The 72,089-nt window shown below is 38.4% G+C and overlaps 2 protein-coding genes and 1 long non-coding RNA gene across 4 annotated transcripts; 1 reads left to right on the top strand and 2 right to left on the bottom strand.

Moving 5' to 3' along the window:
* Positions 1–22,405: 22,405 nt before the first annotated feature.
* On the bottom strand, positions 22,406–27,157 carry LOC133881173 (putative uncharacterized mitochondrial protein AtMg00280). The gene is made up of 3 exons (XM_062320125.1): positions 27,102–27,157; positions 26,655–26,934; positions 22,406–22,483 (listed from the first exon to the last, which is right to left on the bottom strand). The coding sequence occupies exons 1-3, from the start codon at positions 27,155–27,157 to the stop codon at positions 22,406–22,408; spliced, it is 414 nt and encodes a 137-aa protein (XP_062176109.1).
* Positions 27,158–27,390: 233 nt separating this feature from the next.
* Positions 27,391–30,059, bottom strand: LOC133882527 (7-deoxyloganetin glucosyltransferase-like). Its single transcript, XM_062321728.1, has 2 exons — positions 29,456–30,059; positions 27,391–28,615 (listed from the first exon to the last, which is right to left on the bottom strand). Exons 1-2 carry the CDS (start codon positions 29,973–29,975, stop codon positions 27,681–27,683), a joined length of 1,455 nt encoding a protein of 484 aa, XP_062177712.1. The 5' UTR covers positions 29,976–30,059; the 3' UTR covers positions 27,391–27,680.
* A 6,911-nt stretch (positions 30,060–36,970) lies between these two features.
* LOC133881439 (uncharacterized) lies at positions 36,971–56,169 on the top strand. 2 transcript variants are annotated; one of them, XR_009902514.1, is made up of 5 exons: positions 36,971–37,345; positions 43,140–43,282; positions 52,857–52,951; positions 54,597–54,652; positions 55,935–56,169. It is a non-coding gene; the product is annotated as an uncharacterized LOC133881439 (long non-coding RNA). The 2 variants fall into 2 exon arrangements; XR_009902515.1 differs by lacking the exons at positions 54,597–54,652; positions 55,935–56,169 and adding an exon at positions 54,162–54,193.
* The last annotated feature ends 15,920 nt before the right edge of the window (positions 56,170–72,089 follow it).

The raw sequence follows: 72,089 nt of genomic DNA, 5'->3' as shown, positions 1-72,089 counted from the left end.
GGTGTTGGGCTTTGTGAAGCTGTTCTTTGAGGAGGTTAACAGTGGAATTTCGATCTTTAAGGATATCATCCACGCCCAGATTAGCAATGGTTCCAGGTGTAACGCCCCGAATTTGAGCTTGCAAATTCATAAGCAGAAACCTCCGATTTCCACGTGACATTACTACATCAGAGATAAACTCTCGTAGCGGAATATATTTTTTCTTCTAAAGACTTTGGAATTGATAGCATAACACATTGGAGCTGACTGAAATACCTCGATACATTTATTAAAAGTTACTTAAGTTTATCTTTACATGCATATGCACACTAGGTGCATCAAAATTAGTGCCACAAACGACATATAAGCATATAACATAAAACATGCCACACATGACATCGTTATAAATATTTACATGCTATAAAACAAAACACACATAAATACAACTAGTAATTTCTAAGCTAGCATAGTAGTTCGATAATGGTTTCAAAAACCATCAAAACTAGCATATGGGTCCATGCCTTTATTCTCCAGATCTGCATCAGTAACTATGCAAATATGGTGTCATCATATTTACATAGACAAATAAGTGAGTCATCCATTTTCATATCTAAGTTACCATCAAACTAATAACAATTCATAAAGAATGCAAATGCAAGGGTTGTATGAATATGCATCGTAGTAACTATTTAGTTTGGTGTTTTATGATCCCTCTCGTTCTTAGGTTATCCAAACCCATTCATGTCCTTTGCGTCACACTTAAAGTCTTACCTGTTTTTACTGGAATCCTACCAGTCACAACATTAGTTATATATTAGGACTTCGGACACCCTTGGGTCACTATGAACCCCCTGGGTCCACTGACTAGCCTTCCTTCCATTTGCTACAACATCAGCTTGTTGATGGCTATCTCCTCTGCCATTTTATTAATTGGACACAACATGCAATGCATGAACAACCACATACAATGAACACACGCCACACAGTCCTAATGAAACGTAGAATCATTCCTCAGGAAGTAACTTCATACTTACACTCCTCTTCGTGTAGTTCCTTAGACTTCTTTTCTGCATAAAAATCCATCCATACAATAATATATATATATATATATATATATATATATATCAATTATCTATCAAACAAATTATTGTTTATAGACCCTCATCTCTTTATATTTATTATCCATCACTTCATTATGTTTGAAACGATCACTTATAACAATTTTAAAACCTTGGGTTCATGATTTGATGACGAGGCTATATGACCAATACTACCAAATATGAACTTGAAGGTTTTAAAATATTTCATAAGGACCATAAGAGTAAATACGATCAACTCATGAAAGTCATAAGATCAGTCATGAGGACAATAAAATGTAAAAGCAGTTATATAAATACGATCAACTCATGAAAGTCATAAGATCAGTCATAAGGATAATGAAATGTAAAAGGAAATATAAATATGATCAACTCATGAAGACATGAGGACAATGAAATGAAAAAGCAATTTATATTACTTTTTAATTTGATTTTTTTATCTCTTAAGCTTATTGGGTCTTTAAACAAATCATAAACACAAGTAATGAAATCAAATGGTAAGAAGGAGATGCCAAGTGGTTCATAAGATATTCCTTTGAAAGTTTCACATTCAAACTATATCTTTTGAGTTTTTGGACTCGATATAGCGGAAGTGAATCAAACGCTTTCTTAGGAACATCCAAGAAGTCACTCCATGCATCAAGATCACTTACTAAGTTGATTTAGAGAGAAAAACCTTCAAGAACACCAAAGTGGCCTTGTGGTAGAAGGAGAGAAAGAGGGAGAGAAAACCAAAGTACAAGCTTTCATGAAAGTTGTCTATGATTTTTGTGTGGAAAAACAATGACCCTTGCATGCTTATTTATAGAAGGAAAGTAGGGGTATAAGGTGAAAAATATAATAAAAAAAATTAACTTATTAGATAATATCTTGCAAACAAGTCCTTACTTTACTATCTATTTGAATTTAGGATTTTCGTAAAAATAGAGGGCAGCTTACTTCAACCTACTTTTTGGTGGTCAAACTGACTCCGATTGAAGTGAAATTTTGAGGGTAGATAGAGGACTTCAAGACAAACATTTTCTCTTTTTAGTTGAACTCATTTTGAGTTCGTTTTGACACAATTCCGATCAAGTCAAAGTTTCTGTCTATTAAGCCAAAATATCTTAAAACTACTTTCTGCGTTCACACTTGCTTTACTGGTTTTTCTTTCTTGTCATGATTACTCATGAGATATTCTTGAGATATTTTATTCCTTCATCATTACTCTTGACTTCTATACAAAAATGTTCTAGAACAATGATGATATTTTTCTCTAACAGTTTTTTGTTTAATTTGACAATTGGGTTATTTAGGATTGGGTCAAAAAGTCAACTGGTGGACTTTTTTACTAACTTTTACCATATGATAGATCTTTCTTTCGTGAGCACAACTGTCTTTGAATCAACTATATCTGAGTTCATTTGACTTGTTTTCGGTTCAATCAAAGTTTAAAGCTTAAATGTTACTTTTAGTTTTTTAAGGGTTTTTAGGTTTTGATCTTTAAGTTTTCAAAACAACTTTAGGTTTGCTTATAAAAGACTATGGATATTGTCTCCTCAACAATATCAATGATTTCTTAAGAACTTGAAATTACTGGGCGTTACACTAGGAACATAAGAAAGTAGTGCTGGAGGAGGATATCCATAGACAGCTTCACCCGTGGAGGAATGGTGGTTGGTATTTAAAAATAAATATTGACTTCTAAAAGAACCAAGTGTGTGTTTGTCTGCAACAAAATATCTTAAATGCTGAATTTAAATAATACAAGATATTTGTTGATGAAGTGAAAACTCTGCGAAGAGAAAAACCACTCCGAGGTAGCCAAATCCAGGAACTCCACTATCCAAAAACAAAGCAAGTTACAAAGCGCTCGTACTCACAAAACCTATTGCAGTAGTCATACCTTTGACTATAACACGAAGCCCATCGTGAACGCTTCCCAACTAAGTCTCCTACTTGAAGGGGTCTTTGATGGAATCCTTTACCTTAGGGCCGACCCCTAAGATAGACTTCACACAAACTGTTGAGCACACACCGGCAACGGCTAGAGAGCTAGCTGATCTTCAATTTTCTCTAAATACCCTATCTAAGCACTGTGGAATTCGTTACAGAATTCATACAATTTACAAGCCTAGTGCCCTCTATTTATAGGCTTACAGAGATCCTAAATCTGGAAAAATTTGGACCCTGGCTGTCGAGCGTCCGGATGGAAGATTGCCTCGTCCAGATGGTCTTCTACGACCGCTTTCTAGAATAGCACAATTCTTTCCATAACAGGTATACGTTCGAACGGCTTGGCCGAGCGTCCGGACGGTCTTCGCTATAACTCCTTTCCAGGTTCGAACAGAAATCCAGAATATTCTGAAATGCTAGACATTGTCCAGACGTGTTGCCACGTCATCTGGACGTCTTACAGAAACTTCCCAAACAATATCGACTTTTGAAATCCAACTCCGTGTAGAAATTGGAAAAGCTTGACCTACTGTCCAGATGGTGTTGCTCTGACGTCCAGACGTCTTCAACTCAATCTGCTAGATACTGCGGGGCTTTGGGACGCCTTCAAAGGCTCATCCGGATGGTTGAACAGGAACCGATTTTTCTGTCTTGGAATTTACAAGGAATCTTCATGGACATCTCTTCTAAAAACTTGTGATCAATCACATGTTTTGAAATGAACACTATCCGAATATATGAAGACTCTAAAATAAGAACCGATCATCTTGTTAAAATGCAACTATTACATAAAGTGTTTTTGTCATCTAGAATGTTGCCAACATAAAATACTAACAAACTTCCCCTTTGGCCATTCTGGGACAAAAAACACTTGAACGGTTTGGAAATACATTCTCGATCCAATAAACAAAAAAAAATACTCCCCATTTTTGTCACACAAGGACAAAGGGTAAACAGAGTGCTAAGAAAAACCAAAAGTGTTTAAGAAATACACAAAGTGTCATAACAAATTAAAATTGTTCTCAAAATACAATAATAAGAAAAAAATCAATCCTCATCATCAAGCTTGGGGTGATGATGCTGCAGGCACTCCCTTATGTCAATCTGGCACTGTTCAACACACTCTTTGATAAGATTAACTTCCCGCTGGAGAGCTCCCATAGATGACATAAGCTGAGTAAATGCAGCCTCTATTTCAAAGGAAGGAGGAACAGTCTGTGATGATCATGCAGCTGCTGAGGGGGGAACTGGTGGAGGTTGAGGAACATTGCCTTGAGCCTCATGCCGCAACTGCACATTAGACTTCATGAGTGTCTGTATGCCAAGAGGATCTGGAATCTGTGATCAAGGCTCATAGTCTGAAATATCTGTCACGACCTGAAGACAGATTTAAGTTATTAAACACCCAAAAGACAGACTGGTGTTCTTCTCATCACGGACCTCGAGCATGGTATGCAAGTTGTGCTTGCACAAACAGAAAGGAGTCCTCATCACTATGGCATAAAGAAGGGTGGTCTTCTTGAGAGTAAGCTCACTCCGATGAGCTTGAGGCCAAAGGTTTGTTACAACAACCTTTGTTAAAAACCGGTGCATAGGAGCAAAAGCACCAATATTGATCTGTGAATGTGACTTTTCTTTTCTCTGTGGTCTCGTGCCAAAGAAATCATGCAAAAAGTCAATGCTGGCAGCCTCATCCCTAGGAGGAAAAGGAACTCCTGAGACTGGTAAAACAGGTACTCCGACACAGCACTGATAAGCTGTGGATCAATCTGAATCGGCTGTCCTCTGACCATAGTCCGTATGATCAGTCCTCTGTCATCATCTTGGATGATTATCATGTTGCCATAGAATTCCCACACCAGTCTGGGAAAGACCGGGCAGGCACAATTGTATAGGTACTTGCACTGGTTCTCCAGAACCATCTGACCAATAGGGAGTAGGACTGGATCCCTTAGATCGGCGCGGAGAAGATTCTGCTCTGTCGCGTTTGCATGCGGTGCCGCTTGTTAGCAACTGATTCTTCAGTTCTTTGCCTGACTTGGGGTGGATAAGCGTCTGAAGACATATTCTTGGGCTAAAGAAAATCATAGAAAAATCCATGAAAATATTAAATCTTGTTAGGCAAAAAAAATTGGGCATTATGACGGCTATAAAATGGACTATCTCAAAAATTACAAACATATAAATAACCATTTCATGATATCATACCACAGATAAAGACAATATCTCAACCCAACAACATAAAATATGAGCAATAAAGGTAGTTGACACTCACATAGACCCAAAAATAATTAATCTCTAAAAATAACTATTATAAGCATAAAACTTATAAGATATCAGTAAAAAAGGAAAAAAAAAAAATCATACCTGGGGTGGAGAGAAATCGTAAACAGGACAAGTGCATGTGAGAACTACGCATAAAAATCAAAGAAAGACGCAAAACCTGACAAAAAAAAAATCAAGGAGAGAAAAGAGTGACGTATGGCGCAAGGGGGAAAGCAATTTAAACCTACAGGGTTCACCGTCCGGACGGAACATAACTGTCGTCCAGACGTAGTGCCACTTAAGTGATCGCATTAACATGCCCGTCTGGACAAGGATAAGTAACATCCAGACGAAACAACCTCACCATCTGGACAGCCAGAAACACTGTCTGGACGCTTCACACAAAAATCTGAAAAAGAGAGAAAAGGAACAGAAAAATAATTCCTACAAAAAACAATTTCCAGAACACAAATGTATAGAAAACTGATAACACAGTTCTAAAGTATTGTAACACAAATGCTAAAATATAAAAAAGAGTTAAGTAATTTATCGAGCAAAATTTTTCCTGCATAAGAATTTTTAAACAGTCTGCTTAACTCATGCAATGTGTGTGTGTGTGAAGACTTTCTCAGTACGGTATGATCTTCCCAGATGATTTAAAGCAACTAAATTTTCTAAATAAGAGAGAAATTCATAGTTAGATCAATCAAAAGTCAAACCTTATTTTACTAGGGCTTAGCCACCCTCATCTGATACACTCCCCCTAAGCTGCAACACTTTTCTTTTACTACGTCCTTTAGTGACCGTCTATTTCCGCAATGATTTGGTCACTGACTGTTTCTATAAGGACAAGTTCAAGAATAGAATTATAGCACAAAGGTAGTGGATCTTTTTAGTAGAGGATCTTTTTATTTACCCATATTTAATCAGTTTTGAATGCTTTTTATCTCTTGATGCTGCAACCTAGAAAGAATGCCAGAATTTATGAGTTCTAGGTTCAACTAGCGAGTTGGTCCATTTGACAATCCTAGCACATAAAAATCTCTCTCAAAAGAATTTTCAGAAGCAAAATATCAGGTGAGAGAAAAGAAAATGTACCTTAGGGGAGCCTTGGATAGTGCATATTTTCATCGCATGAGAAGAGTAACTATCTATCAAATAGATGCAGCAGGGAAACTTTGCAGAAATCAAACAAGAACTCTCAGTTATATAAAAGCAAAAAGAGTAATGTACCAAGAACTGAGATATTAGGTAAAAACACATAAGATATCTGAAAAGCTAAAGCTTGGAATAAATGTCTGCATCTTTCTCCCTCCCATTTTTTTTTAAAAAAAAAAAAAAAAAAAAAAAAAAAAAAAAAAAAAAAAAAAAAAAAAAAAAAACATGCTTCACAGTAAAGAGGATAGCATAGTCCAAGCATGTAAGGTAAAAGCAAACCTGACCTCAGAGAGAGAGGTTTGATAGTACCAAGATAGAAAAGCAGCCACTCGACGTGCTATTTCTATTATCCCTATATTTTAACTGCAGAATTTCCTCAAGACAAACAAGAGGGAATATAGGTGTTAATAATTATTAACTTCTAATTTAACCAAGTGTGTGTTTATGTGCAGTAAAATATCTTAAATGCAGAATTTAAAGAAGACAAGATATTTTTTACGAAATGAAACCCTGTGAAGAGAAAAACCACTCCAGGGCAGCCAAACCCAAGAACTCAACTATCCAAAAACAAAGCAAGTTACAAAGCACTCGTACTCACAAAACCTATTGTAGTAGTCACCTTTAACTATAACATGAAGCCCATCATGAACGTTTCTCAACTAAGTCTCCTACTTGAAGGGGTCTTTGATGGATTCCTTTACCTTAGGGCCGACCCCTAAGATCGACTTCACACGAACTGTTGACCACACACTGGCAATGGCTAAAGAGCTAGCGGATCTTCAATTCTCTCTAAACACCCTCTCTAAGCACTGTGGAATTCATTGTCGAATTCTGTACAATTTACAAGCCTAGGGCCCTCTATCTATAGGCTTACAGGAAACCTAAAACTATTGAGATTCGAGCTCTAGCTATCGAGCGTCCGGACGGAAGTTAGCCACGTCCGGATGGTTTTCTACGATATCCATTCAGAAACAGCGTAATTCTATCTTTATCAGGTCCAGGTTCGGACAGCTTGACCGAGCTTCCGGACGGTCTTCGCTATAACTCCTTTCTGCATTCGAATGGAACACTAGAATATTCTGAAATACTGGACAGCTTCCGGACGTGTTGCCACGTCGTCCGGACGGCTTGCAGAGACTTCCCAATCAGTGTCGACTTCTGAAATCCAACTTCGTTTTGAACAATGATTGACCTTGCGTCCGGAAGGTGTTGCTCTGATGTCCGGATGTCTTCATCGTTATCTGTAAGACACTACTGGGTGTCCGGACGCCTTCAAAGGCTCGTCTGGACGGTTGCACAGGAACCGGTTGATTTGGCTTTGGAATTTGCAAAGACTCTTCATGGACATCTTCTAGAAGTTTTTGATCAGTCACAAGCTTTGATTTGAATATTTTTTGAAAACATGAAGACTCAGAATAAACACCGATCATCCTGTTAAAAATGCAACCATTACATAAAGTGTTTTTGGTTATCCAGAATGTAGCCAATTTAAAATACTAACAATAGGGATAGAAAATTTGGTTCCAAAACCACATGCAAAGATTTCATAAGATGATATAAAAATGCTATGCAAGTGTACCTATCATGCTCTATGATTTAGGAACCAAAATCCTAGGCATGTGTGACCTCATCTACTAGGTAGGTCCACTCCCCCTTGGGGGTGGGTGTCTTCTTTCTTGTCCTGTCCTTCCTTCTTTAGTTGTAGTGTCAGATATCTGTCCAGATTTTGCATGAAAGAACTGACAAAAGATGTTCCTTCGTAGAAGATTTCCCTTTATGCAGTCTTCTGTTTCTCCACATATAGCTTCTTGGGGACCCAAGTCTTTTTTGCTTGAGTAGGCTTCTGCAGCTTCTGATGCCTTGGAACATGATTTATGGGCGAAGATCCATGATGCCTGGGTGGCTTAGGTGGAGGAGACCTAGTCTGGACATGACTACTAACTCCACATTGGTGACACAGGAGTTTTAGGAGCCTGCCAATTTATCTTCCTCAGAACTTGCCGATGTGGGCACTTAGGTTTGATGTGCCCTAGTCCACCATAGTGATGGCATGTGGGAGGCTTTCTTCTGATAGGGAGCTTAGCCCGAGGCTGAGGGATGACTGGTATTTCCCCATCCATAACAGTTTTTCCTTTATCCGCACTTGAGAGTGGAGACTCAGGAATGACCGGCTTCATAAAAATAGTCTGGGAGGTAGAAGGGGTATCAGAAGTAGAAGGAGGAACATACCTGAGTCCGGTCTTGCCAGTTGGGCACTTATGAATGGAAAGCATGTGAATTAGCTTCTCGTCTGAGACTTTCTCAACTTGCAACTGTGTTTCTAGAAGCCTCTCTTTTAAATCATTGATCTTTATTATCATAGCGGTCTTCTCAGTCCTGAGGCTGTTTAGCTCTAGTACCTGCTGCTTGTATTTCTTAGCCTTAAGAACTCAACATATTGAAGTTGATAGGTTGACTATATATCTTCTTCTTCACTATTCTCAGAGTAGTAGGATTGAGAATCCTCATTTTCTTTATGTGGGGCCACGAAGGCCAGAAAATTTTCTTCCTCAGGAGTTTCTTGTTCCCTTTTAGACTCATCTTTGAGAGTAGCATTAAAGGATTTCCCTTTTAGTTCCTTCAGATTTGCAGATTCAGTCCTGATGTGCCCGAAGCCTGAACATTCAAAACATTGGGGACCCTTCGGATCTTTCTTCTCTGCTTCTTCTGACTCAGCTATGTGGGGAGCCTTTCTTAGTCTGTCAGAAAACTTCTTCTTGAATTTATTATTTTTCATGAACCGCTTGAAGTTCTTGGCTAACATTGCCACTGCATCTTCATCAATGTCAGAGTCTTCGTCAGGCGAGACTCTGGATTTCTTCTTAGATGCCTTAGATGCCATAAGGGCAGTAGTCTTTGCCTTTCTGACTTGAGGTAATGAGTATTCATATGTCTGAAGAGATCCTACCAGCTCTTCAATCTTCATCTCTTCCAAATCTTTGCTATCTTCTATAATTGTCACCTTAATCCTGAAACGCTCAGGCAAAGATTTTAGTATCTTTCGAATGAGTTTTAAATCTGAGATTTGCTTCTCAAGACTCACCATCGAGTTTCTTAGGTCGCTAATCTTGGTGTAATACTCTTTGAATGTCTCTTTTTCTAGCATCTTAATTTCTTCAAATTTATAAATCAACATTTTGAGCTTCGTAGATTTTACCAGTTTTGTGCCTTCATATGTTGTTTCTAGAATTTGCCATGCATCTTTAGCAACTTCACAATTTGAAATTCTAGCGAATTCAGATGGTAAAAGTGCTTGACATAGTGCATGGAAGGCTTTATCATTGGAGAGCCGTGCGCTTGTTTGAGTAATAATAATTTCGTCTGTATCTTCTGGTTTAATCCATCTAGTTTCAACAATTTTCCTGACGTCAATTGATTTTAAAAAGAAGCTCATGTGGGCTTTCCAATAGCCATAGTTCATCCCATCAAAGGGCGGAACTAAATTAAGATTTTGAGGCATTATAAAAATAAACAAAACAGAAGTCAAGAGATTACACTCATGAAATAAATCTAAAATAGAGTGTACTAATCTCTGATACCAATTGAAAATAAAAATTGACTTCTAAAAGGACCAAGTGTGTGTTTGTGTGCAACAAAATATATTAAATGCGGAATTTAAATAAGACAAGATATTTGTTGACAAACTGAAAACTCTGTGAAGAGAAAAATCACTTCGAGGCAGCCAAACCTAAGAACTCTACTATTCAAAAATAAAGCAAGTTACAAAGCACTCGTACTCACAAAACCTATTGCAGTAGTCATACCTTTAACTATAACATGAAGCCCATTGTGAACGATTTCCAACCAAGTCTCCTACTTGAAGGCGTCTTTGATGGATTCCTTTACTTTAGGACCAACCCCTAAGATACACTTCACGTGAACTGCTGAGTACACACCGGCAATGGCTAGAGAGCTAGCGGATCTTCAATTCTCCCTAAACACCCTTCTAAGCACTGTGGAATTTGTTACTGAATTCATACAATTTACAAGCCTAGAGCCCTCTATTTATAGGCTTACAGAGATCCTAAATTTGGACAAATTCGGAATCTGGCTATCGAGCGTTTGGATGGAAGATTGCCTCGTTCAGACGATCTTCTGCGACCGCCTTCCAGAATAGTGTAATTCTTTCCATAACAGGTATTTGTCCGGACAGCTTGGCCGAGCATCCGGACGGTCTTCGCTATAACTGCTTTCTGCGTTCGAACGGAAATTCAGAATATTCTGAAATGCTGACATCATCCGGACGTGTTGCCATGTCGTTCGAACGTCTTGCAGAAACTTCCCAAACAATGTCGACTTCTGAAATACAACTCTGTGTAGAAATTGGAAGCTTGACCTATCGTCTGGACGGTGTTGCTCTGACATCCGGACGTCTTCAACTCAATCTGCTAGACACTGCGAGGGGTCCGGACGCCTTCAAAGGCTCATCCGAAAGGTTGCATAGGAACTGATTTTTCTTTCTTGGAATTTGCAAGGAATCTTCATGGACATCTTCTAGAAACTTGTGATCAACATGTTTTGAAATGAACACTGTTTGAATATATGAAGACTCTAAAATAAGAACCGATCATCTTGTTAAAATGCAACTATTACATAAAGTGTTTTTGTCATCCAGAATGTTGCCAACATAAAATACTAACAGTATTGTATAATCATTCAGCCAACGGAAGCCAAGAAGACCATTCCCGCGGCTTGGTTGAAGAGTAGCGTCTTAGATATGTCTCGACACACTTGTTAAGAGCCTCCGTCTGACCATCCGATTGGGGGTGGTACGCGGCTAACAACCAGAGAAGTCCCTTGGAGACGAAATAGTTCACGCTAAAAGGAGGAATTGAAAACCGGGTCCCTGTCCGAAACAATGGTGTTACGCATACCATGAAGTTTCAAGACATTAGCCAGAAAAACTTGAGCAACCTTGGCAGCGGTATATGGGTGAGAAAGTGCCAGAAAATGCCCATATTTGGTGAACCTATCAATCACCACAAGAATTACAGAAAACCCATGGGAGACAGGTAAGCCTTCGATGAATCCATCGAAATATTGGACCAGACCCTTCTAGGAACCGGCAGGGGTTGCAACAAACCCGGAGGATGAATAGTTTCAGGCTTGCTAACCTGACAAATCAAACACTCTTGGATGAATTTTTTAATGTCCGAGCTCATTCCCTTCCAAAAAAAATCAGTCTTGGCAGGATGAAGGCATTTGTGGAACCTAGAATGGCCAGCAGTCTGATTGGAGTGGATAAACTCCAAAAGTTGGCGTTGAAAAGGAGATTGACACACCACCCAAATGCGACCCTTCTTCAGGATTAAGCCTTGTTGGAGGGAGAAACCAGGAGGAACCGGAAGGTTCTGTTGGAAAGCCTACAAGATAGACTGAGTTTCGGGGTCAGTTGCATAAAAGGCCTTAAGCTCAGCCACCCAACTGGGAGTGGGAAAAGAGATCAAGGACAAGGACAAGGACATGGACAAGGAGAATTCAACAGAATCAAAAGAAGCCTCAAATTGGCAAGACAAGGCATCCGTAACCCAGTTTTCCTTGCCCTATTTGTAGTCGATCGAGAAGTCATACCCCATTAATTTAGAAATCCAGTGTTGTTGAGGAATAGTGGCGGCCTGGTGTTCCAACAAGTATTTCAAGGACTGCTGATCATTTTTAACCGTGAAAGGGTGTCATAGTAAATAGGGATGCCATTTCTGGACTGCAGAGACAAGGGATAGAAGCTCCTTCTCATATGTTGAGAGTAATAGAGAGTGTCCTTTTAACGCCTAGCTAAAGAAAGAAATTGGACGGCCTTCTTGCATCAAAACCACACCCAACCCAGTCCCACTAGTGTCACATTCAATGGTGAAAGCTTTAGTAAAATCGGGATGCGTAATACTGGAGGGGTAGTAACAGCCGTCTTGAGCCGATTGAAAGCAACAGTGGCATCATCCGTCCAAGTTAAAGCGTTTTTCTTAAGGAGTATCGTCAGAGGTGCAGCCAGGGTACCATAACCCCTAATGAACTTTCGGTAGTAGCCGATAAGTCCCAAGAATCCCTGAAGAGATTTGATGTTGCAAGGAATTGGCCAGTTGGTCATAGAGGCGAGTTTGGAAGGATTTGCGTGGACTCTATGACTAGAAAAGAGATGGCCCATGTACTCAATTTCAGTCATGCCAAAGCAACATTTGGAACGTTTGGCATATAGCTGATTGGAGTGGAGAACCTCCAAAATCCGACGTAAATGCATGATGTGTGTGGACAAATCGGTGCTGTAAACCAAAATGTTGTCAAAAAACACCAATACAAAGCGACACAGGAATGGCATAAAAACCTCGTTCATGAGCCCTTGGAAAGTTGTAGGAGCCTTGGTTAAACCAAAGGGCATTACAAGAAACTCGTAATGGCCTTCATGGGTGCGAAACGCGGTCTTTGGAATGTCTTCCGGCCGAAACACGAATCTGGTGATAGCTAAATTGTAAATCCAATTTGGAAAAAACCCAAGTACCAAACAACTCATCAAAGAGTTCATCTATTACCGGAATGGGGCATGGTTCAAAGCTCGGTAATCCATACAGAGGCACCAGCTGCCATCTGCCTTGTGGACAAGTAGAACCGGCAACCAAAAAGGGCTAAGGCTTGGACGAATTACCCCGAAAGCTAATAAATATTTGACAATTTTCTCAATCTTCGTCTTCTAGAAATAAGGATACCGATATGGTCGAACATTCACTGGCTTCGAATCATGGAGAATAATCTGATGATCCTGTGACCAAGGTGGAGGGAGGCCAGCAGGTTCATCGAAAACAGACCCAAAATCTGATAACAGAGACTGGAGCGCATCAACCAAGGGCTCGGAAGCTCTATCCGAGAAAGAAACCGGAGAGCCAGAAAGTTGCAGGGGACCTAATTGAAGAAAACATCTCTTAATGCTTGAGGCAAAGGGCTTAAGAAAACGATCACCATCTTCCAAGGTGAAAACCGAAAGGTGTAAGCCCTACAGTGTGATGTGATGCGAGTCTTGATCAAAAGCCATGTTCATGAGTTGAAAATCCCAAAGTATAGGACCCAAGGTTCATAGCCATTCCACACCCAAAACCATATTGCAACGCCCAAGGGAAGGACATAAAAATCTGCCTTAAGAAGATGTCCCTGAATTTTAAGAGAAACAGAGTAACAACGACCTTCACTGGTCACTCTAGCACCATTTGTTACTCGGACCTGGAGCTGTACAGCGGCATCAACAGGGTGAAAGAGCTTGCAAAGGATGGTTGGATCCAAAAAATTGTGAGTGCTGCACGAGTCAAACAGGACTACAACACGCTGGTGCTTAATCCACCCAATCAAACGCATGGTGTTTGGGTTTACAACGCCAGCAATCGCATGAAGAGAGATTTTCAGGGTTGGTTACTTCTGTGACAATAGGATTGGCCTGAGGATCACTTCCATCCACCAAATCGTCACAAGAAAGTTCCTCCAATTTTTCATCAATAAAGGACTCACCGCCATGCATGAGATACAACTTAGGGGACTTAAACTTATGAGCGAAGTTCCACTTCTCGTCGCAATTATAACAAAGCCCCTTGTCTCGTCTTTCCTTCATCTAAGCCGAAGAGAGTTTTTGAATAGGAAAGGTAGAAGTAGACCGTTGCAAAGGCAAAGAGGAAGTGCTGGCAGGGGTCGAAGAGCTACCCGGTGAAGTCCAAGAAAGGGACTTATTGAAATTATAAGAAGCAGTAGTAGAACGAGAAGAACGACGAGTACTCAAAATGTACTCTTGGAGCTTAGTGAGATTGAAAGCCGTAGCCAGAGTGATTGGGTTTAGCAAGCGCAAGGGAAGATGAATTTCGTTTTTTAAGCCACTCAGAAAACAACTGAGGCGATTTTTGTCCAAAATACCCCAGAGATGGTTGAAGAGAGCCTCAAACTGAGTGGTGTACTTAGTCACTGTGGTTGTTTGCCGGTGTTTCACGAGAGATTCCATAGGTTCGTCATACATAGGACCAAAACGAGTGAGCAGGGCCTGTAAGAAGGTGTCCCACGTCAGAATTGTCCTGCTTCATCGGCATCTTGAAACCAGACCAACGCCTTTCCCTCCATGTGGAAAGAGGCCATGCGAACACGTTGATACAACGATGTCTAGTAGTAGTCAAAGAATTGGTTGACTTTATACGACCAGCCGAACAGATTGTCACCGTCTGTAATGCCCCGCCTTTTACAAAAAGACGCAAGTGAAAATTTCGATTTTCACGTGACATTACGACATCATCAAAGTTATAAATTGGTAGCGGAATATATTTTTTTAATAACACATCAGAGCTTCTAACAAAAATACTTCCAAATATATATAAAGAGTGTAATTAAATAATTACACATTAAAATAGTATTTGTGCCACATATGGCACGGATAATTTACAAACATTATAATCATAGCATCATTAATACATACCAACAAAAATATAAATACTGTTCACCGAATATAATAATAATAATGGACTAGACATAGTAGTCCACAAAAATGAGAGGCATCCTAGCCTCAGACACTGCTACCAAGATTACCTAAAGGTCTGGACAATCCTGATACTCCTCTTCTTCATAACCTGTATTAATATATAATATAGAGAGAAATAATAATACAAAAATACCTAGTGAGTCCACTGTTTTCAATAATGATATGATTACTGATTTATTAGAAATAAAGAACACAATGCAATGACATAATAAAATGACAGTTTTATATGCAGAGTCTTATTTATTTAAATAACCATTTTCTTCTTGCCTTCATCACATGGAGACGTAACTCCAGCATATAAAATTTAGGAAACGTAATTCCTGTCTAACGTATTATAGGAGACGTTACTCCCGTTTAGCGAATGATAGGAGACGTTACTCCCGTTTAGCGAATGATAGGAGACGTCACTCCCGTTTAGTGAGTTCTAAGGAGACGTCACTCCTCTAATAATTTATTATCTTTTTGGCACAAGCAGACGTCACTCCCTACTCTGTTCTTTATTAATATTTTTGGCTCAGGCAGACATCACTCCCTGATCCGTTGGCAGACGTCACTCACAACTTTGCTATAATTAAATTCATTAATTAAATAACAAAATATGCAAATTTCACATGCTCAACCAATTAAATAAAACAAAAATCATAACATTATGGAAATTCAGCATCACCCTCAGTGAGTAAGAAATACTCACAGTTTCCTGCTACAAAGAGAGATCCATAGGAATAATGACTACACAGTTATATACATTTGATAATATATTAGTATAAAATACTAAGAACCTATTTTAACATTTTATCACTTTTGACTTATAAATCACTTATCACAATTTCTAATGTCGCTTAGATATTAGAACGGCATAAAATAGGTTAATTATATTACCACATATTTTATTATTACAGCATTTATTAATTAATATTTCACAATATCCTTTAAGTAAAATGGTATTATAAAAGCTTATCTATTTTTGTACCAAATCAACATAGTGCCTCCATTAATATAATTAATGGGTTTTATATTTTAAAAGTACACAAGCGATACAATTAAAATAATCCTTATTTTAATCTTATAAAATTTGGGGGAATAAAGGCATTAGTGTTAATAACGCCTAAAATACTTTTAAAATTTTGGGTGGCATAGTAGCGCTTTTGTAAAACATTACTTTTTGTTCGGGTATCACAACAACCTGATTTATTATTAAAAAACGCCACTTGAAATACCTTGTCAAAATACAACTTAAGACATTAGAATATTTTAACTTGAAAATCATAAAAACTAAGGTATATCACAAAATATATCATTTTTAAAATATACTTTATATATATATAAATTACTTTCAATAATCAATTAAATATATCTATATATATATAGTCATCATTAAAAGCATACACACACAACACGTTTCACACATGTTTAACAAACACACACACCCACCTTTTTATCAAACACACAAATACATGTATTTCACTCACACGTCTTTTACTCACACACACTCACGTTTGCATCACACACACGTTTTACTCACACACACACGTTCCCATTCAGCACACACATCTTTATATATTACCATATACACACAATTTTCTTCGATATGGAACTTACTGAGTCTTTCTAAAATAAGTTGGATTTGTCCTCTCCTTTGTTGGATGCTGACCGAGAGTGTGAGAGGGACTAAGAGAGGAAAAACAGGGTGTTCATGCTCTGTTCTTCAGGATAGCGAGGGACAGAAAGAAAAGAGTTGCAGGAAAATAATCAAGGAAGAAGGAGATAGCTTTGGAGAGAATTTTCTAGTTTTCCACTTTGTTTTCTTTTCTATTTTTCTGGGCTACAAACCGTGAGCAAGAGAGGGGAAATTGCTGCTGGAACTAAAAGAAAAACAAAGAGAGAGAGAAAAAGACTTCCTGCAGAGAGAAAAACATAGAATGGGGAAGAAGAGAAGAGAGCTTCGGCTTTGTGTGTGCATGTTAAGGAAGTGACCCTAGGGGAAAAAGAAAATCAGAGTGCAGAGGAAAAACAAGTCACTACCGAGTAACGGCTAGTAGCCGTTACTCAGCCCCTGCTTTCCTTTGACTACTTTTCTATCCTTTCTCAGCATACATCCTTGGAAGTCAGCATGCACATGATCCTAAGATATCAATTGATTGATCATCAGCATCCTAGATCAGTCTGCACAGCTAACGTGCAGCAGGATTCTCTCCAGGAATTCTGCTGTATTTTCTCCTCCTTGTTTCCTGGTTGACTCACGGATCCTCTAGCTCATTAGGACACCTTTTTCTGTTTTTGTTTCATTTCACATAATTCAGTTGTTGTAAAGTATTGTACGGGCATTTCCAAAACTGGTGTACATTGATCAATATAAATAACACATCTCCTCTGGCTTTGGTTAAGTAACCAAACAAGTTTCTGTTTAAACTTTCATGGTATTAGAGCCACCCAAGAGCCAACGCTCATCCATGGCTACTCCTAACTCCCCTGCCAACACAGCCACCTCCTCTCAACACAACGCCCCACCAGCAACCAACCCACTAGTGACCAATCTCAACAACTCTACTGCCTCTTCCAACCCAACCACTGAATTCACATCACCCCTATCCAACGTCCCTTCCTTCTCTCAACTTTTCAAACTTGAAGGACCAAACTACCTGGCCTAGGTTGCACAATTTCAACCCATCCTCCGAGGCAATGACCTCCAAGGACTTGTGGATGGAACTGATCCTTGTCCACCCCAATTTCTCACTAATACTGACAACACTCAAGCTCTGAATCCTGCCTATGTTGCATGGCAGAAGAAAGATCAGCTTCTCCTAAGCTGGATCATTTGCTCACTTTCTCCTTCCATTGTATCAACGATGTATGGCCTAAAAACATCATTTGAAGCCTGGACAACTTTGGCAACTAGATATGCCTCTCAGTCTAAGTCCCGAATTTCCCACCTCAAGCGACAGTTACAAAGCTTGCAATAGGGAAACAAGTCATGCACTGAGTACATGAATCTGGCCAAGCAATGGGCGGATCAACTCGCCGCTGCAGGAAAACCAATCGATGATGATGATCTCATCTCATTTGTTGTAAGTGGTTTGAATCCCATCTTTCACACCTTTGTCACAATTCATTCCTATGCAACCCATGACCATGACCATGACATTTGCTGATTTTCAATCTGAACTTCTTAACCATGAAACCCTATTGGAAAACCAACAACGTCCTACTATCACACCAGAAACCGGGTCCTTTACTTTGTACACTAACAAGCAAGGCAGTCCCTCCAATCACAACACATCTGACCCCACTCAGTTTAAGAGATCCAGATTTCCACATAGGCCCAACTTTCGTCCTCAGTCATTTGCATCGAGAAGCACCTTCAGAGGGAGTAGTGATCCTCATGCCACCAATCTACCTTATCCTACATCCAACCAGCACTTCAGGACCCCCAACCTTAGGCCCAGCTATCTCAATCAGCAGGGCAATACTCAAATGCGCACTGCCCCCACAACTACAACTCCCTCACCCTGCCAAATCTGTGGCAAAAGCAGCCATAATGCATTGGACTGCTACCACCGCATGGATTTCTCCTATCAAGGAAGACACCCTCCTCCTCAACTGGCAGCTATGGTGGCCCAACTCAATGATGGTTTTGAGACTCAAGACTGGCTAGCTGATTCCGGTGCTAACACTCATGTCACGGCTGATTCTTCAAACATTGCCAATCCTCAACCCTTTGATGGAGGAGACACTGTCGGTGTAGGCAATGGGGCAGGTTTGAGTATCAAAAAATTTGGTTCATCGTTGGTTCATGGCAAATCCTCATCCCTATCTCCCCTCCTACTCAAAAATATCCTTCACTGTCTGAATGCCTCGGCTAATCTCCTATCCATTAACAAGTTTTGTTTAGACAACAATTGTTGGTTTGCACTTACTGGTTAAAGCTATTCTGTGTAGGACAACCTGACGGGGGTTATGCTACTTCAGGGACCAAGTGACAATGGCCTGTATATCCCATTCTTCTATACTCCCTCAAATCCAAACACGTCAAGCAATGGAAAGGTCTCACAGCTCACTTAGGCGTTAAAACTTTAGATATGGTGTGGCACCAACGGCTTGGACACCCTTCACCTACTGTTTTCTAGCAACTTTTGAAGAACCAACACCTCCAACTTTCTGGTTCAGTAGATAGGATAAGGGTTTGTGAATCATGTCAGCTAGGCAAGTCCAAACAATTGCCCTTTTTTGATTCCAACAGGGTCTCTACCAAGCCTCTAGAACTTATCCACTCGGATGTTTGGACATCCTTTCTTGCTTCGCTAAGTGGTTGTAAGTTCTATGTTTTGTTTATAGACGATTATAGCCGGTTTTCCTGGCTATATCCTATCTTAAATAAAAGTGATGTTTATGCTAGCTTTGTTAAGTTTAAATTGTATGCTGAAAATCTCTTCTCAACGACCATCAAGCAATTTCAATCCAATAATGGAGGTGAATACACCTCTACTCACTTCAAACAATTTCTAACTCAACATGGCATTTTGCATCGCCTAACTTGTCCACACACCTCTCAACAAAATGGCATTGTTGAGAGGAAACATAGACATGTGATGGAAATGGGACTAACTCTTCTTGCTCAATCCGGTTTGTCTCCAAAATACTGGGTGGATGCCTTCCTCACCTCCATTTATTTGATTAATCGGCTGCCATCACCTGTACTTCAACAAGAATCCCCATTTTCCAAGCTCTTTCATCACCCTCTAGATTACTCCATCCTTAGAGCCTTTGGGTGCCTTTGCTATCCTTTGTTGAGACCCTATGCAACTCACAAATTGTCCTTTAGGAGCAATCCCTACATATTTATTGGTTATGACTCTAACCAAAAGGGATATAGATGCCTAGATTCTCTCACGCACAAAGTCTACCTGTCCAGGAATGTCATATTTGATGAGACCAAATTTCCTGCAAAGAGTCCTTCTTCTTCACTTGGTTCCTGCAAGGTCACAGCTTCCCCAGGTAACTCACTCATTCTTATCCCATCTCAGTTGCATTCTGACTTCAATTCTATTGCAGCACCATCTAACCGAATTGAAGATATGACCAATCCCATAGACACATCATCTCCTCACCCATCACAGACACTACTCATTCACCCAACTTCACCTCTACCTTCTCAACATGATCCTCCTGCACCTCAACCTGAACACTCTGTCACAGCCACCACATTTGACGAATCTTCTACTCACTTAGACACACCCTCAGATTCGTCTCTTTCTCTTCATCAACTTCCTCAACCTTTCCTTCCACATTTTTCCTCAACACCTCATTCCACACTTCCTGAACAACCACCTACCCGGATTGTGACCAGGTCACAAACTGGTCACTCAAAACCTAAACACTTCTTGGCTTTAAATGTTCCATTCCATCAAACATCCCCTCCAAGTTCTACACACTATTCACCTTCCACCAGAACCCTCAACCTTCAAACAGGTTGCATCCAAACCCGAGTGGATTCATGCCATGAACCTTGAATATCAAGCCTTGATCTCAAACCAAACATGGTCCCTCTGCCCGAGACCTTCCCATCACAATGTGATTAGAAACAAATGGTTCTTTAAAGTCAAGCAAAAAGCCGATGGAAGTGTGGATAGGTACAAGGCAAGACTAGTGGCAAAGGGGTTTGATCAACTTGGTGGAATTGATTATTATGAAACCTTTAGCCCAGTCATTAAGCCAGCAACCATCCGACTGGTTCTAGCCTTAGCTGTCCAATTTGACTGGCCAATCCACCAACAAGATGTCTCTAATGCGTTTCTTCATGGGGTATTGGATGAAGAGGTATATATGGAACAACCCCAAGGTTTTGTTCATTCTTCCTACCCGGACTATGTGTGTCGTTTACATAAGTCGATCCATGGTTTAAAGCAAGCCCCAAGAGCATGGTTCACTCGGTTATCTCAAGCTCTTCTTGACATTGGCTTCACTGGCTCTCAATTGGATCCCTCTCTTTTCACTTTTCATACCACCCATGTTCACATTTGTCTACTGGTGTATGTAAATGATATAATACTCAGTGGCAACCACAAGGACACCATTTCCTGCATCCTCAGCAAGCTTAAATCAGAATTTGCTCTCAAAGACCTTGGTGCACTCAATTATTTCCTTGGGATTCAGGCTATCCGAGATTCAAATGGCCTCCATCTTCGACAGTACAAATATATTCATGATCTCCTAGACCGCACTCAAATGACAGATGCCAAGCCTTACCCTGGTCCCTGTGTTGCCGGCACCAAAATGTCCAAATTTGATGGATCACCACTGCCTAATCCGACTATCTATCGACACATTGTTGGAGCACTCCAATATGTGACCCTCACCCAGCTAGACATAGCCTATTCAGTCAACCAACTATGTCAACATATGCATGCCCCAACATCAACTCATTTCACAGCCGCCAAACGAGTCTTACGATATCTCAAGGGCTCCATTGATTATGGTCTTCACTACACGAAAGGCCCCATCAAGCTCACTGCATATTGTGACTCGGATTGGGCAGGGAATCCGGATGATTGGCGGTCTACCTCTAGCTTTGGTTTGTTTCTTGGTCCTAATCTCATTTCCTGGTCTGCTAAGAAACAACATATTGTTTCTAGATCAAGCACTGAAGCTGAGTATATAGCATTATCATTGGCTACTGCAGACATGTACTGGCTGCGTATGCTGCTTAGAAAACTTTATGTCACTCTTCCTTCTCCTCCAGTTCTCTGGTGTGACAACACAGGGGCTCTTGCTGTGGCTTCCAATCCAGTCCACCATGCCCGCACCAAGCATGTTGAAGTTGACATCCATTTTGTTCGGGAAAAGGTTGCCAATCGGGACATCCAACTCCACTATCTTCCCACTCTTGATCAGTTAGCCGATATCTTCACCAAAGGTCACACAGCTGCTCGGTTTTGCTTCCTCCGTAACAAACTAATGGTCCTTCCTCCCATCAGTTTGCGCGGGGGGGGGGGGGGGTGTTAAGGAAGTGACCCTAGTGGAAAAAGAAAATCAGAGTGTAGAGGAAAAACAAGTCACTACCGAGTAACGGCTACTAGCCGTTACTCAGCCCCTGCTTTCCTTTGACTACTTTTCTATCCTTTCTCAGCATACATCCTTGGAAGTCAGCATGCACATGATCCTAAGATATCAGTTGACTGATCATCAGCATCCTAGATCAGTCTGCACAGCTAACGTGCAGCAGGATTCTCTCCAGGAATTATGTTGCATTTTCTCCTCCTTGTTTCCTGGTTGACTCATGGATCCTCTAGCTCATTAGGACACCTTTTTCGGTTTTTGTTTCATTTCACATAATTCAGTTGTTGTAAAGTATTGTACGGGCATTTCCAAAACTGGTGTACATTGATCAATATAAATAACACATCTCCTCTGGCTTTGGTTAAGTAACCAAACCAGTTTCTGTTTAAACAAGACCCATCACCCATGCTCTCTTTATATAGAAGACCTGAAAGGTGCAGATTATTCCAGCACCGATTTTGATCTACGGACAAAAATCTTGCAGGTGTTTCAACAAATGATTACAAGATAGGATTTGGCTTAATATCTCTTATCTCCAAGGAACTACTTGGTTGGATTCTAACTAATTACTTCTAAGCTTGACTTTAGTCTCTTGTAGTTAGGTATTGATGGTTAAGATTGTTCAAGAATTAATCAAGGGCTGGAGGTTAAACGTGGGGAGCAAGTTTAAGAGATGAGATATTTTGGTTAAAAGTCAATAAAGGGGAAGAAGGAAGAAAGCCATACGTGAATGAGAGCTTCACTTGGGCTCTAATTTTTTGTTCCACATGTGTCGGCTGCTGGGTTGGTTACATAAGTCTGGGCTGAGTTCCTAAACATTTGGGCTGCTGGGTCTTGAAGATAAAATGGCCCATTAGTTATCAGTGTTTAATTTCCGTCCAAATCAGAGGTACAAAAATTATGAAATTCAGAGGGTAGCTAGAGGACTTTGAGGCGAGCGTTCTGGCTTTTGAATCGACCAAAACAGAGTTCGTTTGACCTTACTTTCGTTATTCTAAAGTTTAAGATTCGTCTGAGTTTTTATCAAATTAAAACTATAAATGCTTCTAAATGAATATTTATTTTCATAAATATTCATATTTATTCTTTTACCTTATTATTAGGTCTTTAAATCATATTTTAAGATATTTTATTCAATATCTTAAAATACGGGGTATTACACTGTCAAAGCATGGACAATCCAGCCGCAAGGTGCAGCCCTAGATACGTCGATCATCATGAAGGAGATCCTGATCATCCTCATCCCGAAATTCCTGACGGCCCGAGCATCACGGTCATCCCTGAGATTCAAGTCAGCTTGTCGGCGGCCATCAAAAATGTCCAACAAAGGTGGAGCTTCAGGGTTTTGGGCGGGTAGTGAGTAGGGTACAAAGCATATCAGTGACCTCTGTGACTTGAGTCTGAACAGAGGTGTTGGGTGAGGTTTGACGAGCGAGAGCGTTTTGGCATTCTTTTACTGATTCGGCAAGAAAGTGGAGGCGGGTGCCATTGGCCATTGCAAAACATGACAGGGAACGAAAAAAAAAATTGGATATAAGGGAGAATAATGGGTATAACCAAGAGGGCTCTGATACCAATTGTGGTGGGTGAAACTGGATTTTAGGGGGGTTTTTAGAGTTTTTGAAGGGAAAAAAAGGAAAAGATGATGAAAGCTTTACTGAAATTACTGACAAAATGCTTAAATGCAAAAATACAGGGAAATGAAAGCATTCAAGAAGCTCGTCTCCTAGTCAATAGTAGCCAACAGATTTCTTCTTACCTCACCTACCTACTGCCCTTCCTTTTATAGACTTTCCATACGGGTAGCAGATCCAACAAAATGGCCACCTTAGCTTATATTCTAACAACTCGGATATTCCCTTCTCTCCCATACACGCGTAGCAACAGAAATACGTAAATAAAGGAAAGCATAAATAACACCTATTACACCAAAGAGCAGGTTCTAGAACTCTATACTGTCAGATCACTAACCATAATACCCAAATACCGGGATTACCCCTCTAGCTGCGCGCATACACCCATAACAGATTTACGATGTAATATATATATAGCATCTTACTTGTTATATACGTAAAAGAATTCAAAAAATCTCAACTTGCAGTTAACATTTACAACATTTTTAATCATCTGTCTGCTTTATTAATTGTCAATACAAATGACTCATATTCCATGCATTTGAATTGAAAAAAGCGCATCATATTAATTATTATCAGACTTCTTTTGTATTATTCTTTACGAAAAAAAAAAACCCTTTTATTTGTTCGGCATTAGCTATGAAAAGTTTGGAACTTCAAAAGTTTCCTAGAATTTGATGTCCTCTTTTATCTTTTCAATACACGAGATTGGATCTATTTTGATTCGGCCATGTGATCGAATCAACGTCAGGAATGACTTCAGCATAAAATATTGTTAACTTTTTGAGTTCATAATTTAAGTTATTGAAATAATAACTTGAATATATATATATATAGCTTCGATCTATTTTGATTCGGCCATGTGATCGAATCACCGTCAGGAATGTCTTCAACATAAAATATTGTTAACTTTTTGAGTTTATAATTCAAGTTATTGAATAACTTGAATATATATATCTTGGAGCCTTTTGTTTTGTAGTGAAATGAAGACCAATAAAAGATATTGAGACCCACCAAGAATAATCAAATCAAATCCTAACAATTGCCGGAGGGATCGCCATCGCCATCGAAAGAGGATCATCACAAATACACATACGGAGGAGAAGCTTAGGAGAACAAGGCCAAAGGAGATGTCAAACAGAGGTGGACGACGTCAAGTCACAAATGTTTGGTTAAGAAGTTTTCAAATAAAATGACTTAGTTTGGTTATTCTTTATTTTATTTTTATTTTTTTAGTTAATTTTGAACCCTTGCTGGTTTTTAATTACAGGAGATGTTCTATAATTTTAGTTACAGTACATAAGCCGGCTCCTTTATGAAGTGTATTCATTTTATAGTCAAAATTTAAAGCTGATGAATTTAAAAATATATATGAAGTCAATATCAATTAAAACAACTTAAATAATATGAAATCATATATATTATTAGATGCACAAACTTTAAACCCTGACAATAAAACAGATTATCCATTTCAGAAAAATCCTATTGCATAGAAAAGTGCGTAGTTAACACTACAAAAAAACATGCAATTAGCCACGTGGCTACAGTAGCCGTTACTGTAGCCACGTGGCCAATTAGCCACGTGTATTAATTACACGTGGCCAATTAGCCACGTATAATAAATACATGTGGCTAGATGACAGTTAGCCACGTGTATTAATTACACGTGGCTAATTGGCCACGTGTAATTAATACGCGTGGCTAAAATATTTATATTTTTTTTAATTTTTTATATTTATATTTGTAATTGGCCACGTGTATTTAATACACGTGGCCAATTGGCCACGTGTATTAATATGCGTGGCCAAGTAGCCACGTGTATTTATTACACGTGGCTAATTGGCCACGTGTAATAAATACGCGTGGCTAGAATATTTATATTTTTTTTTAATTATTTATATTTATATTTGCAATTGGCCACGTATATTAATTACACGTGGCCAATTAGCCACGTGTAATAAACACACGTGGCTAAAATATTTATATTTTTTTATATTTATATTTGCAATTGGCCACGTGTATTAAATACACGTGGCCAACTGTTTTTGAAAATATATTTAAAATAAAATATATATATATATATATATATATATAAAATAAAAATATATTTAAAATGTAAATAAAAAAATTTTTGGCCACGTGGCCAAAATTGGTGCAGGTAGGTGCGCGGGAGTTGTCCCACGCGCCTACCTGCACCAGTTTGAAATATATCATATATATATATATATATATATATATATATATATATATATATTCTCTCAAGCTCTCAATTCTCTCTCTCTTTCCATTCTCTCTGTTCTCTCTCTCTCTCTCTCTCTCTCTCAGTGTTCTCTCTCTCTCCCTCTCGCTCTCTCTCTCTCTCTCTCTCTCTCTCTCTCAGTGTTCTCTCTCTCTCGCTCTCGCTCTCTCTCTCGCTCTCTCTCTCTCTCTCTCTCTCCCTCTCGCTCTCTCTCTCTCTCTCTCTCAGTGTTCTCTCTCTCTCCCTCTCGCTCTCTCTCTCTCTCTCGCTCTCGCTCTCTCTCGCTCTGTCTCTCAGTGTTCTCCCTCTCACTCGCTCTCTCTCCCTCTCGCTTGCTCTCTCTCTCGCTCTCTCTCTCTCTCTCTCTCTCTCTGTATTGCTCTCTGTCTCTGTCTCTCTCCGTCAGACGCGCACCACCGGCCAACTCTCCGTCAGGCGCGCACCACCGGCCAGCTCCCCGACCACCGTGTGGCCGGCCTTCCCGACGTCGACGTCTCTCTCTCTGTCTCTAATACCTCTCTCTCTCTGTCTCTCTCACTCTCTGTCTGTCTCCTGTCTCTCTCACTCTCTGTTGCACTCTCTGTATCTCTCTCACTCTCGACGTCGAAGGAAAAAAAAAAAAAAAGAGACTGACTCCAGAATATTAAAAAAAAAAAAAAGACATTTAGCCGCGTGTATTAAAATACATGCGGCTAACCCAAAAAAAATATATATATATTTTTTTTAAAAAAAAAAAATTCATTTAGCCGCGTGTATTTTACGATAGGAACTCCCAATTCTCTGGCAAATACAGCCCTTTTCATCATTTCTTCGCATGTACCTGCAGTAGCATTCAAGTAATGCCCTTTGATTTCACCTGTTTCAGCCTGCGCTTTATAAATTGCTTCGGCACAAAATAGGAAACGGTCTCTCCAACGCATAAATGGTTGGGAATTCACGTTCTCATCATCTTTGGTAAAATCAAGCCCACCGCGGAGACATTCATAAACTGCTCTACCGTAATTCTTAGCGGATAATCCCAATTTAGGCTTAATAGTACATCTTAACCCAAAAAATATAATTTTTTTTTTTTTAAAAAAAAAAAAATACATTTAGCCGCGTGTATTAAAATACACGCGGCCAATTGTTAGCCACGTGTATTTTAATACACACGGCCACTTGGCCACGTGTATTAAAATACACACGGCCAACTGTGCAGTTAGTGTCACATTGATCCGCCACGTGTATTTACGTGGCCACTTGCACGTGGCCAACAGTTCGCCATGTGTACAGTCACTGTACACGTGGCGAACTGGAAGTGGCAAAAAACAATTTTTTTTGTAGTGTAAATACTCTTAGCCAACTTCTCTTTGTAAAAGCGATAAATACTCTTGGCTACCTTGATCAAAAGCATGACTTAAAAGATACAAATATCCAAATTGCTGTGTAAAGTACAGTATTAATGCTAATGTAGAGTAAAGTACTAGCTAGTTTAATCAAATCACACAAATGGAATGATTGAGTGGAAATAGATGTTTATAAATATGTAGATCGGATGATCCACCTATAACAAAGGAAGAGCAGATAAGACCAAGATAGTCAATTTGCTTCCTCATTTGGTTTAAACGATTTTGGACAAGGTGTTTGCAAAACACACACACACACACACAAAAAAAAAAAAAAAATTCAGCAATATGCGACTATGCGTTTGTAAAAAAAATAAAATTACAGAAAATGCGTTTTAATTTTTTAAACAGACAAGATTCAAATCTGCTTGACCGTTAAAAAGCACCTGATTCAAATTCGGTTTAAACATTTCCGGCTAGGAGAATATCGGCAATCAACTTGTCCAAGTTCAGATAAGAAGAACCACCAGGCTTGACAGCTTCTTCTGCCATTGTCTTCCACTCCATTACCTTCCTCTTCATTTCTTTACCCTTATCACCCTCCATTAACTCCCTCACAAGCTTCTCAACATCATCTCTCTTAACATCATTATCTATCTCCATCCCAATGCCCCATTCAATGCAAGAATACCGGCAGTTTGTCTGTTGCTCGGCAAAGAAAGGCCAAGAGATAATTGGCACTCCACCACACACGGTTTCGAGCGTTGAATTCCACCCACTATGCGTTAAAAACCCTCCAATCGACGGATGCTTCAGGACTTCTTCTTGAGGACACCAACTTGCTAACATGCCTCTATCTTCAGTTTTGGTAATAAACTCAGAAGGAAGAACAGCTGAATCGCCTATCACAAGATCAGGCCTTATAATCCACAAGAAGGGCTTCTCACTGTTAGCAAGTCCCCAAGCAAACTCAATGAGTTGTTGGGGCGTCATGACAGTGATGCTCCCAAAATTTACGAACACTACGGAGTTGGGTTCTTTTGAATTTAGCCACTCCACCGAGCCCGGCGGTTCTTTCCATAGATTGGAGCCTATTGATTTCAGTCTTTCATCTTTGATCTGATCGGCAAGCAATAGAAGTGGACCAACGGTGTATACACGAGGAAGCAAAGACGAGATAGCATCCAAAACATCCTGTTCAAAGGGGTCGAATGTGTTCAAAATGACAGCTGAAGCTCTTGGTGATCTGTCTGTTTCACGAATGACGAAGTTGATCATGATGTCATTTTCATCCGTTGTTCTAATGAAGCTTGGAAGATCCTTCAGACGGATGTGTCTCATCCCAGGAATCCAATCGATTGCGGTTTCTAAATACCCGTTTGTTAGATAGGTTGCATCTGCGAATCATTTCAACGTTTGTGAATGGCTAGCTTAATTACTCCAAAATTAAGCTATTAATGAAACACTAGGCATAAAACTTCATAAATAATAATGTTTCAGTTCTAGTGTTATCACTCTCCATATCCTTTCTCTTCCGTATTGGGTAGAAAAAAAACATGTTCACGTATTATTGATTAGAGTAATGCTATATATATATATTACACTTCCACTTCCATTTTATTTTGCTCTCGGCTACCATATCAACCCACTAAATTGGAGTGAGATGAGGGTGTAATGAATACATGCAAGTCGCTACTTTGACCTTCACTCAATTTTAAATTAGTTCCTTTGGTTTGTAATTTTTTAAATAAAAGTGATATTGCCGTTTTTAAATTTTTTCAATTAATTAGATGCTCCGTAAATTTCTTTCTTTCTTCATTTTTTCTTTTCAAATTTTTAGTAGAAAAATATGAAATTTTAATTACACCCTTTAAACATTTGAAAAAAACAAAAAAAAAACCAAGGCAAAAGAATCCAAAAAGTCAATGATATGGTGGTTCTATCTCTTAATTACCCTAAATGGTGAAGTGGGGCTATCCCGTTTTGGAAGTTTTGTGGGTGGAAGTACAACCACTTGCCATCACCGTTATCCACCCCAAAACTCCTTGAGGTGAGTAAATCCTTCATAGGCCTTTTGGATTTTATTTTATTTTTTAAAAATATATATATATAAATCGAGATTTCTCACCATATTTCTGTTCGAAATACGAAAAAAAATCTAACAAAAGATCTGATTCAAAAAATTTGAAAACCGACGACTTTTATTGAAAAAATAAAAAATGAACAAAACTACGTACCTTTGAGTGGTGTTAAACCTCGTTCAACAAGATGGCGATAATGCATATAGCCCAAGACGCCGCAGGAGCTTGGTGTCCAGAAAAGAACGTTTGGAATTCCAAATTCTTCAGCAGCTTCAAGAGTGAAGGACATGCAACCATCAGAGATGATACACGTCACAGGTGGCGCCTTGGGAGAGCAATTAGGGTCGTTGAGTTTGGAGAGAAGGTTGCGAAGTGGGACGAGGCAATTCTTTGAGGTGGAATCGCAGAGAGCGGGGACGTCTTGGCTGACATCAGCATCCGAAGGTGGGAGGCCGTCGGAGATGGTTTCAAACCGGAACCCCGGCAAGCCGTCAAGAGAGTTGGGGCCTCTAGACCTGAGTAAGCGTGTGTGGTTGTAATGGGTGTTGACAAAAGTTACGTGAAAGCCTTTATGGTGGAGGATTTTGGCCAGCTTGAGCATCGGGTTTATGTGACCCTGAAGTGGATATGGAACGCAAACAACATGACCTCGAATGTCTTGCCAAATGGAACCCATCTCTTTCTCTGATCTCTCTCTCACCACGCTCACACAAACAGGGAAGCAAAATTGAACTTTTTAAGAGAGAGCTCAGTCTTTCCAGGCCTTTTATGGCCAAACTGTCTAACATCACTAAGCTATTACTTTTTTTATTATTATTATTCTTCTATCTTCTACGTCTTTTTTCCCTTAAAAAAATAATTTAGGCCTCTTCAACAATACGTCAGATTGCCAACCAGTCAAAGTCAACCATTGAATTTTACCTCTTCTTCATTTTCAAAACTGAAGGTTTTTTATTTATTTTTTTATTTTTTTATTTAGGTATGGCAATTCATGAATTTCGTATTAGTTTTGCGAATCGTGTAAAAAATTGTTTAACCTTAATCCGTATCAGTTTTGATATGTTTGATTAATTTACTTAAATGGGTTGGTTAAATTGTTTAACCTTAATCCGTTAATTTCGTTTTGAATTCGTATCAGTTTTGCTAATCGTGTAAAAAATTGTTAGATCTAAATGTAATATTCAACCGGTCATATCAAGAATGAGTATAATTCAACCTAAACTCAATACGTTTAGTTAAATGAATCAAATCACACAATAACTTTATATTAAGTAGGCATCTGAGTTTGATTCCAAAAAAAAATAAAATTACGTATCTGAGTTCGCTATAATGTTAAGAATTGAAAACTAATAATATATAATAATAAAAATAATGAAAACAAAGCGTTACTGTCACGTGCAGCTGGCTAATAGCGATCTGCCCATGATCCTTGCGGAACAATACAAATAAAAAGACACAGATCGATACAACGAAAGCAGATTTTTTTTTTTTTTTTGTTATTAAAGAAATAATAATAACAACCGGCTCAAAAGAAAATGAAAAAAAGCTCAGTAAATTAATGTGTGTTTCTGAGGTGTTTTCTGGACCACGTGTGTTAGAGCATGTGGGCGTTTGTTTAAATATTCGACATTGAAATGCATCTGTTTACTTAATCTATGTTTTTAACATTATCCCTCGGAAGTTTAATTGGACTTTCATGAGAAGTGTTATGTCTTAAAAATTGATTCGATCTATTCGGTGTTCAATATTATGAAGGTTGCAAACATTTTAGCACCAAAGTATTTGGTGATGTTCAATACTAGACTTCCAGAGTCTACTCGATGGCACTGTCACCTTGATGTGGTGATGTTGCCTCTTTTACAGGACTCCCAAGAGCACCCTCATTTGGACCGTCAGCAAGACTGTCGTGATGCTACCTGTGGAAGATGACTTCTTGAGAGCACCATCATTTGGTCTATCATGATGCTGTTGAGCTGTCATTAGAGTTAGCGATGGAACCTAGTGGCCGTTTTGACAGTACATTTCGATCCGTCTTGACACCAGAGTTCTTGTGGTAACTGTAACGACCCACCTCCAATGACACAATATTGTCCGCTTTTGGTTTCCCAAACCAGACTTCCCAGGAGGTCATCCATCCTGGGATTGCTCTCGCAGAAGCACGCTTAACTATGGAGTTCTGATAGATTCATCGCCATCACGGCTTTTAAACGCGTTGGGTCATAAATGGTGCATTTATACATATAAACACATTCTCATTCCCAGGCGATGTGAGACGTCACAATCACCCCCTCTTTGGACCCAGCGTCCTCGCTGGGGTCCCTCATTGGGCTTGTGCACACTCCCACCATCTCAGGCTGGGCAATGGCTCTTATACCATTTGTAACGACCCACCCTCAATAACACAATATTGTCCGCTTTTGGCTCCCCAAACCAGATTTCCCAGGAGGTCACCCATCCTGAGATTGCTCTCGCAGAAGAACTGGGGAGTTTTGATAGGTTCATCGCCATCACGGCTTTAAAACGCATTGTATCATAAATGGTGCATTTATACATATAAGCACATCCTCATTCTCAGGCGATGTGGGACGTCACAGTAACAACCCTTCATTTTTACACATTGCAAAGGGGATTCTTACCCAAATTATAGATAGATAAGGTTGCTGTGTAAGGTACGAAGTGTGAGCCTTAGAGAATTTCTTAAGAGATTGCCTAGCTTCACCCTTATGAACAAAGAGAGGATTTGTTGAGAGCTATTAATGATTTTCCTATATTGGTGTTTGTTTTTCTAACCGCACACCCTCGTATAAACCTTCAACCGTTCAAAGCCTACTAATGGGTCGATAAGGACGTCATATATAGTAGACTGGCCAGTGAGGAGCTGGAACCTATTGAAGAGATAGACAGGAAAGCGGGAGTTTGTTTGCGTACGGAGTCTGACTATTTTACAAGGGTTGTGAGTTTACTTTTTGTATAATTAAATCTTTAATAGTGATTAACTTCCTGAGTTTGGCTTCCCCGTAATGATTTTACCTTTGAAGTGCTCAAAGGGTTTCGACTTCATCACCAAAATCTTTGTATTGATTGTTGAGTGATTATTATATGTGGTTTGTTTATATTTTGTTTAATGCAATGATTTACTATATATATTACTATTTTATTGTTGTTGCATGTTGTGGGGTTGGATTCTAGTTCCTTCAATTCGTATCGAAGCGGAACTACCAAAATTCAACCCTATACGGCACTATATTTCTGGTGCATATATGACAATACATACGGTTCTTTGCATTTTGCCAAATATTTTTGAGCGCAAGGCGGTCGCCTAGAAAACACTAATGGGGAAGAATTGGTTGGGTGCAAAATACATGTGCCAGGACAAGCAATTTTATTATGGGCACTGAATTACGGAGCCAAAAAAAGAGTAATGATTTTCCCAAACAAGTAAATATTTTGGGGTAATTACCTTTTCCCCCCATGAACTACCAACTCGACCAAAAAAGAGCATCAAACTACCAACTTTACACATTTTGCCCCCTTCTGTCAGTCAGACCCGTTAACTTGGATGGAATATGCCGATTTTGGACGTTAATTTTGATTAAAAGACAAAAATGCCCTCAATTGATAAAAAAAATAAAAAAAATACTGGTTTATTAATTTGGTTTAAATTTATTAATAAAAAATATTAAAATTAATATATTTTTTAAAAAAAAAAACAAAAAAGAAAGAAAGAAAAGGGGGTGGCTGCCGGAGGGGGTGGCAGCCACCCCCTTAGGTGGAGGGGTGGGAGTGCGAACCACCCTCAGAGGTGGCTCGCGGCCACCACTGGGGTGGCTCGTGGCCACCCCAGTGTTTCTCTAGGGTGGCCGCGAACCACCCTAGAGGTGGCCGATCCATCTCTGGGGTGGGCTCGCAGGCCACCCCAAAAAAACCTAGGGTGGTCGCGCGGCCACCCTAGAGATAAACTGGGGTGGCCGCACGGCCCCCAGGTTGTGGGGTGGCCTTGAGCCACCCTAGAGGTGGCCGGACCCACCTCTGGGGTGGCTCGCAGGCCACCCCCTCCAACAGTACCCTTTTCCTTCTTTTTTTTTTTTTTTTTTTTTAAAGTTGAGGGCATTTAGGTCATTTTTTTGAAATTGAGTGAGGGTATTTAAGTATTTTCACGAGTTAGGCTAACAGAAAGGGGTAAAACATGTAACTGTGGTAATTGGATGCTCTTTTTTGGTCGAATTGGTAGTTCATGGGGGAATCGCGCATTTTTTGGTAGTTCATGGAGGGAAAAGGTAATTTCTCCAAATATTTTACTTTGTCAGAACGTTCAAAGATTGCCTGGATTGTTGGAAGTGGACCCCTGAGACGAACATTCAAAGCATCTTTGGAACATTCTAGAAAAACCCTAGGACTGTTGGCCCAATAGTACACCGAACGTTCGAAGTAGTACATCTGAAAAATGAAATTGACTTCTAAAAGTAAAGTGTGTGCATAAATGTCAACAAAAGTTAAAGCACAGCGGAAAGTAAATGACACACAGATTTTTGTTGACGAAGTGGAAACTCAATCAAGAGAAAAACCACTCCGGGGCAGCCAAACCCAGGAATTCTACTATTCAGAAGACAAAGCTAGATACAAGATAGTAACACTCACATGTACTGATGCAGTGGTCGTACCTTGATCTCTGACGTGTAACCCAACACGAACGCTTACCAACTAGGTTCTCCTACCTGAAGGGGTCTTCAATGGAATCCTTATCTTAGAGCTGACCTCTAAGATAGACTTCGGTTTATAGCACAGCACACTTGTAAAACGGCTTCAGAGGGATTGATGACTTCTCTGAGCTCTAATGGAATTCACACCGAATTCTTTCAGTTCTCAATGCCCAAGGGCCTCTATTTATAGGCTGGGGGCTCAAATGAGCGTCAGGCAAAATATACCTGGGCGTAGTCCGAACGGTGGACATGGGCCGTCCGAATGGACAATTGTGCGACAAGATTTTCTAAAAATTTCGCGGTGAAATCTTTCCTGTTTAAGAGCTTCGTTCGGAAGGGATGGTACATCGTCCGGACAGTCGCACGTCTGCTGCAAGTAATTTCCTTATAAGGCTTTCGAGCGTCCAGACCATGGGGAATGAACGTCCGGACGGCAATTCTTCAACACGCAATTTCAATATCTGCAATGCGAGAGTCCGGACCATGAGGAGCAGTCGTCCGGACGGTTGAAGTAGAATCGGCAATTTCCTTCTTTGATGAACGCGCGTCCGGACCACAGCTGTCAGATGTCCGGACGGTGATATTTGAATTGCGATTCTTGCCTTAAGGAGACGCGCGTCCGGACGGGATACCACATCGTCCGGATGGTTGATTGATCTTCCCTTTCTTGGAACTTGCAAAGAAATCTGAAAACTGATCGAGTACTGAGAGGCGTTCGGACGTGCTGCTGAAACGTCCGGACGGATGCAAGCTGGATAGAACCTTCTCGATACAGTATAGCGTCCGGACGGAATGTCGTCCGGACGGATGGAACAGTGGATAGATGGGTGTCCGGACGGGATGGCTCGATCGTCCGGACGGCTGATAGGGAACTTGAATTCTTCTGACTTGCAGACTCTGAATAGTGGAATCACTGTTTACAGCATCTTTACACTTAAGTGATTTTGTCCAAACACAGAATGAGGCCAAAATACTAACAACATCGAATGTTTGACTCTGCCTGAAAAGCAATTTTCATTTACTATCCACATCATTCAGCCTTATCCACTCCAACCCACGCCTATAAAGGCACCCCTCTCGACCTTTAGACCCATTCTTCACCCATGGATCCCAGTCACCCCAATCCTTGAGAGAGAAATATTCTAGAGAGAGAAGAAAGTTATTTTGGTGTTTTTCCATCTTCATTAAGGTAACCTTGGACCTTAAACTCGTTTTTCATGTTGTTAGTATTTTGTCCATGTGATTTACCATGTTTTTATGAGTCTTAAGCATACCATGATGAGTTCATAATTTATCTCTCTTAAAAGAAAATAGTTTTCTAAAAATTTGGGAACTAGCTCCCATTGTTCATGAACTTTCACGTTGATATGGCTTAACAAGTTTTTATAAAGTTATTATGAGCTTTGGATAAGTTAGAATGTGTTAACTGTATTTGACCGAATGTTAGACTTTTGTTGGTCGAACGCTCGACCTCGATATCCAACAATCAACAATGACCAAAAATGAATAATTATGGTTTTGATGATAGATTATAGTATATAGTGCATTATTAGGGTTTTTATGGACATGTGTTGGAACTCTTGTTATATTATTTTTAATATTAGGGTATGTTTCACAATAGCGAGAGTTCAAGATGTCCAAAATTTTTAATGCGCGCCTGAGGTAGGTAAATGCTTAGAAAACTGGTTTCTCTACAACGTGTGATATATCAAAGGACTAAACATGCTTTACTTTTAAAAATAACATGTACCAAGCCTACTAATTATGGTTTTTTTAAGTAAATGAAAAATATTTGCATCGTATGATATGGTACACTGGTACGTGCGGTATTACGGCCATGAGCTTACTATTCTATGACCTTGACCCTTTGGTCACAGAGATTTTATGTTTATGTGTGGCTTTGGATTCAATTATTGTTTTGTGACGGGCACACAATGTACGGATGGGGTAATGCTTACGGCTTTACTAATAGCATGGGCCTTTCGAGATTCGACCCGGTCGGGCTTCTAGTATATGACGGTATGCAGCAATATCCAAGACACCAATGTTGTCTATAGGTCCCTTGGGACTGTGCCAACCCTACCAAGAGGGGGTTTAAGGCTTAAGTAGACCATACGGAAGATAGCTATGATTATATATATATAAAGCATGATTTTCCTGTATTAAAATATCAATGATTGCTGTCGGAATTATGCCTCATCACTTCTTTAAACTACACTACATTTTTATGGCATAATAACGGAAACAATACACATTGTATTTGCGAAATCTCATGTCTAATATTACAAAGTTATGTAATGTCAATTAAGGCTCGGTTCGTAATTGGTTTTGTAATAATTTGCTTATCAAGTTGCTTATGCTATTATTTTTCTTCCACTGTGAAACACCTCAGTGTCTTACAGATTAGCAGGTTACGAGGTGGTAGAGTGAGAAATTCACTAGAATGAAGATGTCGTTGGAATGAAGTCATGGACTTACGGAGCCTATTTTAGAGGACTTCCGAGAGCACCGTCTCTTGGATCGTGAGCAAGATTGTCGTGACGTAGAAGATGAGTTCTTGAGAGCACCATCATCTAGTTTGTCGTGATGCTGTTGAGCTATCACTAGAGTTAACGAAGAAACCATAGTGACTGTTTTGATGCTCTTCGATTCATCCTAACTCCACAAGAACTCTTGCAGTAAATGTAAAGACCAAGAAAATAAATAGGGAGTTTAGCATTTAATAAATTATATTTATTGAATTGATGGGACTAATAATAAATCCTTAATAGATAAATTTATATGATTGGAATAAAATAGGTTTAAGACAAAGTAATATAACTTGAATAATAAAATGTAATATTCTATTGCCATGTGTTAGCACTTGATTTGTTGGAAGAAGATAACATTATCTTCTTTTGGAACCACACACACGACACGTGTCCACTTTTCCTTTCTTTTTCCTCTTTCTTTTCCCCTGCTTTCTCTTGGATCCGCACGCCCATCTCCTTTTCTTCTTCTTTCTTCTTTTTCTTTTACTCTTCTTCCTTCTCTGTTCTACCCAAACGCAGAGAGAGAGACAAGAGAGTGAGATCGAGAGATGGAGAGGGAGATCAGAGAGAGAGAGTTGAGATCAAGAGAGAGACCTGAGAGAGGCTGAGAGACCTAGAGGAGACTCGTGACCCGCGAGGCCCGAATTCTAGCCGATTCTCCGGTGGGTGACGCCAGTGAACCTGAGATCGATTTCCGGTGGTTTGAAGGGGATTTTCTGTGGTTAGAGGCGATTTTCCGGCAATTGGGTGGAGGATCGTTCCGTTGATGATTTTTCGGTGGTTCTCCTCGGTTTCGAATGAAAATCCTCATGTAGGTAATCTTAACAATTTCCCCTTGATTTTTGAAAGATGGAATGGGTTTTAGTTTACTGATTGTTGGATTTTTCCCCTGTTTTGGACCGGCTAATTACACTGATTTGAGCTCCTGTCGAACTGTGTGTGGGCATTGGTTTTGTGTAGAACTTCGGCCGAGTTTGGGTGTGTTTCCAGTGATGTTGGGTGTTTTCTTGATGGACCCATTGTGATTGTAAGTGAGTGGGTGATTTCAATCATATGGATGGCCGATTGGTTTGTGGGTATTGAACTTGTTAAAATGTTTGGGTCTTGGCTGGTTGGTTTGTGGGTATTTCAGGTTTGCATAAATTCTGAGGTTGTGGAGGTGAGAACCAAATGGATTCTCCCTTGTTTGGATTATGTTCAGAGTTTTGATTAGGGTCTATGGTTTTCGGTGTTTATGGCCGGTTGAGTGGATTTCAGTTTTGGTTGGGTTATTTGGTTTATTTTTGTTAAAATATGAAATGGGGTGAATTTTATGGGCATGTTGTTGTAGATTTGTTGTTTGGAGTGGTTTAACCGTATGATACCTTGATGAAGAAAATTTAGGGTGCCTTGGTGATTTTGGGGGTGATGGCCGAATAGTGAATGTCCTTTAGGATTCTTGTTTTTGTAATTCTATACTTGTATTTGATGGTTCCAAGATATGTTTTGGATGTTTATTTTAGTGTTATTGTTGATTGGGTGCTGGAATTTCTGGATTTGTGTTGTATTTTGGTTATTTTGGAAAGCTTGATTCAGGTCTCCTGAGTTGGAAGATGGAGGTTTTCCTCTGAGCCTTTATAGCTATTGATTTGGGGGTATTTTGGTGGAATCTGAAATTTGGGGTTTGGATTTGTGAATTAATTGATTAGCATGTTGATGTTGGAATTTTAGTAATACCACTTTGGTGTTCAATATGCTAGAATGGATTGTGAGAATGCTTGAAGTAATATTGATGGGCTGAATTTTGGAGTATTGGAATTGGAGTTTTGTTGTATTGGGGGACCGTAGAGTTGTTGAAGTTGTTTTAATAGTTGAGGCTCGTTCGGGCTAAAGGACGTTATGTGAATGAAGATTTTGGTGTGGGTTGATCCCTAAGCATGGTTGTGGCTATTGGTAGTTGTTTGTGATCAAGTGAGTGTTATGTGTGATAATCTTCTATAGGAATTATTAAACCGACCTTTTAGTGTGTGTAAGTCGTTAAGGTTCTATAATTCAAATATTCGAAGGTTTAGTTAACTAAAAGATAAGGTATTAAACAAAATAGTAAACATACGCTTCAAGTTTTAGTAAATGAATAACTATCGCAGTATGAGATTGTAATCTACGCTAGCAAGAGTTATCAGATTGGTAGGTCAAATAGCTTAACGTCCTAAACCAAATTGCTTGGAAGGTTGGTAAGGTGAAAGAAATACATAATAGGCTTCGAATTCATTTAGGGGTATAATTAGATAATTAGCTCGTTGTCTACGTATTAGAGTACCTAAGCGTATTAGATATGTGCTTAGCTTTGAAAGCATTCTATATGTATATGAACCGAATACACTTAATTTGCTTAAATGAATAAACAACTATAAGACTTTTATAGCTAATAACAATAATAGATAATCTAATGAATATAGTAAATACATATTTGTATTAATAAACAAATATTATATGAACCTAAACTAAATGTTAACCTAATAATAATTTTGGATACTTAACTAGACTTAGAAGTTGGTAATGCAACGTGTGAGCACGTGGGTAGTCTATGTGTCATAGAGTATAGAGTTCCATAGCATAGTTTAACGTTATAAGTAATTGCAGGGTTGTGTCATAATTGGAGACTTCAATGAGTTCTTCAATGTAGAGCTCTAGTCATGGGTCCAATGCAGCCAAGGCGAGTATTCTACTCACTGAGAAAAGATATTTTTCGTATTTTATAGAAATGCAAATAATAGATGATTTTCTACTGAACTGACGATATGTTAACATGTATGCTTTGAATGTTTTAAGTAGTTTCAATTATGTTGAAATATCAATGATGTTATGAAATGATGCATGAATGAAAGGTTTTGAATTGATTTAAAATGTCTGAATATGTACTGCAGTTGGGATTTAAATGATGCAAAGAAAAATGATGAAAGTTTCATGTTGATTGATTTATTGTATTTGAAGAAAGCATGATTTGTAAAGAATAGGAGTGTAGAGTTTGAATTGTAAAGCATAAAGCACGAACACATAATAACGAAGAGAACGTAAGGCTCATAATAACGAAGAGAGCGTGAGGCTCATAACAATGGAAGAGAGCGTGAGGCTCACAATGAACAAAAAGACTCATGAGCATGCATAGCATTGTTTAAATTGTGTGATGTTTTTATGAAAGTATATTGTAGTTTTGCTAGACGTATTAGTATGCATAAGAGTCTTGATAGAAAAAGAACTTATGTATATTGGTATCGGATGGTTGCATGATTTAAATGCCATTGTTTTCTATAACGAATCTCCTACGAATAATATTAGCTGCATAGTATGTTAAAATGCTTTCTATTCGTCAGTGTATGCTATATCAACTATGGGGATTTTCAATCAAAAGTTTATAAAATTGGTAGCTGTTATAGGGTACGCATGACTAAAAAGGTAAAACTGGTTCTTTACGAAAACTCAGTGAATAGTATACCTCTGAGGTCTTAGTATATTTATTTATGCTAATACGGTGGGCTCATAATTCCACCTATACGGATGTGGCAAACCTCCACAACCGTATAGATGATGTTTCTTGTAGTAGTATACTTGGGGATATTACGACTGAAGCTCGCCGCGATGGTTGTAATTGTCGAACCATGGGTTGTCCACTATGTTATAGGTTTATTTATGGCTTGTGACGTTTGTGTCACTTGTTATTGTACAAAACCATTTATGTTATGTATTTAATTCAAAGAAAGATTTAATCATATAGTTATTTAATGGCTCTTTGTTGTAATTAATTGTGATAGATGTATAAGATGTGATTTTCGCTATTAGGTTTATGTTTTCCTCTACATAGTAGATACATGTTATACTCTGATATACCATGTACATATTATGGAATATGTACATATGTTGGCTTTGCGACATATCGTCGTGCCACTATGAAGATCCGTTTATATTTTAAAGGATTAATGATTATGAAATGTTTTGTATAAAAAAAAAAAAAAAAAAAAAAAAAAAAAAAAGGGTCGTCACAGCAAAAATCCTTCATTTTTTCACTTTGCAAGGGGATTCTTGTGCAACTTATAAATAGATAAGGTTGCTTATTGTTGAAGGTACAAAGTCTAAGCCTTAGAATCTATTGAGAGGTTGCCTAGCTTTACCCTTGTAAATCAAGAGAGCATTTGTTTTACAAGAGAGCATTTGTTGAGAGCCATTAATGATTTTTCTATTTGAGTTTGTTGTTCAAACCACACACCATCATATAACCTTCCAGCGTTTGAAGTGTACATGTGGGTTAGTAAGGACGTCATATATAGAAGATTGGCTAGTGAGGAGCTGGAGCCTATCGAGGAGATAGTGTGACAACCCCTTTATTTATTTATTTTTTTTAAACAAAACGGAGTCCTCACAGCGGTATGATGATTAGTTATAAGCCAACATCCACCAAATACATCTCATAACATATGCATAATATATCAGAGATAAACTTGTAGCAAGCGAAACTAAATTCATTAACGAAAAAGTGTAATTACAACATCAGAGTCATACATCTGTCTATCTATTGAAGACTTCATCAAAATATTATATATATCAAAGAATTGCTATACATAATAGGTGCCACATGCAACACAAGCTATATATATATAAAGTCTATACAAAAGGTGGACTATTTGTAGTTTGACAAATATAACTATCGTGAAGAGCTTCAGTCATAATACCCCAAATACAATGCCACTAGGTCCTCATCGACGTCATGATACCAATAGCCACAACATCAGCATCTACACAGTCATGGTGGTATTTACATCTGCATAGGTGGAAATATGAGTCCATAAACTCAGCAGTATAAAACTTACTAGGTTTTCACAATGATCCAAATCTTTTATTTTCTACCTTATGTTTACTATAACACCTACTGTTAGTGATAATATTTCTTTGAAATGTTTCGTAGCTAATATGGTAAACACAGGCACATCGTATCCATGAGAAATCTTACCACTTAGACACTCATTTACACATATATCATATGACTATGCCATACTCGTATACAAGCTTTCCAAACCTTTAGGAAATACAAGTATACGGGTACGTCTAAGTAGAAAATGAGTGGCATCATAACTCAGTTATACAGAGACACGAGCATTTCCAAACCTTCGAGAAATACCCATATCTAGGCACAAGTAAGCACAATGCCTTATCGAATATTATATGTGTTTGGAGTTAGTTTGCAAAAACAATATTGCGTAGCGAAAAAAAAAAAAAAAAAAATCCCAAATCCAAGAACAAACTTTATGAAGAACAAGCAAAGAACAATGCTGTTTTAAAATAAACTGCAAATCAGAAACACTTGAACATGTTTAAAAATAAACGGCAACTCCTTGGCTATATCGACAAGATTAAGCTCACCAATGACTAATGATAACCAAGAGAGTGAGCTCTCAACTTGCTCTTCAAAATTTTAAACTTATTCTCGAGAGTTAACTCAAGAATATTAGTTCTTAGTAAAAATTAAAAGAACTGTAGCAAAAATAGCTTATAATTGAAGAAGCTACATGCATGTTTATTTATAGGTTCAGAATACTAGGAGACTGGGAGACTTAAGCAATATGTGAGAAGTTGTAATTGAAGTTCTAGATAAACTAGAACTCCTATAGTGGTGGACGGCTAGGGCTAGGAATCATTCTAGCCTTTCACCGCTTGTAAGTGACACATAGGGCCAAGGATTTACTCATCAGCCCATGCATCTACTTCATGTCTCTGGGCTTGGGTTTTATGCCCAATCTCCCCTTGCGTTAGATGCACAGTTTATCTCTAGTTCATGTTTTCAAATAAAAACAACTAGCCCAATAAATAAAAAACCTGATCTGGTTAAATTAAATTAGCTTGGTGAGAGAAATAAAGGAAAAAAATAAAACTAGCCAAAATAGTTCTGACTCTTCCAGTCACTATTTAATTACAATTGATTCTACTAAAAAATTGTAATTGCACTCTAGTTTATATTTTTAATTAAAACAATTGATTGTTTAAATTTACTTAATTTTGACTTTTAGTTTCTCTATAAAATCTTTCATAGCAATATTAAAGCCAAGATACTGTCATTTAATTCTCTACCTCTTTTTCCTTGAGTCCCTTGATTTTATGTATTATTATCGTGTGTGAAAGACTTATCACATGTACATTGTATTTCAGTATCTCATTCCAAAATGCTCTGCCCAGAGATTTAGAATAATCTAATTCATAAAATCAATCTTAAAAGGGAAAATTTCTTATCCTTTTAATAAAGTACTTGGATTTTATCTTGAGAAAAACTTTTTCACATTGTTAATTGTGATCACCCAATGCACCGAGTATGTTGACCATCATTTTGATCTCACCTATAAATGCATCAAAGTAATCTACACTTCACATCTGAGTACACAATCCTCTCAGGATTTAGAATCAATATTATCAGTAATATTGTGAGAATGAGTTTTTCCTTTTGATAGTATTTTTCATAGAAAAACAACTCCCAAGGTCTGTGGTAAGTGTTGAATGTTATACATTCAAACCCCTTAATTCACATATATTAATCTCTTAGTTTTGTTATAGTTTGATATTTTGTATTGTTTTTGTATTTTGCAGGTTGTGGAAGAAAAGCACTCAAAATCCATCAAATTCCAAGCTTAGGACAAAGTCTGGAAGAATATTGAAATCTTCAAAGTCAATCTTGGAAAGATGATTCCAATTCAATTTTGGAATTGTTTGCTGCAGAAAAAGGGAAATTGGTAAAATCTATTATTTTTGGAAAGATTCCAGAATGAGCACGTCTTCATATTATAATCAAAACTTTATGTTCAAGCATCAGATTGTGGTGAAACTAGAGGGCTGAAAAGCTAATAAAAAAGGCAACAAATATGTCAAAAATAGGTTTTTCCTAATTCGGACTTTCATTATGCCAAAATAGTCTCGCAATAAAGGATCACAAATCTGAACGAATTTGGAATCATTTTCCTTCTTGGATTGAATTTTCAGTCTCCTACTTGGACTAAGAGACTAAGTTCCGATTAATAGGATTCCTAGGGCTTCTAGGACTCTCCTGATCCCTATAATAGGCCTCTTATTCATCCTTTAAGGGTAAGCCCCAATACATAAAAGAAATCAATAGGATTAATGGCTAGTTTTAGGGAGAAAAGTGCTTTAAAGTTCCAACAGTTTCTTGGGATGGATTTATCTCTGATAAAGACGATCTCTAGCAACTCCATGAGCGGCTAATTCATCTGTAGGGTATTGATGTTACCCTTTCCAATTAATTATGGTGTAATTGTATTTTTCTTTGGAAATTCTATGAACATGAATGATGGTTTGTTTTTTTTTTGAAAGATGAATGATGGTTGTTTATCTTGAGAATTATGCTTTAATGTTTATATTCAATTTTGATAAACTTTATTTTGTTTTAGAAAATTGTTTATTATTTCCATTGAACTTAATCTTCATATTTTTTGTGATAATGTAAATGATGGTTTTACAATGGTATTAATTGACATATGATCAAGATGGTTAGATAGGCCATACCAAGGGAAGACGGATATCACTACACCCTAATTTAGTGTAATTTATGTAGACGGTCCGTACCAATCAAAGATGGGTTCAACTATTCCATTAATTACGTGTATGTTAATTAAGAAAGTTGATAGTTTCTACCCTGGAAAGACGGGTCGTACCGCATCTTAGTGGTTAGATGAACGATCTGTACCAACCAAAGATAAGCTATTCTTATTTCTTAATAAAATAAATTTCTTGATGATATCGTTGGGTGCTTGACAAACACACAAGATTCTTATCATTCATGTTAGTGAAATTTTCAAGTTAAATACAATTTACCATTATTATGAGGTCAGTGGTGAAATCAACTATCAAATCTTTACTTTTATGTTTTTATTTAGTTTCAATTATAAAACTAAAACTAAAAATCAAGTATCTTTTCTGAATTAAAATAGAGTTAATTTCAATAACTTAACAACAACCCACAGTCCTTAAGGTTTGGCACCTTCACATAGACTTTATCCTACAAAGATTTATTCTATTATGAGTGTAATTTATTATTGATATTTTTTGCTTTAAAAAGACCACATCAGTCTGTTCAGTTCATAACACCTACACATAAACACGAAATCTTCAACTTTGCCTGATCAAGAGAAATCACAAAGATTTGATGTGTAACAGTCTTAGCAAATGGAATGCCCAATTCTATTACCGACTGTGAACTATCTATAAGTTTAGGACTACACGAATTACGGACTACAATCTTGTGTGATAACTCTTTACTCACACCATAGACCATATTCAATGTAATCTAAGGGCATTTCACATGTAAAATATTCATAGAACAATATTGAAAAATTGAAAGGACTTCTAAAAGTAAAGTGTGTGCATAATTGTCAACAAAAATTAAGGCACAACGGAAAGTAAATGACACAGAAGTTTTTGTTGACGAAGTGGAAACTCAGTTAAGAGAAAAATCACTCCGGGGCAGCCAAACCCAGGAATTCCACTATTCAGAAGACAAAGCTAGATACAAGATAGTAACACTAACATGTACCGATGCAGTGGTCGTACCTTGATCTCTGACGTGTAACCCAACACGAACGCTTCCCAACCAGGTTCACCTACCTGAAGGGGTCTTCAATGGAACTCCTTACCTTAGAGCCGACCTCTAAGATAGACTTCGATTTATAGCGCAGCACACTTGAAAAACGGCTCTAGAGGAAATAACACGTCTCTGAGCTCTAATGGAATTCACACCGAATTCTTGCAGCTCTAAGTGCCCAAGGACCCCTATTTATAGTCTGGGGGTCAGAATGAGCGTCAGGCAAAATAAGCCTATGAGCCGTCCGGATGGTGGACCATGACCATCCGGATGGACAATTGTGCGACAGGATTTTCTGAAATTTTCGCGGAGAAATCTTTCCTGTTTAAGAACATCGTCCGAACGGGATGGCTCGATCGTCCGGACGGACGCACGTCCGCTGCAAGTAATTTCCATAACAGGCTTCGCGCGTCCGGACCAAGGGGCTGGAGCGTCCGGACGGCTAAACTTCAGCACGCAATTTCCATATCTGATGCGTGTGCGTCCGGACCATAAGGAGGAGACGTCCGGACGGCTAAACTTCAGTACGCAATTTCCATATCTGATGCGTGTGCGTCCGGACCATAAGGGGGAGGCGTTCGGACGGTTGAAGTCGAATCGTCAGTTACAATATACGATGCACCAGCGTCCGAACCACAGCTGTCAGATGTCCGGACGGTTCATTTTGAACTGCGATTCTTGCCTTACGGAGATACGCGTCCGGACGGTATACCACATCGTCCGGACGGTTGATTGATCTTCCCTTTCTTGGAACTTGGAAAGAATCAGTAAACCGTTCGAGAACTGATAGGCGTCCGGACGTGCTGCTGAAACGTCCGGACGGAGCAAGCTGGCATAGAAGCTTCTCGGTACAGTGAAGTGTCCGGACGGAAGAAGCAAGTCATCCAGACGGATGATGCTGGAGTGTCTAGCGTCCGGACGGGATGACACATCGTCCGGACGGATGGAGCAGTAGACAGATGGGCGTCTGGACGGGATGACACATCGTCCGGACAGATGACAGGGAACTTTGAAATTCTTCTGACTTCACCTGAACAGTGGAATCCCTGTTTACAGCATCCTTACATATAAGTGATTTTGTCCAAACACAGAAGGAGGCAAAAATACTAACAAACTCCCTCTTTGGCCATTCTGGGACAAAAAATCACTTGACCGGTTTGGAAATACATTCCCGGTCCAAAAAGAAAATTACTCCCCCTTTTTGTCACAAAGGGACAAAGGGTAAACAGAGTAATAAAAACTAATTGTCATAAAAATTACTCCCCCTAACGGTCTCAGAAGGACCCGGGAAACAGAGTAATATATATCCAAAAAGTTTTAACCACAAACAAATATTGTCTCAAAAAGACTACAAAAAAAAAACATAAGAGGGAATCAAACATCCTAAGTCATGGGTAAAATCCCATCTGCACCAGCCTCATCATCACTGCTGTTAGGATGATGATACTTCAGGCACTCTTGAAGGTGCAGCTGGTTCTGCTCCACGCACTTGTCGATGGAGCGCACAGCAAGCTGCAAGGAACTCATAGACTACTGCATGGAGGACATAGACACCTGCAAGCTGCTCATCCCTCCTTGAAGTGCAGCAAGAGCCTCCATAATCTGAGCATAATTTACCTCTGTCTCAGATGGCGGTACTGTATGTGAGGATGAAGCCATATCTGGAAAGCTGACTGGCATAGCAGCAGGTGGGGGCGCCTCATCATCATCAGAGTCATCTCTCCGCAGCTGCGCATAAGACTTCATCAATGTCTGCTTGCTGATGGGCTGCTGGATTTTCTTCTTTGGTTTGCCATTGACATTTATGCCCGACTGAAGAATAATCTGAGTAAGGAGGCAGACAAAAGGGATACCAACAGTGCTCTCATCACGGGCCTCTAATATAACCCCCAAAATGTGCTTGCATAGGCAGAAAGGCAGGCGGAGGTGGATAGCATAGACAAACTGGGCCCGTTTCAGGATCAGATCACTGCGCCGGGCAACCGACCAGATGTTCTGCTGGATTATCTTGGCCAGCATACGGTGGGAGGGTGACAGGGCACCAATCCGGATGGCAGTAGAGCGTTCCACACCTTGTGGAACGGCATAGAAGAATTCCCTGAGATCATCCAGGGATGGAGGCAGTACCACCTCATTGTAGGGGCTGGCCAAAATCTCGAGCACTGGGACTTGGACGATGTGACTGATGACCTGAGGATCAACAGTGATGAGATGGCCTGCAACGGAGGATTGGAGCACCACTCAATGATCATCATTCTGCACCACCTCCAGGTTGGCGTAGAACAGCTTGACCAATCTGGTGTACAGCACACAAGCACAGCTGTGGAGATATCCCGAGTTGTACGTCTGAATGATGTCAAGTATGTTGTCTAGTGGTGGCATCATGATATCAGCCCAAAGCACGTTCCGCTCAGCAATGACGGAGCGGTCCATAATTTTGGCCTGAAATTCAGCCCTATCTTTCACAAGCCTCTGACAGACCCTGCGGGGTGGACTGCCGGTAGACATGATTCTGCAAAAGATCCAACAAGAATTTCCAAGAAAAATATTCCAAAAATATTCTTGTTAAGATAACACAAATTTGGCAGAATAACAGTAGTAATGTTAGGATAACACAAATTTGGCAGAATAACAGTAGTAAAGGGACTTCAAAAATAATATCAACTAAGTCCAAGAAATTTCAGCATGGCAGATATATGCATCTCATATTCCAAAAATAAATAACATTCTAACAGCTTTAAAAAAACTGAAGAGAAAAAGACTAGAAAAATACCTGAAATATGAGAGATATATGCAAAATGCCAAAAACTTAAAGCCAACCTTACTCACAAATAGCCAAAAAATCTGATTTTGTGGGGTATGAAGAGAATTCGCGATCTGAGCATTTTATAGTCGCTGTGGGGTCCCTGTTCGAACGGTGGATTGATGACGTCCGGACGCTCGCTGCCTCGGAAAGGAGCAGAAAGGTCGCACGCGTCCGGACGATATAAAGATACCGTTCGGAGGATGATGACAGCGCGCGTCTGAACTCCGTTAGGTCCTGTCCGGACATGTGGGCTCCATCTCCATCCGGACTCCAAGGGAGAACCGTCCGGACCACCAGTCCGTCCGGACGTCAATGTAGACCGTCCGGACGCTCCACACTGAAACACTAGAAAGGCTGAGAAGAATTTACAGAGATCAAATTTTCTCAAGTCAGTGTCAGAATACGCATGCATAATCAACTGATAACACAATCAGAGATATAAAAGGAAGTTGAGAATTCAATTAGCACACATAATTTTTCCTGATCATATAAAAATCAAATAGGCAACTCAACTCAAGCAATGCGTGTGTGTGTGTGGAGACTCTTTTCCCACAAGGTAAGACTATCCAAGACATGACAAATTGCAACTAGATTTTCCAGACATGAGAGAAAATTCAAGACAAATTAGCCAAAAGTCAAACCTTATAGCTTGCTAGGGCCTAGACACCCTCATCTGATACACTCCCCCTAAGATACAGCACATATAATTTTTTACTTGCTCGTAGAGGACAAGGTAAATTTAAGCACATAAGCAGTGATTAGACAATATTTAAAGCACATAACTCTTTATGAATTACTGCTCGAATCTTATGGTACTGCAAACTGAAGGGAGTGCCAGAATTTATAGATGCTAGGTTCAACTAGCCTGTGGTCAAATTGGCCATCTAATCAAGGACTTCTTCTCTTACCCAAAATTTCCAAAAGCAAAGAGTCAGAGAAGGAAAGATGTACCTTTAGGGGAGCCCGGGATAGTGCACTTTTTCATAGCATGAGGAAAGAAGCTATCCTACTTTTTGCATCAACAGGAAAAACACTTGGCTAGCATAGTCAAAACTCTCAATTATATCTAAGCGTATTTAATCAATGCATACCGAATTGAGATATTAGGCAAGAATGCATGCAATATCTAATAAGCCAAGAGAAATAATATCCTGCAAATTCTCCCCAATTTTTTTTTATTTTTTTATTTTTTTTATTAAAATAAATAAACCAACACAACAAGCAATATGGAAAAAGACATCATATGCTAAGGTACAATCAAACCTGTGTGTGCTCAAAGATGCCACTACAGAAAAACAGTCGTTCGACCTGCTTTTTCTGTCTTCCCCAAAAATACCTGATGCCTTAGGATTAGGAACGAAATCCTAGGCATGACACCTGAATCCGCTAGGTGCGTCTATTCCCCCTCCTGGGGTAACTATCCTTCTTTGCCCAAGTCTGCCTTCTAGTGGGTGGTGGCTGACAAGACTGCATCATCCACTCCATCATGTTTTGCGTTCAAACAGGAGGCTCACCGATGTATTGCTCTTGAGGCCTTCTCAAATGCCTGGGTTTGCTCTTGTAAGTGCCACTCTGATTGGCTAATACAAACCGCTGTTGAGGCCGCTAATGCTGAGGAGCATGAGACCAAGAGGCTTGGAACTGATGTCTTGGTGCTTGTCCCCATGGTGCCTGATGCCAAGGAGTTTGATGCTGAACTGCAGGTACAGTGCCATACTGAACTTGTCTAAGCACTTCTTTCTTGGCTTTGGCCTTTTGTGCTTTCAAGAGGGAGCACTGAGGCCGTACATGCCCACTGAGACCACAGTGATGGCAAATAGGAGGTCTTCTGATGGAATGAGGCTGCTGAGTGCCTGGAACATCATCATTGACCTTTTCCTTCTGTTTATCTTCAATAACTAGAGGAAGCTCTGGGACTGTAGGAGGCACAAACACAGTCTTCGAGGAAGAAGGAATATCAGAAGAGGAAGCTACATACCCGAGACCAGTCTTGTCATGTAGGCTCTTCTGAATGGACAGCATACGAGTCAACTTCTCATCAGTGACTCTCTCTAGCTGGAGCTGTGTCTCAAGTAGGTTTTCCTCGAGCTCCTGTATCTTGAGCAGTAGTGAGCTCTTCTCAGTATGCAGACTGTTCAGATCATTAACTTGCTGCTTTCGGCCTTCCCTCAGCTTCTCAAACTCTTTGTAGAGAGTTTTGTATGCTTCCTTGAGCTCTACCTCATTCTCACTATGCTTCGAATAATATGAGTCTTCTTCATCAACATAAGGGGCCACAAAAGCCAGAAATTTGTCAGACTCTAGAGCATCTTCTTCGGACTCATCACTGAGAGTCACATTGTAAGCCTTCCCCTTGCCCTTCTTGAGATTCCCGCAATCAGCCCGGATATGCCCATGGCTTGAGCATTCAAAACATCTAGGTCCTCTCAGATCTTTCTCATCCTCTAATTCAGCTTCTTTGAGAGGTTTCTTAGCTTTTTCAGAAAACTTCTTCTTGAACCGATCATCTTTCATTAGTCTTCTGAAATTTTTGGCAAGCATTGCCACAGCCTTTTCTTCATCCTCAGATTCTTCTTCAGAGGAGGCTTCTACCCTCTTCGTGGAAGCCTTAAGAGCTATGGTCTTTAATTTCTTGACCGGGGGCAGAGACATCCGAGATAGGTTTCCCAAGACTCACCATGGAGTTCCTTAGGTCACTTATTTTGGAGTAAAACTCTCCAAATGTCTCTTCCTCTAACATCTTAATTTCTTCAAATTTTGAAATCAACATCTGAAGTTTGGCAGATTTTACAAGTTTTGTGCCTTCATATGTTGTTTCCAAAATTTGCCATGCTGCTTTGGCTGATTCGCAATTTGAAATTTTGGCGAATTCAGATGGAGAAAGTGCTTGGCATAGAGCATGGAGGGCTTTGTCATTTGAAAGACGAGCGTTCTTTTCAGTGACTAGTTCAAGTGTTGTATCCTCTGGTTTAGTCCAACCAGTCTCAACAATACCCCAACAGTCTATAGATTTTAAAAAGAAACGCATACGTGCCTTCCAATAGCCATAGTTCGAGCCATCAAAGGCAGGAACAGAATTAAGAGTTTGAGACATAATAAAAATAGAAGTCAAATATAAAAACACTAAAGAAATTAATCTTCTCAGAGTGTACCAAGCTCTGATACCAATTGAAAAATTGAAAAATTGAAATGACTTCTAAAAGTAAAGTGTGTGCATAATTGTCAACAAAAATTAAGGCACAGCGGAAAGTAAATGACACAGAGATTTTTGTTGACGAAGTGGAAACTTAGTTAAGAGAAAAATCACTCCGGGGCAGCCAAACCCAGGAATTCCACTATTCAGAAGACAAAGCTAGATACAAGATAGTAACACTCACATGTACCGATGCAGTGGTCGTACCTTGATCTCTGACGTGTAACCCAACATGAACGCTTCCCAACCAGGTTCACCTAGCTGAAGGGGTCTTCAATGGAACTCCTTACCTTAGAGCCGACCTCTAAGATAGACTTTGATTTATAGCACAGCACACTTGAAAAACGGTTCTAGAGGAAATAACACGTCTCTGAGCTCTAATGGAATTCACACTGAATTCTTGCAGCTCTAAGTGCCCAAGGACCCCTATTTATAGTCTGGGGGTCAGAATGAGCGTCAGGCAAAATAAGCCTATGAGCCGTCCCGACGGTGGACCATGACCGTCTGGACAGACAACTGTGCGACAGGATTTTCTAAAATTTTCGCGGAGAAATCTTTCCTGTATAAGAACATAGTTCGGATGGGATGGCTCGATCTTTCAGACGGACGCACATCCGCTGCAAGTAATTTCCATAACAGGCTTCGCACGTCCGGAACAAGGGGCAGGAGCGTCCGGAAGGCTAAACTTCAGCACGCAATTTCCATATCTGATGCGTGTGTGTCCGGACCATAAGGAGGAGACGTCTGGACGGCTAAACTTCAGCACGCAATTTCCATATCTGATGCATGTGCGTCCAGACCATAAGGGGGAGATGTCCGGATGGTTGAAGTCGAATCGTCAGTTACCATATATGATGCACCAGCGTTCGAACCACAGCTGTCAGATGTCTGGACGGTTCATTTTGAACTGCGATTCTTGCCTTATAGAGATACGAGTCCGGACGGAATACCACATCGTCTGGACGGTTGATTGATCTTCCCTTTCTTGGAACTTGGAAAGAATCAGTGAACCGTTCGAGAACTTATAGGCGTCCGGACGTGCTGCTGAAACGTCCGGACGGAGCAAGCTGGCACAGAAGCTTCTCGATACAGTGAAGTGTCCGGACGGAAGAAGCATGTCGTCCGGACGGATGATGCTGGAGTGTCTGGCGTCCGGACGGGATGACACATCATCCGGACGGATGACAGGCAACTTTGAAATTCTTCTGACTTCACTCTGAACAGTGGAATCCCTGTTTGCAGCATCCTTACATATAAGTGATTTTGTCCAAACACAGAATGAGGCCAAAATACTAACAAATATCAAGCACGTAAAATAACATATGCCATATACTCAAAAGTAGATCAGTGAATAAAAACTTTATTTATAATAAACTTATATGTCAACAGTACATTGGGATTTAGGGCATAAACCCCAGCAATATGCCCTATAGCCGTAACTATATACATATGTTTAGTTCCATTCAAACTCATTGGTATATTGGTACATCTAACATGAAATTTTATGTAAAACATCTATGCAATTTAGCTGTAACTGTATACTTATGTTCTGCTCCATTCAAACTCATAGACATATTAATACATCTAGTAATGAAATCATCATAAAACACGTAACATATCATCATTGTGCTATGCATGCTCATCATTTGTTTTCATCTCATTCTGACGCCAAGGGGTACATAGTCCAACGGTCTTTTGTTTCATGGTGTCCAGGGGTACGCAGCCTAAGGGTCTTTTGTTTCATAATACCAAGGGGTACACAACCCAATGGTCTTGTTGCATGGTGCCCAGGGGAACGCAATTCAAAGGTATTTAGTTCAACATTTTGTTTCATATACATGCTTGTGCTTTTGTGACTTACATCATACGTATTCATGCTTTCACACTAATGCAATTCTCAACATTTCATATTTTTCACATCATTCTCAATGTAACATGAAATCTTTACTCATTTGAAATCTCTTAAAACATAACTCATTTCCAATTCCTTAAACACATTCTAAAACACATAAATCATCATTAAATCATTATTCAACATAAATCAAAGTATAGAAAGCATCCATGTTCATATATTATTTCAAAATATCATTGGCTTGGTTTATCACAAATCTAACATTTAAGAAATTCGAAAACCATCAAAATTAGTATCTCTTCTCAGTTGAATACTCACATTGGGTTGCTTGGTAATTGGCTTAAAGAAGGATTCCCTGTAATGTCTCGAATATTAAATGGCATTTTTAAGAGTAAAATCTAGAGTAATAATGATTAAGATTAATTGGATGTCAGAAAAACAGCCATGTGGGCATGTCTAAAAGAATTAGATAAAATAGTTAGAAAAGAAATAGAAATAATAAAATAGAAAATGAGATAGAATATAATAAGGAACTAAATAAAAGAGAAATTTAAAATAATTGAGATAATAGAAAAGAAAATAAGAAAGAATCTGGAATAGTCAAACGGTTAGACAAACAAAATAGAATAAAAAATTAAAAAAAAAAAAGAAAAAGAAAAGGAAAAAGAATGAAAAGCATGTGTAGAAAAGTCAAAACAAAAAGTGAAATAAAAGAAAAATTAAATAAATAAAAAAAATAAGGCCATTCTTTTGAAAGGCCTGATGGCCTTTAAATCAAAAGGCCATACAGCCATTAAAAAGCAAAGACCAATGCCATTTAATGAAAAACGGTGAAATGGCGAATAAAAAGGGAAAAAGGGCCGAACGGCCATTTAGCAAAATATAAAAGAAAACCGGACAGAACTCCATTTAAGGGTAGTGTGCCATTTCTTCTCGGCAGTTTGGAAATCCTCCACCTTTTCTTATTTCTCTCTCCTTCTCATGTACATAAAAACTTTGATCTACAAAGATCCAACTGTCCAAACTTAGTTCCGACTTCGGAAACATGATCTACGAAGCCTGATCTAAGTTTTTACCAATTGATTTAAGGTATTTTCGTTAAACTCATGTTTTAGAGATTTTGCTAAATCTTGTAAATGTGAGTTTAATCTAGTGTTTTCTTCAAGTAATGGGTTACTTGGAACTTGCTTGAGGCTACCCAAACCCTGGGTTTTGGTTTGGCGAATTTTTGGTGAGTTTCCTCAAATCCTAACTTTTAGGTATTTAATTTTAATTGAGTTTTTATGTGATTAACCCTTAGTAAATGCTATTGGGTTAATGGTATTGTGTTTGAAATAATGTTTAAAAGTTATATCGTTAAATCATGTCAATAAGTTAGTAATTATTGTAAAAAGATTAGTGAACGTAATTTTAGGGTTAATGTTATTTTTAAATACGGTAGTATTTTATGCGACTGTGTTAATGAAAATAATTTAAGGATAGACGTTTGGAACCCTAAAAAATATTATGGATTTTTCAATGGTTAGCCTTGAGCGATTCAAGTGCTAATTAGAGTGTTAAGTTATTTAGAGTGCTAAATGATGAAATGTGTTATTCCACAGTGACGCATTGCACGGTGGTGTCTAGGAAACTTAGTGCTTAAATCCACGCAGCCAATGTGAGTATTCTACTCACTGAGAAGATATATTTTTGATATTATGGATTTGTAAAATATATATTGTTTTATAATTCCGAACCAGCCATATGATGAAAATATATGTTTTGGATAATTTGAATAGTTTGATTATGTTCAATTATCAATGATGTTTAAGAATTGATGCATGAGTGAAGTGTGTTGAATTGTTTTAAAGTGTTTGAGTGTGTGCTACAGTTGGGATTTAAATTAAGCAAAATTGTTTGAAAACATGTCATGTTGAAACTGTTTATGTTTTATGAAGAAACTATGATTTGAATGATTTCAAAGTGTTGATGAAATATTGGATTTATTTAGTTTTAAGAGAACATGATTTAGCAACTGCATGATTTTATAGCATGATACAGTAGTGAAATATATACTGGTCAAGCATAGAGCATAGAGCATACATTTCAGTAACAGAACATAGTAAAACAATAGTAAACACAATTAAACAGCAGTTATCGGCATCGTAGAGGACCTAAGCCATAGTAAACCCAGTTTCATGCATATCGTGTATAGCATTGTTTTATGAGTGATGTTTTTATGTTATGAGTAGTTTTTCCTATACGTGTTGGTATCCATAAGTGTCTTAAATGAAAAGCGCTTATGTATATTTCTATCGGATGGTTGCATGTGTTTAAGAAACATTGAATATGAATGTACATGGATTCATGACTGCCTAGGTGCGAGTAATGGCATGTCTATGAGTAAGAAGGTTGACTGTTATTATTTTTCAAGAAAGACGTGTTAGCATATTTGAGTTTAACTCTAGTAATCACATGATCTACTGACGTTCAAAGCATGAAGTTGAAATACGATTAGAGATGGTGTTGCGAGTATTATATTGAAGGATGATATCCTAATATGGAAGGGTAAGATGCCATGTTTTATTGCTTAAGACTTATGTGTAGACGTGATATCTGTAATGGAGTGATCATGTGCACATATGTTGGAGCCACCGTTGAAAAGTATTATTATAGAGGGGTCTATATGTAGAACCTTCTAAGTGGTAGACTGGAATTTCTACATATGTTCACAGCTATATAGTATGTCTTAAATGTTTTCTGAATAGTCAGTGTTTACTGTATTAGTTATTGGTAAATTGTGGCTAATATTATGCTCGCGTGACTAAAAATAAAATAAAGGTTGGTTCTTTGTGAAAATTCAATTATTTAATATCACTGAGGTCTTAGTATGTTTTATACTGAGACGGTGGACTTATTCTTTCACCTATGCGGATGTGGATACCATCACAACCGTGTAGATGAGGTTTCTTGGTTGCAGGTACTGCGGATGTAGATGATGACCAGTTTACTTAGCATATGGGATGTTATGATTGGAGCATATCGCGACAGTCATATGCCGGACTCATGGGTAGTTCGTATGTTGGGTATTTGGTTATAGCTCATATCCTATGGGGCATGTATTTGCTGAGCCTGTAATTTGGGTATGTAATTATAGTAATATGTTTTATAAGCTTTAACAAGTTAGATACATAATTAGCTCTTGTTGTATTTAACTGTTATATATTAGATGTATTTCCGCTTATGATATGTGTTCCGCTGCTCATTGATTATTATATTCCGCTGTTAGATGTAACTCCGATGATCCGGTGCATGTTATGGGGCATGTGCCATATGTTGGCTGAGCAACACGTAGTCATGCCACTGCAATGACTCGTTTTGTGTTTGTATTAAAAAAAAAAAAAAGTTGCACATTCCCAACGAAAGCTTTGCAATACACCACTATATTATCACATTGCATGACATATTAACAACTAATTCATAACATTTTCTAACTCTAAATTCCATTTAAGTTCTTGGTTTTGCTCAAGAGCTAAGACCCATGGAAAACCATAAATTTCAAAGGTTCTAATTTACAACTCATTAACTAATAACACTAGCCCATAAGATTATCTTAAAGTTAGACATAAAATTCATCAATTTACAGCATTTAGACAAAAACTAGAGTTTTGAGTTTTACCTTGATTTCCCACCAAAATGAGACCCAATGCTTGGAGATTACTATAACACATCAAAAACACCAACTACCTAAAGAGAATTGAGAGATCAAATTCAAACTCTAAGGATTTACACAAAGTCTAGTAAAGTTACAATTTTCGAATTTACGTCAAAACGATCGGTGCAAACGTAAATCTTGCAACGAAGATCACATTTCTGGTATCAGATTTGAGTTTGGAAGCTTCAATCTACCGAAATCTAGGGTTTATAATCAAACCATAGGAGAGAGAATGGAGAGTAAACGATTGTGAGGAGAGAAATAGGGAGAAAATGAGCAGAAAACTCACTCCAGCAATTTCTACCTAGGCCTGTCCGGACACGAGTTGAAAATGTAAATCTCTGCCATGGCTATCTAGACACAGATTTTCCCCGTTCGAACACAATCCGTGAAATGAACCTACTGACTAACCCGTCCGCGAACCGTCCAAATACGCTAGCGGACTTGACTCTACTGCCTGACTCGTCCGGACGAGCATCCAGACACAACAAGTGCCCGTCCGAACACTCAACCTAGAACCTCAATTCTGAATGTTTTCTAAGTGATCTTTTTGCACATTTCTCCTAATTATTCATTTAATTACTCTAATTCATATTTTAAAATCTAACTTAATATTTTAGACGTTTTAGAAAGGGCAACAAGTGATGAGTTTGTCTGCATACGAAGTCTGTGTATTTTACATGGGGTTGTAAGTTTACTTTGTCTATACTTGAATCTTATATAGTGATTAACTTCTTGAGTTTGGCTACCTTATAATGGTTTTACCTTTGAGGGTGCTCAAAGGGTTTTCACTTCATGACCAAAATCTTTGTATTAATTGTTGGGTGATTATTATATGTGGTTTCTTTATACTTTGTTTAATGCATTGATTTAATATATGTGACGACCCATTTTTTTTTATACAAAATGGAATCGCACAGAGGTATGACGATTAGTCCACCAGCCAACTCAAACTACACATCCCATAATATGTAGCTGATACATCAAAGTATAAAGTCTATGGAGCAGAAATTAAATCTCATAAACTAAGTATTGTTATAAATAACATAGCCATACATTTGTCTATATGTTTAAAGCTTAATCAGAGCATTAATTATACAAAAGAATGTCTATACAAAATAGGTGTCACATACGACACAAGCCATAAACAAAAGGTCTTTACAAAACATGGACTATCCAAGCCTAACAAACCTATAACCCAAGTAAATAGCTTCAATCTTAGTATTCCGAGTATAGCGCCACAGGGTCCTTGTCAACGTCTGTTGTACCTGCAACCAAAGCATTAACATCTACATGGTCGTTGTATTAGCCACGTATGTATAGGTGAAATTATGAGTTCACCAACTCAGGAGTATAATACACACTGGTTTTCACAATGAGCCTACTCTTTTATTTCTATCACATGTTTACAATAACAATTACTATGAACATGATGCTTTTATTTTTTATTTTTAAAAATTATTGTAGCTGATAAGAGTAAACATTGTACACATAAATTGGTGCAGTTCTTATTACATCAACACACACACACACACACACACACACACATATATATCTGGTGACTCAATTGTACATGTATACAAGCATTCCACAACTTTGGGGAAACACAAGCATACATGTATCTCTAAGCATGCAAATCTTTGACATCAATTCTAGTCATAAAAGTATACGTATATTATAGAACTCCGGAAAATATAAGTATACTAGCATCTCCAATCCTTACATCACTTAAATCATATGCCAACTTAGTCGAATAGAAATATGCATATGTTATCTCTCTTTAAGACTCATAGGCATATTAATACGTCTAGTACTAAAATTTCACATAAAACCTTTCTGCAATCTACCTGTAACTGTATACATACGTTCTGTCCCATTGAAATTCTTAGGCATACTAATACATCTAAGCACGAAAATTTTCATAAAACTTGTTACACATCACTGTGTCATGCATGCTCTTGTTTTCTTGTTTCTGTAACCAGGAGCATCAACTCACTAGGCCTGCATGCATCAACCTTTAGGACTTGTTTTTGAAGTCAGGAGCAGCAACTCACTGATCTTACTGTTATAAAGGTAGGAGCAACAACTCACTAGTCTTACTATTCCCAAAAGCATCAACTTACTGGTGCCAGGAGCATCAACTCACTAGTCTTATTGTTTCTTTTGTTAGGAGCATCAACTCCGGTCTTACACTTGTTCCACCCGTAAGGCATCAACTTGCAGAATCCGTTCAGTGTACATGATTTCGTCATGCTAGTGCATCAACACTATCTATGCTTTATGTCCATGTTATCACACATGCAAATCATTTCTTGTCCAATAGCACCATGTTCTTTGTTTTCATCTTGTCATGAAAATTCAACTTCACTTAATGTTCATAAAAAGATATCATGAAAAGACATCTCAACATCATTTCATAATCATATCTCGAAGCATATAAAACATCTCTAAAATATTCCTCATCATTATTCAAAATATTGAAAATATTCACGCACACATATATTCATCTAGAATAATATTGGCTCGACAGTCAAATCATATAAATTTTCTTATCATGAAAGCACAACAAGTTTTCAATGAGTCAAATACTCACTTTGGCTGCTCAGCATAAGGCTTAAAGATGAACTCTCAACTAAAGCCTTGCTATGTATTTCTGCATAAACTTATTGCATTACACATTAACATTTTTTGTTAGTTTTTGTGTTGGCTTCATTCTGTTGGACAAAATCACTTCTATGTAATGTTACTGCTTCAAAGGGATGCCGTTTATTTCAAAGTCTTCAGATATTCAGAGTGTATTTATCAGATTTGGAAAGAGCCTCATTATGACAAGTTGCAAGTGTCACATGCTTCAAGAAGGCTGTTTCAGTGTTCAAGGAAGATTCTGTGTAGATTCTAATTTAGAGAAGTCGGATCCCAAGCTTCCATCCGAATGACTCAGTATAACGTCTAGACGCTCATTAGTCAGCAACATTCGTCTGGACGACGAGAACTTTCCGTCCGGATGCCCATCAGTGTCTAGAAACTTCGAACTATTCAAGTTTTCATCCATCCAAACGTAATGGCAAATCGTCCAGCCGCTATTAAAAGTTTGAAAAGAATCCAGCGTTCAAGTGCATCCGTCCGGACAATGTGGTAATACCGTTCGAACGCCATTCAGTGTTCGACAAATAATAGGGTTTCTGTCTCAGACATAGATATGGGAAAACAGTTGCTACTGTCCAGACGATATGTGATCCCGTCCGAACGCTATCCTTGATAAGGCAAGTCGTGCAGAAGAAGTTCAACTGTCTAGACGTTAGACTCCACGGTCTGAACGCTCAGACCTTATTATGGAAATTGCGTGCAACAGAAGTGGAACCTTCAGGACGCTAGGGCAACACCGTCCGAACACCCTCTAGTATTTTGATCATAACTTTCTGCTCAAATATCAGATTGCGATGAAATTGGTGTCATTGGAAACCTAACGAAAAATGATGCAACTAAATGGTTCGAACGACCAATAGAAATATCCGGACAGCCCACCATCCGGACGTAAAATCCAAGCATCTGGACGACCAGCCAAAATTCGAGAAGTTTCAGAATTGCTTTTCAGACACGAAAATTGTTGATCATCCGAACACCGAAGTCTGCCGTCCGGACGCGCGTGCCAAAGACTCTGATTCTGACTAGAATTAGGTCTTGTAAAGCGCCTATAAATGAGAGGCTCTAGGCATGCATTATGTATAGAATTCGTTATTGAATTTCTTATAGCTTAGAGAGGGTGTTTACGAAGATATTGAAAATCTGCTAGCTCTCTAGCTGTTGCGAGTGTGTGATTTGATTAATTGTGAAGTCCATCTTAGGGGTTAGCCCTAAGGTAAAGGATTCCATTGAAGACCCTTTCAAGTAGGAGACTTGGTTGAGAGGCGTTCGTGTTGGGTTACACGTCAGAATTCAAGGTACGACTACTGCATCAGGGGTATGCGAGTGCTACTGCTTTGTAACTAGTTTTGTCTTCTGAATAGTGGATATCCTAGGTTTGGTTGCCCGAGGTGATTTTTCTCTTAATTGAATTTCCACTTTGTCAACAAAATATTTGTCTCCTTTAAATTCCGCATTTAATATTTTGTTGCACACTGTTCACACACAGTTAATTAGAAGTCTAATAATTTTCATTTTCCAACTCTAAACCCACAACTAGCTCTTGATTTGCTCAAGGCTAAACCCATGGAAAATCATAGAATTTTTAGGGTTCCATTTAGCAACCCATTAGCAAATTATACTAACCCATAATATTATCTTAGGGTTAGATACCAAAATCCACAACTTAAACTCACTTTGACAAAAGCTAGGGTTTTAGGGTTTTTTTTTTACCTTAAATCCAACAAAACGTGACCTAAAGCTTGGAGATCGTTTAAAATGCTCCAAATGCACAAAACCTAAGGAAAATTAAGAGATTAAACTCAAGCTCACGAGATTTACACCAAATCTAGAGAAACTAGAAATTTTAGATTTAACTCAAATCGTTTAGTGAAAACATAGATCTTGCTTCGAGGATCACGTTTTCGGAGTCTAATTTGAGATTGAAGGCTTGAATCTACCAGGACCTAGGGTTTTGTGGCAAAATCCTACGAGAAATGAGAGTGGTGTGAGAGAGAGAGGTCTGGAGAAAAATGAGCTGAAGGGCTCACTTCAGCATTTTCTAAATTATTGTAATTTGTATACATATGATTTTGATTTTTTTTTTTTTTTTGTTTTTGTTTTTATGGACTATTTTGGTTTTGCTGTATTTGGTTAATTAATTTTTTTTTTTTTGAACAATGCTGTATTTGGTTATTACATACTTGATGAAATTTTTGTGTACACATTCATATTTTTTCCCTCATTTAGGGTTTTATTTTTATTTTCGAAGCCACATACTTTTTTTACTATGTTGTTATGTTTTTATTGTTTTTAATATTTTTAATTATTTAGTTCTAATTGTTGATGTGGGAGGTTTTTATATATATTTTAATGTGTCATTATGAATTTAGAAGTTTTTTTGAACGTAGAAAAAATAAAGCAATATCCGCTATTAGTTTAGCGTTATAAACCAACGACCATTTTTTTCAAATTGACTGTCCACTTTTTATATCATTATTCGTGTTACAAAATTTACAATATCATTTTCCATTTTAAACGTTGGTGTGAGGATAATACATATTTATGAGAAGCATTCGGTACAATTCGCCTTAACAACAAAATTTGAAAAAGCAACACAAAGTCAATATATGCATTTTATAAATGGTCGACCTATACAAATTCATAAATAACCAAAATATGAAAAAATTAATTCTAAAAATGGTCCACATATACAAAATCACATTTTTAAAATAAAATTGTGGGATTGTTTAAACTAAAATGATTAAACAAGTATGATGTATAATAAGATGATCGTACCCAACAATTTGAACCAAAATTAACCTCAATAATTTGAGAACAAATTTTAAACAAATTTTTCACCGTCCACCATTTACAATAATATATTTTATTGAGCAATTTATAACAAAAGTCTAAACCCTAAACCCAAAACCTTAAACGCTTAACCATAACCCTAGACCCTAAACTCTATACCCTACAAAAAAAAAAAAAAACCCTAAACCCTAACCCTAACCCTAAACCTTATACCCTATACCCTAAACCGTAAAACCCTAACCCTAAATCCTAAACCTTAAACCATTAAACCCGAAAAAAATAAAAAAACTGTAAACCCTAACCCTAACCCTAAACCTTTAAAAAAAACAAAAACCTTAAACCTTTTAAAAAAACAAATGCCCTAAACCCTAAAACCCTAACCCTAAACCCTAAACACTGAAAAAAAAAAAAAAAAAAAAAAAAAAAAAAAAAAAATCAAAACCCTAAACCCTTAAAAAAAACAAAAACCTTTTACCCTAAACCCTTAAAAAATAACAAAAACCCTTTACACTAAACCCTTACAAAATTACCGCAACTCTAAACCCTTTAAAAAAAAAATAAATCCTAAACCCTAAACCCTTAAAAAAAAAAAAAAATAATACCGTAAACCCTTAAAAAAAATAAATAAATAATACCGTAAACCCTGAAAAAAAAAAAAAAAAAAAAAAAAAAAAAAACCAAAACCGTAAACCCTTAAAAAAAAACAAAAATCCTTTACCCTAAACCCTTAAAAAATAACAAAAACACTTTACACTAAACCCTTAAAAAAATAACCACAACTCTAAACCCTTTTAAAAAACAAAAATCTTAAACCCTAAACCCTTAAAAAAAAAAATAATAATAATACCGTAAACCCTTAAAAAAACAAAAACCCTTTACCCTAAACCCTTAAAAAAAAACAAAACAAAAACTATAAACCCTTAAAAAAAAAAACCCTAAACCCTGAAGAAAAACAAAAACCCTAACCTAAAAAAAAAAAAAAAAACAAAACTCTAAACCCTTAAGAAAAAACAAAAAATAAAACCCTGAACCTTAACCTTAAACCCTAACCCTTAAGAAAAAAAAAACCCTAAACCCTTCAAAAAATATAAATAAAAAAATAAAACCTAAACCCTTAAAACACAAACAAAAACCCTAACCATAAACCTTAAACCCTAAACCCTTAAAAAAAAAAAATTACAAAAACCATAACCCTAAACTATAAACCCTAAAACCATAACCGTAAAATTGTAACCTATGTTCTTTCTTTTTTTACAAGTTCACACTGTAAGAAGTATGATTTGTCTCGGTCTCTTAACCCTATACAGAGAAATATGGACAAGTCTTGGATGTCAGCACGTAGGGGTACGACACAGTATACGACGGGTGTAGGGCGTTTCTGGCATTTGCCGTTAGTAATTGTACGGCTGTCGATGGCAAAATTTACTGCCCATGCAAGTATTGTCGAAATAACCAGCGTCACACTCCAGATTACGTTCTTGCCCACCTAACAGGAGGTAGAGGGATGAATCCGGGATACAATTTGTGGTATATGCACGGTGAGACCACGAGCGGGTCTGCTGTTTGTGGTCAGCGTTCGAGTCATCCCAGTGGCTTAGATTTCGCTGCCTGTAGCACTGAACAGGGTGAATTCACAGAACATGGGGGGGCCCTAGAACAGGAAGATTACATGCACGCCATGTTGCGTGACGCCTTCGGCATACACGATGTTGCTGAAGCCGTCAGTACGGATCCGCAACAAGTTGACGAAGGAAGATCTTGCAGGGACGCATTGAAGTACCAAGAGTTGTTAAAGACTGCCGAGAAGCCACTTCACCCTGGTACCGAGCATAGGAAATTGAGTGCTACTGTACACATGTACAATTTGAAGTGCGTTGGTGGTATTAGTAACAAAATTTTTTCAGACATTCTCGAGTTTATCAATCAGCTGTTGCCTCCTTGAGATGAGACATTGCCAGTTAATACGTATGAGGCGAAGAAGTTCCTAAGTTTCATGGGTCTAGGGTATGAGAAGATTCTGGCGTGCCGTAATGACTGTATGTTATTCTGGAAAGACAATAAAGAATTAGATTCATGTACCGTATGTGGAGAATCTAAGTGGAGGGCTGATACACATATAGATGAGGATGGTGAGGTCATATCAGGGAGGAAAAAAACCCGGTGAAGATGTTGAGGTGGTTTCCACTCATCCCACGGTTACAATTCATGTCTGAGCATACTGCACCCCATATGAGATGGCATGCAGAAGGCCGTACTAGGGATGGCGTATTGAGGCACCCGGTCGACGGTGAGGCATGGAGATCGTTTGACATTTTACATCTAGATTTTATGGCAGAAAGTAGAAACGTCTGGCTTGGTTCGACAGCAGATGCATTTAATCCTTTTGGGAACATGAACACATCCCACAGCACATGGCCCGTAATGCTTGTGTCGTACAATTTGCCTCCTTGGATGTGCATGAAACAGATGTCATTCATCCTGTCACTGGTTATCCCTAGACCGTGCTCACTTGGTATGGATATTGATGTTTACCTTCAACCATTGATTGATGAGTTGCTGGAACTGTGGAATGTAGGGGTACGAACATTCGATGCTTCAAAGATGGAAAATTTTAATATGCGATCCCAGTTGATGTGGACAATAAACGAATTGCCAGTGTATACAGATTTATCTGGTTGGTCTAACAGGGGTGTGAAGGCATGTCCTTGTTGTATGCAATCGACACGTTCTAAATATTTAAAGAACGGATGTAAATTTTGCTATATGGGGCACAAGAGATACTTGCCAACTGAACATCTGTGGAGGCTGAACAGAAGAACATTTGACGGTACTGAATAATTTGACAGCGCGCCAAATGTGCCATGCGGAGACGAGATCCTCCAACAGTTAGATGGAGTTGCGTTTGGGGATGAGAACGCGGGTAAGAAGAAGAAAAGGAAGAAGGGTGCAGGGAGTTCCGATGATGTTATGTGGAAGAAGAAAAGTATTTTTTTCAGATTGCCGTATTGGAAAGGCAATTTGCTTCGGCACAATCTTGATGTTATGCACATAGAAAAAAATGTCATGGATAATATACTTGGCACTATTTTAGATATCAAAGGGAAAACAAAGGACAACCTGGAAGCTCGATTGGACTTGTAGGAAATGGGGTTGAGACCTAAGTTGCATCTGTTCACAGCCGCAAATGGTAAGACGTATATTCCCGCTGCCTGTCACACGATGTCTAGGGAGGACAAAGAAAATTTTCTGTAGGTTCTTCGAAATGTGAGGGTCCCGGACGAATATGCCTCGAACATTTCACGGTGTGTTCGGCTCAAGGACCGTTCAATTTTCGGATTGAAGAGCCATGATAACCACATACTGATGCAACAGCTTCTCCCAATTGCATTGCGTCAGTCATGGCCAGATAAAGTTGTTGTTGTGCAAATTTTAATACTCGCAAGTGCACGAATCATTTTGCAATATAGTGTTATGCAAGTGCGAGGTCGATCCCACAGGGAATTGTGTTGCGAAAATTAATCCCTATTTAAAATAATCCTATTTTAACCTAGTTCCAAATTTAGGGATTTTTAACAAAAGAAAACATAAACAAAATTAATGAAAATAAAGGGGTCTAGGGTTTTGGAATCCACACTCACCAAATCACAACAACCTAATCTCATGCGCATTACACATATTTTGAGGTTTTTAAATGCAAATCTTAGGTATGTTCTACTTTTTGCTTCAAAAATAGTTTAAATCATTCAATGAATCCATTCTTCCACAAATCACAAAAGATATCTAGTTTCAACTAAATCATCAAATGTATCAGTAGAATGAAACACAATGAATATCCAACATTCATGAAAACCCAAGCCATCAATTTAATGAAACTATATCAAATCATCACTTGTATCCGGAAATCACAAGAGATATCCAAAAATAATCTCAAAAACCTAAATAGAACAATGAGAAATCAAGCCCATAAACTCAAATAGCATAAACAAGCATGAAACTCAGTTTCTATTCGCTGGTGAGGTTTCATCCTCAACCCTAGATGAAAGTATTAGCTAGACATGAACAAAGAAAGCATAAATAAACTACAAGAATGCATTAAAAACGAATAAACTTACAAAAGATTGAAGTTCTAGGTCAAAATCGACCCAAAAACCCTAAGATACAGTTAAATCAGCCCCTAGGGCACTCCTAAGCGGCCTCCTCTGCGGCTCTCTCCCTAAAAATGAGAAAAGAATGATATTTATAGAGTTAGCTAGGGTTTCTGAAATTCCAGCTCCGCATAAATTTGATCGATCGATTTTAAAATCGATCGATCTACTTTTTCGATCGATCGATCTACTTTTCGATCGATCTACTTTTCGATCGATCTACTTTTCAATCAATTCGATTGATCCACTTTTCCAGCACTTCCGAAAATTCAGCTTTTCTATGTATTTTTTGCCTTGAAAATTGTCATTTTTCTCTTATTGTCGTGCAAAACGCAAAAACACTAAAACTAACCAAAACATCAGAAAGTAACAAAGCTAAAGGTTTAAATAATGTAAATTAAGGGGTCCAAATATACACTTTTTGGCACTCATCAAATACCCCCAAACTTACAATTTGCTAGTCCCTTAGCAAAACAAAATGAAAAACAAAATCAAAACATGAAACATAAGTCCTTTTTCATGGGAGAAACGATTGCATTTAGCATATGCAACAAGCCTTTTAAACCCATAGGACTCCCTAGTGGACGAGTGAAGTCTCGTGAGGGTTTGCCAGAAATGATACCCACAAACATTGAAACACTGTGTTGCCAATAACAAAGAATATTTTCCACAAACCATGGTTCATACGTTATTGGCATGCTTAAAAAGACAAACCCCATCATAAACATCAACAGGGGATCCAACATCAAATCAGTCATTAATGGACAATAAAGACATCGCATGTTCTTCAAAAGTGTTAAGTGAAATTAACATGCAATCATGAGGTTTCATTTTAATCTTAAGATAAGTACCTCAAAAATCGTTTGAATCCCTATCAAATGAAACAACCAAGGCAAGATATGCAAATTATTTTATTTTATTTTATATATATATATATTTATATGTTGGTTATGCAATGCTCGGCTCCCTTAAGCTTTCTAATTGACCCATGTAACGAGTGTTGGGCCAGTGGCTCCCAAACCAGATGGTCTTAGGGCATTAGATGTAGAAACATCCCTAAGGGCTTAATTACTCAAGTCAAAAAGGCTACAAGCCAAACTAGCCATACAATTAACCAAATTGAAATTCTCACCTTTTGACACGAACACTCAATGCTTAGTGAGGCAAGAGGCCCGGTTACTCAGTGAAAAACTTAAAATGATCATTTGTTTTTTCTTTTTTTCTTTTTTTTTTTATATATATATAAATATCTTGCAAGCCAAGGTTATTTATCAATAAGTCATCCAACAATTCTCAAAATACACAATTAAGCACAAATTCATACCCCACAGATTACATGCTAATGTGCTTGTGATAATTCAACTCAAACAAGTAAAGTCTCACTAGCGCAAAAATAAGTCAAAAGATTCAGATTCCTAAAGACATGATGTGTTCAAAACTTTAAGCAAACCAATGAAATGCAAACCACAGTTATGGTTTAACTCAAACTTGACAACAACAAAATATTTTTTTTTTTAATTAAAACATTTTAAGAACAAAAAGACAACTAAAAATAACTAAACAAATAGAAAAATTAAACAAACAAAAAAATGGACAGAATGTTTTTCCATACCCCCAAACTTGAATTACACATTGTCCACATGTGTAGTGTAGAAATACATTACCAGAAATACGGAAACATCGAGGTGTGAAAGGTCAAGTCGTCCCCCAAACTTAAACACCAAAACACCTGTCAACAAAAACTAACAGCAATATTTTCTCACAAGAACCACACATCAAAAGGTTAATTGCTGTCAGAAATAAAAGTAAATGAAAAGAAATAGAAATAAAATGAAAGAAATCAACTGTACAAAAAGGTAAAAGAAAATTTACAGCGCCTTCCCCAATCATGTGGATGTCCAACCAATCCCTTCCACCCTTTCTTCTTTAAAATTTGATATCCCTCGGGTGGAATGATGAAGGAATGAGCTTCAGTACCCATTTCCTTGTCGTTGGACAAATTTGGATTTAACGGGGGCGCTGTGTGCTCAAGGTGCTCCTCTCCTCCTTCCCCTTCAAAATCAACCGCTGAAGAAGATGTGTTGGGGAGTGATATCTCAATGGTTTCCCCATTCTCAGGTCGTGTCTCAGGAGTGGTATCCAATAAAGCCTCTTCTTGCTCAGGTACCAAGTCTAGGTTAAATTCGATTTGAGCATCGCTCTCTTCAAAAGGATCTTCCAGACTTGGTCCATTTGCAATTTCCTCAAAATCTACTTCACTCCCAAGTGTGGCGGTGGCCTGGGCATGCTCATGATAAGAAATGTTGAAATCATCCTCATCAATCATGTAATACCTTGTGGCCATCAGCTGGCTTTGAAACTCTTCTTCCTCTATTCTGGTGACTTCATCAACCAGATATTCTATCTGTCCTTCTATCCTGGCAATCACTTGAGTGTTTTCCATAGTAGCATTCTTCATGTCACTAATAGCCTGACCTGTGAGCTCTATGAAGACCTTGAGAGTGTCTTCCAAAGTGGACTGTGAGGAAGAAGCTGGATAATTGTAGGATGAAGGATGGGAAGATTGGCTATCGAACTGCGGATAATCAGGATGGTGCAGTTCTTGAAATTGGGGAGCACAATTTCCCATGGTTTGAGCTTGCCACGAGAAATCAGGATGATTGCTCTAGACCGGGTTGTAAAAATTAGGATTTGCATCAAATCCCGGACTAGAGAAATTGGGGTTCATTTGCTCATAAGAAAGATTGTAGAATTGTCCCCATGAGGGACAACTACTAGCACTATGATAAGGATCAGAGCAATATGAACATAGTTCATGTGGGTTGAAACTGTAAGGGTAGTTGGTTGGAGCAAGTGTCCTACCACTAGGTGAAGCATGTTGTGCAGAAGAATCACAATAATTATCAAAGTAAAAACTCATGTTTCACTTACACCATATAGCAAGAAAATATCCCACCAAAGATATGAACCAAATTTTTTATTTTTTTTTTAAAAAATAAATTAATCAAAGAAAATCAAACAGTAAAATAATATAAAATAGAAACAGAATATTTGATTTTCTTTTTTCTTTTTTTTTTTTTTTTTTTTTTTTTTTTTTTTTCCGGTTTTCTGCTGCTTAGAAAATTCGCACGATCGAAGTAAAGTTTGATCGATCGAGTTTCGATTGATTGAATTACTTCTAGATCGTTCGACTTTATATAAGGCGAATGCTTTCTCGATCGATCAAAAATCGATCGATCGAATTGATACTCGATCAATCGACTTCGCAGGGCACTCAGAAAGTGCAGAAACAGAACCGGGAACACAAAATTTATTTATTTAGTTTTTTGAACGAAAACAGAAACAAAACAACAAATATATGAAAGAAAAATCTATCTAAACTAGTGGAAAAATAAAATCCATTTTAACCTAGTTCCAAATTTAGGGATTTTTAAGAAAAGAAATCAGAAACAAAATTAATGAAAATAAAGGGGTCTAGGGTTTTGGAATCCACACTCACCAAATCACAACAACCTAATCTCATGCTCATCACACATATTTTGAGGTTTTTAAATGCAAATCTTAGGTATGTTCTACTTTTTGCTTCAAAAATAGTTTAAATCATTCAATGAATCCATTCTTCCACAAATCACAAAAGATTTCTAGTTTTAACTAAATCATCAAATGTATCCGTAGAATGAAACACAATGAATATCCAACATACATGAAAACCCAAGCCATCAATTTAATGAAACTATATCAAATCATCACTTGTATCCGGAAATCACAAGAGATATCCAAAAATAATCTCAAAAACTGAAATAGAACAATGAGAAATCAAGCTCATAAACTCAAATAGCATAAACAAGCATGAAACTCAGTTTCTATTCGCTGGTGAGGTTTCATCCTCAACCCTAGATGAAAGTATTAGCTAGACATGAACAAAGAAAACATAAATAAACTACAAGAATGCATTAAAAACTATTAAACTTACAAAAGATTGAAGTTCTAGGTCAAAATCAACCCAAAAACCCAAAGATACAGTGAAATCGGCCCCTAAGGCACTCCTAAGCGGCCTCTTCCGCGGCTCTCTCCCTAAAAATGAGAAAAGAATGGTATTTATAGAGTTAGCTAGGTTTCTGAAATTCCAGCTCCGCATAAATTCAATCGATCGAATTAATATTTGATCGATCTTCTTTTCCAGCACTTCCGAAAATCCAGCTTTTCTATGTATTTTTGCCTTGAAAATTGTCATTTTTCTCTTATTGTCCTGTAAAATGCAAAAACACTAAAACTAACCAAAACATTATAAAGTAACAAAGCTAAAGGTTTAACTAATGTAAATTAAGGGGTCCAAATATACACTTTTTGGCACTCATCAGTTGTTAGACCTCTTGTGGAGATTTCTGCATTTTTTAGAGGCATATGCTCAAGCAAGCTATCACAAAAAGAGATGGACCGACTGCAGGGTAACGTCTGTATCACTTTGTGCAAGCTAGAACAGGTATTTCCTCTAGGTTTTTTACTAGCATGGTCCACTTGGTCGTGCATCTTGTGCCTGAGTGTAGACTCGGCGAACCCATGCAATATAGGTTGATGTACCCGGCAGAGAGGTAAAATTTTGCGTAATATATACATATATATTTTGATTTAATTGGTTCCCTAATTGAAGACAATAAAAATGTCGTGTATGTGTGTACACCAGGAGTCTTGGGAGTTTCAAGTCTAATGTGCGCAATAAAGCGGTTCTTGAGGGGTGCATTGCAGAGGGGTACATAGCGACCGAGCTGGTAATGTTCTGTTCAAGGTATCTAGATAACGCACCAACATTCCACAACAGACCTCAGAGAAATCCTGATAGATCCAAAGGGGCGGGAGCGCGAGTTATCCTGAACCAGTTGACAATGCACTAGATTCATCGTTATATTGTGTTCAACTCCGAAGAGTTTCACAATTTGCGGATGTAAGTAGTGTTTATATATTTAACAGAATTCGAATAAAATTATTAATAACAATTATTACATAATTGTATATGCTGAATGTAGGATGCACAAAGACGCGCTTAGGCGATCATGCACTAGGGGTCGCATTACGGAGGCTCTTATTGAAGCACAACATCATGAGCAATTCTGCGAATGGTACCGTGCATATGTAAGGAAATAGTGGTAATTTTGAAATTGGCAAAATTTATGCGTGTTCAGTGTAATTAACCAATGTGATCTTTAATAATTGTAATTATAACATAGGTCGATGGCTTGGACAATCAACGTAGGGAGGAATTAGGCCACAAATTGGTTATACGTTATAGAGGGCTAAAGGAGACAGCAGTCAAGTACAACATGTATGTGGTAAATGGAAAATTGTTTTCCGCACGCTTGCCCATGATGTGGGAAGGAGGACTCGAAACAGCGTCGTATGTGTTCCAACCGTTGAAGGTGAAATGTACTACGGGCAGTTAACCGATATAGTTGAGGTCGAGTACTATTACAGGACTACGTACGTCCTATTTAAGTGCAATTGGGCAGACCCCATGATGGACAGAGGATTCACAATAGACGAGTATGGCGTAGTGTTTGTCAACTTCAATCACCTCGTCCACAGGGGAGAACTGATTAAGGACGAGCCGTACATGCTTACATCTCAGATAGATCAAGTATTCTACGTCGAAGATGGAAGGAACCCAAATTGGGTTTGTGCAGTTAGGACCAAGCCGCGCAACATGTATGACGTTGGTCAGGGGGAAGGGAGTAATGAGGCAGGTACAACCTATCATGAGTGCGTACCGCTCGTACTAGCCACTGATGACCTACCCGATACGATTGATGAATTCGAGTACGATA

Source organism: Alnus glutinosa, chromosome 11 (genome assembly GCF_958979055.1).
Source record: "Alnus glutinosa chromosome 11, dhAlnGlut1.1, whole genome shotgun sequence".
Taxonomy (NCBI): Eukaryota; Viridiplantae; Streptophyta; class Magnoliopsida; order Fagales; family Betulaceae; genus Alnus; species Alnus glutinosa.
This window is presented reverse-complemented; position numbering and strand designations above follow the sequence as displayed.

Bases quoted from the DNA above. Each gene is read 5' to 3' on its own strand.
- LOC133881173 (XM_062320125.1), bottom strand. From the start codon at position 27,157: ATGGCGAACTGTTGGCCACGTGCAAGTGGCCACGTAAATACACGTGGC. The intron at 26,935-27,101 runs GTGACACTAACT...TTTTGGGTTAAG, and splicing joins AATACACGTGGCGGATCAAT to ATGTACTATTAAGCCTAAAT. The intron at 22,484-26,654 runs GTAAAATACACG...TTTTGTCCGTAG, and splicing joins GAGAATTGGGAGTTCCTATC to ATCAAAATCGGTGCTGGAAT.
- LOC133882527 (XM_062321728.1), bottom strand. From the start codon at position 29,975: ATGGGTTCCATTTGGCAAGACATTCGAGGTCATGTTGTTTGCGTTCCA. The intron at 28,616-29,455 runs GTACGTAGTTTT...AATGATTCGCAG, and splicing joins AGGTTTAACACCACTCAAAG to ATGCAACCTATCTAACAAAC.